Genomic DNA, 65,436 nt, shown 5'->3' with positions numbered 1-65,436 from the left:
AAGCAGTGGTATCAACGCAGAGTACTATTCTGTCGCGACTCGTCGGCTCGCAACTGAGCGGTAGACGACATAAATCGCATATATGCGATCGGTGAGTACTAATTAAAAAAATCGTCGCGCGATGTTGATAATGCGCGGGATTTAAAAATGTGCGTTATGTCGCAGATGCATGCACTATTTTCGAACGAGCGATAAGTTATCGGCTCACAGCGTGGACTGCGGAAGGATGAACGAGTGCGCTATAGTCCTTCCTACCAAAGACGACAAATGGTTAGAGTTTCGCAACTATAGTAGAAAGGAGCGACTTCCATTCGTGGTGTACGCTGATCTCGAATGCGTACTGAAGAAGAAAGAGGAGACTAGAACGTCGAATACATCTATCGTTCAGCATCACGAAGTCTATAGCGCCGGATATTACGCGCGATGCGCGCTCGATGGCGTTAGCTCTACGAGCTACCTACAGAGCTTATTGCGGTGAAAATTGCGTATTGTGGTTCGTTAAAAAACTGCACGATCTAGCGCTTCGCGCGAAGACTATTCTCGATATCGATGCTTCTATGACGAATCTTACATCGGATGAATGGGAGAGATTCGTAAACGCGACGCGCTGCAGCATATGCGAGAAATCGTTCGAATCGGGAGACGCTCGCGTGCGCGATCACTGTCATCTGATTGGACGGTACAGAGGTCCGGCGCATTCAAATTGTAATTTAAATTATAAGGATACTTACGTAATTCCCGTATTCTTTCACAATTTATCGGGTTACGACGCGCATTTTATCATTAAAGATGTAGCTAACGCTTTTCCCGGTAGCGTGGAAATATTGCCGATAACGAAAGAAACGTATATTTCTTTCACGAAGAACATCGAAGATGCGTGGGACGAGGGATGGTTCGGGAAACGCTTGAAATTGCGTTTCGTGGATCTTTCAAATTTCTAAGCGCGAGTCTCGAGAAATTGGCGTCGTATCTAGACAAAAGCGAATTGAGGATCGCGCGTTCGGAATTTTCCGATCTTAGCGACGCCGATTTCGAGCTTCTCGCGCGAAAGGGTGTATTTCCGTACGAGTATGTCGACGACGTAGATAAATTGTTGGAGACTTGTCTACCGCCGCGCGAGGCTTTTCACAGTACGCTAACCGGTGACGCGATATCTGAGAGCGATTACGCGCGCGCGATAAGAGTCTGGGAGCGATTTCGCGTCGAAACGTTAGGCAATTATAGCGATTTGTATTTAAAGACCGACGTTCTTCTATTGGCCGATGTTTTCGTGATTTTCGTGACGCGTGTATGAGAAGTTATAATTTAGATCCTGCGTATTATTACACGTTACCGGGATACACATGGGACGCTATGTTAAAGTATACGGGTGTGCGATTCGAATTATTAACCGACATTGATATGGTGATGTTCGTGGAACGCGGAATACGCGGCGGGCTAAGTCAATGTTCCAACAGATACGCGCGCGCTAATAACAAATATTTACAGTCATACGATCCTTCGGAACCATCGTCGTATCTCATGTACTTCGATATAAATAATTTGTATGGATGGGCGATGTGTCAATCGTTGCCTTACGAAAATTTTCGATGGGTCGATAACGTTACGAGCGTTGACTTAATGTCCGTGACATCGGACTCGCCTATCGGTTATATTCTAGAGGTCGACCTTGCATATCCGTCCAACTTTCACGATTCTCACGCTGACTTGCCATCCTGCCCGACGCGCGATAAGCCGCCCGGAAAACGAGACGAGAAGCTTCTCGCCACACTGTACGATAAGAACCGTTACGTAATATATTATCGCAATTTGCAGCAATGCGTTAGACACGGATTACGCATTACGAAAATACACAGAATATTGCGATTCGCGCAATCTTCATGGCTGCGCGAATACATCGAACTGAATACACGATTAAGAATTAACGCGAAAAACGAGTTTGAGAAAAATCTATACAAATTAATGAATAATGCCGTGTTTGGCAAAACTATGGAGAACGTACGCAATCATTCGAATGTTCGACTCGTGACTCGATGGGACGGGCGATACGGCGCGGAGGCGATGATCGCGAAGCCGAATTTTCACAGTAGAAGCGTTTTCGCGGAGGATCTCGTAGCTGTAGAATTGCGTAAACTCGAGGTTAAGTTCAATAAACCGATTTATGTAGGTATGTGCATTCTCGATATATCTAAGATTCGTTTATACGAATTTCACTACGAGTACATGCTACCATTGTATCGAGATAAGTGTAAAATAATGTACACCGATACGGATAGTCTCATTTATCGCGAGGACATATACGAGAATATGAAGCGCGATATCGACAAATTCGATACGAGCGATTACGCAATAGGTAATGCGTATGGAATGCCTCTCGCTAATAAAAAAATACCCGGTGCGATGAAGGATGAGAACGCTGGCGCGATTATGACCGAATTTATTGGACTCAGAGCGAAAATGTACGCGCTGCGAGTCGCCGGTAAAAGCGATACAAAAAGAATCAAGGGTGTTAAGAGCGGCGTTGTCGCGAGGACGATAACGTTTGACGATTACGCGCGCTGTCTTCGACAGGGGATCGAGATGAAGCGCGAGCAGTTTTGTATAAGATCCGAGTTACACGAGATGTATACAGTATCGGAATTGAAGATCGCGCTCAGTCCGCACGATGACAAACGATACACGATATCGGGAACTACGGATACGTTACCGTGGGGACATTATAAAATACCGTTGTAGGGAGCGAAAAAATACTATACGTTTCTTAAAACATTTAAACTTTAGTTAGTAGTTTATTGTTAGTAAATATATTTTATAAATAATATATTACCATTGTATTTTCGATATAATTCGCGGTTGCGCCGAAAATAATAGTTCGAGAAGAACTTCTAACTGAAATATATATTTTTAACTCAAAAGAAAAAATTATATCGAAGAGACGCGTTTCTAAATTTCATATCAAAGTATACAAGTTTTACATCACAGGCTTGTGTTCTTTAATTTGAAATTTCAAGACTCGAAATATTCGTGAACGTTTTACGTTGATTAATATTCTACGAATTATCGTGAAGAGATGTGTTTCTAAATTTCATATCAAAGTATATAAATTTTACATCACAGGATTGTATTATTTGATTTGAAATTTCGAGATTTAAAACATCGATGGACGTTCTACGAATCGTTTCGAAGAACACGCATTTTGCGCGAATGATATAATTTGAATATAATTTATTGTAATAGATTTTAATAAAATAATAAAAATGAATCGGTCTTATTTATAATAGATTTTAATAAAAAATCGTGGAAATGTTCGATCAGTCTTATATATAATAGATTTTGTTAAAATCTATTATAAATAGGACTGATCGGACATTTTCACGATCTTTCTATTATGCTCTCGGAAGTGTTTTATGTAGAATAATGTGAAAAAAATGTTAATGCAAGTTTTAGTGTTATCATAGTGACGTAATAGAGAATGTATACAGAGCGCGAGAAAGAGTACTTATAAAGTTTGAAAGAGAGAACGCAGGATACGGCGGCCGCGTAGCGGTGCGAGAGAGAACTCGTATAGAACGCGAAAAAATTCGTATATAACGCCAAAAAACGAACTTTTTGTGTTTTTGCGATGTAAAAGTCGTGGAAACCACCATTCTGTCCAAGTCTTGGCAAATCTCGACTCGATCTGGCAAATTCGCGTTCTACCTCATTAGCATCGAACATATATTATGCTACATGCAAACGAGACAGAATGCGAGAATTTGCCATAAATCGAGTCGAGATTAGCCGCGAATTGGACAGATCGATGATTTCCATGACTCTTTATTATATTCTTGAAAGTGTTATATATAGAGCAACGCGAGAATAAAGCTACCGCGAGAATAAAGTTACCGCGAGATACGACGTTCGCTTAACAATGCGATGAAGAATATATATAAAATATAAAAAAGAGTCCGCATAAAGCGCAAAAGAGAGAACGCAGGATGTGGCGGCCGCGTAGCGGCGCGAGAAAGAATTTATATGGAGCGCAAGAGAGAACTCGTACAAAATTACGATTGTTTTATAATTATACGATTTAAAGATTAATAATGGTAATCACTCTAATCGATTATTTAAACAGTTAATCGATTTTCACAAGTCTTAATTTTAATTGTATTGTGTTATTATTTTTTTCTTTGTTTTATAATTATACGATTATTTTAGTTTTAACATGTCTACAATTTTTTCTAAGATTTTCTTTGTTTTATAATTATACGATTATTTTAGTTTTAACATGGCTACAATTTTTTCTAAGATTTTTTTGTTTTATAATTATACGATTATTTTAGTTTTAACATGTCTACAATTTTGTATAATATGTATAATATGTATAATATGTATAATATGTATAATATGTAGTTTTATTTAATAAAAATACATTTTTATCATAATACAGCTGTTTTATTTATCCAAGAATTGTGCGATTCGTCCATTCCTAACCATTTCACGTAAATCTTGTCACCCTTTCGACGCAGTACCTTTTCTACGAGATACACGTCGGGATCGCCAACGCGCAACAATTCGTGCTCGTAGAATCCTCCAGCGATCGGCTCGCCGCGCGAATCCTTTAATAGATACGTTACGGGATTAGTCCGTTGTATCTTAGTTATTCGAAAAATCTCTGTAGTCCAGTTGGGTGTGAAGCCTTTCTCGAAAATCGTCTTAAATTTACTGACGCGTACCGGATCGGCTACTTTGAATTTCGCCGGAGCCGCGATTTTTATATTGCTGTATACAGTATTTAAAAGTTTATCAGCAATTTTTGGAGTTACGTCGACAGGTCTCATATTTATAGTGCGATGTTTTCGCGTGTTATATTCCTCGACGAGTCGTGGTAACTCGTCGATCCACTTGTACGTTCCGTTTAGCGTGAAGTACTTCCACATAGAATTTTTGAGCGTACGATTGAATCGTTCGACTATCGACGCTTTCATCACCGAATATGTCGAATAATGATTTACTTCGTGCTTCTTCGCAAAATTTCGCATATCGGCATTGTAAAATTCTTTTCCTTTATCGGTCTGTAGATTTTTCGGACACCTCTTAGAGTCTCGTATTATTTTAGATAACGTTCGAGTAACCTCGTTCGCGCTTTTGCTCTTAAGCGGTACAGCCCATGCGTATTTGCTTAATACGTCGATAACGGTGAGTATGTAGTTGTGGCCTTTGTTGAGTCTCGCGTAAGGACGCATCTCGACCACATCCGCTTGCCATAGGTCGTCGTACCCGCGCACCGCAACGCGACGACGCGAGAAGTTTCTTCTCGCGGGCGCGTGCAATTCCTCGACTAGTCTTCGTTTTTTAACACTCATAATTCTTTTTTCTTTCTCTCGAGAATAACGTTGAATTGAATCTCTTTTTCAAACGGATCGCCGCTCCCGCTAATCTCTCTTTCGAGCGGATCGCCGCTTCCGCTAATCTCTCTTTCGAGCGGTTCGCCGCTCCCGCTAATCTTTCTTTCGAGCGGTTCGCCGCTCCCGCTAATCTTTGCCAGTTCTCTCACTCTTCCCGATAGCTCGTCCGCGTCTCTCTTCAATCGTAACGTTGAATTTTCCAATTCTCGTATCTTCGTCTCGTATTTCACCGCGGAATTCGTCGCGATATGCGATTTTTGACTTAGTTCTCGTATTGCTTTACCTTGATTGAACATTACTTTACGATCGTTCGCGTTTCTCGTCGAGGACTCCGTCGCGTTGAGCGATATAGTTTTTTTCGCGACTTCGATTTGATCGCTTAAACCTTTGATTCGTTTATCTAAAACATCGATTCGTTTATCTAGAGCGTTAACGCTCGTTTCTATTCTCGAAATGGAATTTTCCACAACGTCTATTCGTTTACTTAGAACGTCATCGCGCGTTTTTATATCGGAAACGAAACTCTCCGCGACGTCTATTCGTTTACCTAAAGCGCTATCGAGCTGAGCGAGTCTCGTGAACAGTAGAATGACGCCTTGCCCCGCCTCGTTCGCGTCTTTTCTCAATTGCGATGTGATTCCCTCGACGTAGCTTTTGCTTGTCGCATCGGCGTCTTCCTCAGGTTGAGCTAAGCGTTTTATCTTACGCTCTCTCGCGTCGTACTCGATGGAAGAGCTTAGACACAGCGCGTTATCGCGCACGTAATTTCGCAGAGACTCGATAGCCGGACGTAGTCTTCCGGTTCTCGTGTCGTAGCCTCGATTTTTTAAAGACGAGCCAAATTTGCTCACGGACATCGCGAATTCCGCGTACGACTGTGACGGTCATCCACGCGACAGTTCAATTTATACGATCGCTCCTGTTTCGCGAAGCTCCTCGATTATCGATAGAATCTCGTTTTCGTGAGCGTTGTTGCCGGCTCGACGCGAAGCGTCTAACAATCGCAGACGATCCACTAATTCGTTCGGATCGTCCCAATGGACGTAATCGATTTTATTGTTCGTGACACGCATAGTCGACGATACGCGACCCGCGCCTGTTTTTTTCGCGCCGCTGTTGTGAATAAGCGGAGCGATAATAAATTTGTATTTATATCCTTTATTTCCTAAGACAGATTTTTTAGCATCATGATCACGTCTATGAGCGTTCGTTGTTAACAATATACTTCTGTATATTAATTTATCTTTTTCTGTATATATGAGACTATTAGGAATTTTCATAAAAATTAATTCATACAAACCGGGAGTACCGACATATTTAATCTCATCTATAAATATGGAATCATTCGCGTCTACGTCAAATCGCTTATCGCCGAGCATCGCACCTTTCTCGCCGATGTAAACTCCGTAAACGTGATCAATCTCGTTCGGCGCTTCTCCGCCGAGAAGAGTCCCCATATATTTTCGCCCTAACGGTCCTAGTCGACCGTGCGATATTTCGCGATCTTGAGAAATTCGCGAAATTTGTTTAACGGGTATTTCGAGCATCGAGGGCGATTCAAGACTCTCGGATTCGAACGTTTAATATTCTTCGGTTTCGTTTCGCGCGAATGGATCTCTTTCGACGGAAGACTCGTTTAATGGAGTAGAAACGGCGTTCAATCGTCGTCGAGCGCGTATTCGTTTCGCTTTAGGTTTTTTCCAAACGGGAGTTAGTGCTTCGTCTTTCCATTTTTCCTCGACGCTCGTCGAGGGTGAAATGTCGGTTGCGTCTTGTTTTATCATTTCGCGCTTAATTTCGTTTCGCTCTATCTCGTCTCGCTCGGCGCGATCAGCGATGCGCCGCAGCGGTTCGACGATCGGTTTGAAACGACTCTCTATCGCGATCTCGTTTTCCATTTTTCCGGTCTTCAATGCTCTGTGTTTTTTACGAATCGATGCACGCGTTTTAGCTATCTCTTTTGCTGTCTTTTCGCGTTTACCGATATCTGTCGAGGCCATTGCAACTTCTTCTAACTCACGAGAGAGCGATCGACGCGTTCGACGTATTCGCGACAACTGATCGCTCTACGGTACAATGAAGTCGTTAAATCCTCGTCTGTATCTACCAGCGCGGAGCGCGCTATCTTTGTCGATCACTAAGAAACCATATTTATATCGCCAACACGCACGACATAGCGCGTGAAAATTCTCATACGACATATCCGTGTTCACGTGATCGTTGTATGCGTGACGTAAATTAGTACCATCTTGTTTAAAAAGAATTAACAGATTAGCGTTATCTCGAATTAAATGCTTCGGTATTTTAGCATACGTTTGGCACAGATAGAAGCAATCGACGTTCGAGTGTCGACCCATAGCGAAATATTCTCTGATAGTATTTTGTTTGTCGCACGCTACATCGTCGAACACGAATATCGAATTCGGGAGAGCTTCGCTGGGTGAAATAACGTCAAAATTATTAGAAAATGTGAAATAACCTATATCTTCCATCGGTGTTAATAAATTTTCTAAATATTGATATTTAGGCTGCTGTAATGACTTTGAGTAAACATAAACGTTCTCGAAGCGTACGCCATGCGGACTCTCCAATAAACTTATTAATGCGTTTGTTTTGCCGCAACTAGAAGGTCCGCAAATGACGCAGCGAATAGCGCTCGGTAATAGACGACCGTGTCTACGCGTTTTTTTCGACGGTCGCGTTTTATTGTCGAGGTTCGTCACCTTTATCGCGATCGGTTGCCGCACGAAACGCATTCCTCTTGCTGCGCGCGTGCGCGGTACACTCGCGTGAGGCAGGGCGAAACCTTTTTATTTATATACGAATAGATCGCCATCAATCGCGCAGTAGCAAATTGCGCGCGGTGAATCGAGATGTTTATCTTACTAATAGATGGCGACGATATTCTCGATTTCACTACCGATCAATTGCGGTATATTCCAAAAATAATTTTACTAAAGCATTTCGGTCGCTACGTAGAACGATTGTGGCAGAAACTGCCTGAATATATAAAAGTGGATCCGGAGGTGCGGCGCTACCGTCGATGTCTAGAGCATTATAATCGCCCTTGGCAACGAACGCACATCGACGGTCCGGCGCCGCTTGTTAAAGATTGCGGCGAATGCAATTCGCGAAACGGCAGTATGGTGTGAGCCATGGCGCTGGCTTGTTGAATAGAGCGATAAACACGCTCCCTTTCGAACTACATATACCTGGATATCAATTTTGCGGGCCGGGTACTCGTCTCGCGAAACGACTCGCGCGAGGCGATCGAGGCGTCAATCCTCTGGACGCGGCCTGCCGCGAGCACGATATCGCGTACTCGCGGAGCGGCGAGCTCGCTGATCGACACGTCGCCGACCACGCGCTCGCCAAAAGAGCGCGCGAACGCGTCGCGGCTAAAGACTCGACTCTCGGCGAGAGAGCCGCCGCAGCGGCTGTGGATGGCTATGAAATCGAAGACAAAACTTGGAATGGGTACAACGAAAATCAAGAGAAAAAAGAACAAAAGGAGAATAATCGCTACGAAAAAAAGAACGCTTCCGATAGCGAAACGCGGCGGCTTTTTACCCCTGCTACCGTTATTGGGAGCTCTCGGTTCTTTGGCCGGGGGAGCGGCGGGAATCGCGAAAGCGGTGAACGATCGCAAAGCAGCGCGACGACAGCTGGAGGAGTTGCAGCGCCACGATGGCGCGATGGAAGGTCGCGGTTTATATCTCGCGCCGTACAAACGCGGGAGTGGCGCGTCCTTAACGAGAAGAAGAGCTAAAAAAAACTTCGCGTAAACAGACGCTAGAGATCCTCCCTTCCGTCGGAGCAACGACGAACGAACAATTAAATCGCGCGGCAATACTCTCGCGCGTACCTCACTTTAGAGGTGTGTTTATGCGCAACGCGCTTCCGTCGCAAGCGCGCCGCGATGAGAGCGGCATTGTGAATTTAGACGACGCATCCGGACCGGGTACTCATTGGGGGGAGTGGTGCACTTGGACACAGTATAATTGGATACGGTGCAAATGGACAAGTTACAAATGGACACGAGATTTTGCACACGGTTCAATTGGACACAGTGCATTTGGACACAGTAATTTTGGATACAGTAGCTTTTGGACACATAAGAAAATACACATCGTTTACTTGGACACCGCTCAATTGGACACTGTTCATTTGGACACCGTTCGTTTGGACACAGAAAGATGCGCACCGTTCATTTGGACACCGTTCGTTTGGACACCGTTATTTGCCCACCGTTCGTTTGGACACCGTTCATTTGCCCACTGTTCGTTTGGACACCGTTCATTTGCCCACCGTTCGTTTGGACACCGTTCATTTGCCCACCGTTCGTTTGGACACCGTTCGTTTGGACACCAAAATTTGATTTAAGTTATACGACGTAATCCACACCAAATTTTTGTTTTAAATAAGAAATAGGTTTGGGTTAGGTTATATCTTCCGGAAGTGGAGCCCCCCCCGCAGGGGGGGCGGAACCCACTGTATCCATGCATGACATCCAAATATGCGAAAGGCTAAACAAAGTGCTAAAAGCACTTAAAAATTAATGACATCAGTATCAGAGATATATAAGTATGAATATATTTTATTTTGACAGATATTATAACCTTCAAATGTATCTCCTTTTCACGATTTCATATTTTACATAGATTTACCAGTATAAAGTGTTATAAGAATACTGATTATATTTTCCCAAAATGATTTTTATTTCTCTCCATCTGTTACATATTCAAACAAACAGTACGCATGTTTCTGTGTACAAATGAACGGTGTCCAAACGAACGGTGGGCAAATGAACGGTGTCTAAACGAACGGTGGGCAAATGAACGGTGTCCAAACGAACAGTGGGCAAATGAACGGTGTCCAAACGAACGGTGGGCAAATGAACGGTGTCCAAACGAACGGTGGGCAAATAACGGTGTCCAAACGAACGGTGTCCAAATGAACGGTGCGCATCTTTCTGTGTCCAAACGAACGGTGTCCAAATGAACAGTGTCCAATTGAGCGGTGTCCGAGTAAACGATGTGTATTTTCTTATGTGTCCAAAAGCTACTGTATCCAAAATTACTGTGTCCAAATGCATTGTGTCCAATTGAACCGTGTGCACAATCTCGTGTCCATTTGTAACGTGTCCATTTGCACCGTGTCCAATTGTACTGTGTCCAAGTGAAGGCCACTCCTCATTGGGTGGCGTACGCGAAAAAAGGGGACGACGCAATTTACTACGACGGTTTCGGTGATCTTCGTCCTCCGCGCGAACTCGCGCGTTATCTCGGGCGCGACGCGAACATTCGATACATCGTCGCTCCGAGCAGACGCGCGATCAGAATATTTGCGGACAATTGAGTCTTCGATTTCTCCGAGAAGTTGATTGGAGGAATCGTCGACTATAATATCAACCGTTATTCGTCAATCGAACGCAGTTCGATCGCTCTCGCCGATCATGTCGCTGACTTTCACTCTTTCCGGACGAAGCAGTATTCTCGCGGCGAGTTATTTTCCGCCTCTCGATTTAAACGACGACGATTACGAATTAGGTTTAACCAATTTTGAAACTTATAATACGATACCGAATATAAATTCTACGAATAATAAATTTTATTTCGATAATAATGACGAGATTATCGCGATTCCAATAGGATCTTACGAATTAAGCGCTATAAACGCGTATCTAAGAACGGCGATTCGTCATAAACGACGAGCGAGAGAGGAGGAACGAGAACGCGAAAATGAAAAACCGGAAACGAACGATGACGATTATATATAAGATGTTGATGACGATTATTTCGAAGACAATGAGAATGGCGATAAAAGTGAAAATTCTATAACGCTTCGCGGTAACGATAACACTATGAGAAGCGAAATTAAATGCGCATATCGAGTAAATTTCACAAAACCCGATAATATCGGTTCGCTCCTGGGTTTCTCATCTCGTGTATTACAACCGAATAAATGGTATGCATCCGATAAACCAATAAATATTATGGGCATTAACCTTATTCGAATAGAGTGCAACGTTACAACAGGAGCGTATCATAACGACAAATCCGCGCATACTATACACGAATTCGCGCCTAACGTTCCACCCGGATATAAAGTGTCGGAAATTCCAACGCAGATCATTTACCTTCCGATCATCGCACGGACCATTACCGATATAAACGTGCGTGTTGTGGACCAAAACGGAAAATTGATCGATTTTCGCGGCGAAGAAATTACGATTCGTCTACACGTGCGACGAAAACAATAGAGAAGCGCGCGATGCTCGTAGTGAACGGATCGAACACGAGAAACGCATCTATTATCACTGTCGCGTCACCTCTAAACGCGGAAAAGAGAAGAAAAAAGGGAGGAAGACTAACCGCCGCCAACGAGACTTTTCTGCGCTCTTTGGGTTTTGTCGTGCCGAGAACCGCTTCTTCGTAAAAAGCGGAATGTGCGACATTCTAAGTATTAGTGGGGAGCCAATCTTCGACGATCGCATCGTCAAGATCGAAACTCACACGTACAACCCTTACGCCAATACTACGTTCGGAAATAGCGATGAGATACGAATTCCTATACAACAGCAAGATTTGTATACGTTACCTTGCGACAGTTTTATCTACATTGAGGGCGGACTCGAGTCGAAGGAAGCATCGAGCGCGCAAGAGGAAATCGCATCGGTAACGAGATTAGTAAACAATTGCGCGGCGTTTATGTTCGAGGAAATTCGCTACGAGCTCGATGGCGTAGAGATCGATCGAAACAGAAACGTTGGAATAACGAGTACGATTAAAAATTACGCGTCGCTGACAGTCGAAAGAAGTAAAATATTAAAAAACGCTGGATGGGACTTATTAGCAACAACTCATTCGTCAATCGGTGATTTTAATTTTTGCGTACCTCTTAACGTGCTATTAGGTTTTTGCGAAGATTACAAGCGCGTTGTGATCAACGCGCGACATGAGCTTATTTTAATACGAGCGCGCAACGATAACAATTGCGTTATATCGCGCGAAACACAAGAACCTAAAATCGTTTTGTTAAAAATACAATGGCGAATGCCTCATATAGTATTGAATGATGTTAATAAATTAAGATTATTGCGCACGTTAGATAGTGGACGATATTTGAGCGTCGCTTTTCGCTCATGGGATCTTTACGAGTTTCCGCTTCTACAGAGCACGACCAAACACTCGTGGGCCGTCAAAGCGGCAACACAACTCGAGAAACCGCGATACGTTATCTTCGCGCTACAATCTGCAAAGAAGAACGTTCTGTCTGAGGAGCCTTCTTTATTCGACGATTGTAAATTAACTAATGTCAAACTGTATCTTAATTCCGATTTTTATCCTTACGATGACATGAATTTAGATTTCGATAAACATAAAATCGCCGTATTATACGATATGTATTCGAAATTTCGAAAAACGTACTACGGATGCGAAAACGACGAAACACTCTTAAATCTAGATAAATTTTTAATTCACGGCCCACTCGTAGTCATCGACTGTTCTCGACAGAACGAGTCAATTAAAAGCGCCACTGTGGACGTTCGCATAGAGTTCGACTGCAAGGAAAATATCCCCTCTAATACCACAGCTTACTGTCTTATTATTCACGATCGAGTGGTAGAATACAATCCGCTCACTAACGTCGTGCGCAGAATCGTGTAAGCGCAACGATACTCGAAAAAATATGGAGACAGAATAAAACGCTTAGAAAAATCTAGAAAGAAACACTTCGAGTATCGCTAACAACGACGATGGACACACCGATTTTTGTCGATCTTCAAGGTTTCGTAGTTAACGAAAAATTCGTCGTGAAAGAAGTAGCCGTGTTAAGAAATGGTGTAGAATTGACGCATCACATCTTTCGCTCGCCGATGTCGTGGGATTTGCTCACGAGAGCGGAAAAATCGCGAGCGTGTTGGTTGATATCGAATCATCATCAGCTAAAGTGGAACGATGGACACACAAATTATGGGTCGATGAAAAAACTCGTTCGAGATGCCATATGTCGAGGATCTAACCCTGATTCGACGGTGCAGATCTATGTCAAAGGTCACGAGAAGAAGAAGTGGTTAATCGAGATCTTAGGAAACGTCGCCGACGATCGCGATATAGCCGTTTCTGTCGAGACTATCGACGCCGATTACGAAGACATCGAACGTCTGGAGACTCTGAACGCTTCGCGGGCCTTTCATTGCGGATACCACGCGAAAAATTGCGCGTTAGAAAACGCGTGTAAATTGCACGATTGGTGGTTTGAGCGACGCGATCGTTTGCGCAATATGAGCGATTGATTTTATATTATATAAATTTAAGTTATATAAATTTAAGTTATATAAATTTAAATTATATAAATTTAAGTTATATAAGTTTAAGTTATATAAATTTAAGGGGATCCAACAGTGACGAGCGAACTCCGACGGGTTAGCGCCCTCATCTAAGCGTAACTAAAATTATCGATAATACCGACCGAAATTATCGATAATATCAATAATTTTAGTTCCGCTGTTACCGATAATATTTCTGCATGTTTTATGCATATTTGAAAGAGAATTGTGTTCAATATGATGAAATCGGACAACATCGTGTATTTCTACTGCTCTATTGCCTCGCATGCATATTTAAGCGTATCTAAGCGTATAGATAACAGTATAACATAGACACGTGTCTGCCTTTATTGCATATTTGAACACAATTGCACACATTACTTATATGGACTTATATATATATATGTGCGTGTGTGTGTGCCTTCCATATATCTTTCCAAGAGGAATAATATTTGGCCATGTATGTGTGTGTGTGTGCATGTATTGTTATATATATATATATATATATATATGTGTGTGTGTGTGTGTGTGTGTGTGTGTGTGTGTGTGTGTGTGTGTGCCTTTTATATATATATATATATATATACATACATACATACATACAATGGCACAATACATATATATGTATTATAATATATAATAACGGTTATATTGCTAATCTTATATAACTATTAAATCGCATCCGATTCAAAATATTGTAAAGCAACCAGCACACGTAAATTGCCTCTGGAATACTTTTTACAATAACCAGCACACGTAAATCGCCTCTGGGATATTTTTTACAATAACCAGCACACGTAAATCGCCTCTGGGATATTTTTTACAATAACCAGCACACGTAAATCGCCTCTGGGATATTTTTTACAATACCCAGCACACGTAAATCGCCTCTGGGATATTTTTTACAATAACCAGCACACGTAAATCGCCTCTGGGATATTTTTTACAATAACCAGCACACGTAAATCGCCTCTGGGACATTTTTTACAATACCCAGCACACGTAAATCGCCTCTGGGATATTTTTTACAATAACCAGCACACGTAAATCGCCTCTGGGATATTTTTTACAATACCCAGCACACGTAAATCGCTTCTGGGATATTTTTTACAATACCCAGCACACGTAAATCGCCTCTGGGATATTTTTTACAATAACCAGCACACGTAAATCGCCTCTGGGATATTTTTTACAATAACCAGCACACGTAAATCGCCTCTGGGATATTTTTTACAATACCCAGCACACGTAAATCGCCTCTGGGATATATTTTTAACCAGAACGCTCATGCAAACCGCATCTGGTATGAAATATTTACAACCAATTCACGAAAAGATCGCTTCTGGGATCAAATATTTCGGCAATATTTAGAGCGCACATGCAAACCGCATCTGGTATGAAATATTTACAACCAGTTCACGAAAAGATCGCATATAGATAATATATAACACACATAGTATGCTCGGATCAGAAAGAGACGGACAGAGAAGAATGGCAAAGAGGAAGAGGATATGAGTGTAAGTGAGCAAGTGTCTATACAAGTGCCAAAAGTAAGAAAAAAAAGGAAATAGTTGGATCTTTCTCCGTAGCAATACTTTATGCTCACTAATATTTAGCGACTGATGTGAATTATTAATCGATATATCGTTGTACAGCCATTCCCTCGCATACTCATTCCTATTCTCTCTCTCTCTCTCTCTTTCTTTTTTTTGCCCATGTCTGTCTATTTCTTTATAACAAAAATACTATATGAGTACTAAATACTATGTGCATCATATACATATAATGTGTATGTTCATGTATTGTAATAATTCTAAATTCTATTTAAAGATTAATTTTATGTTACAATTTTTTTATACAAAGGTCTTTATGTTGTTTTCTATTTAGGAATTGCTTTAAAGATATAATCAAAAAATAAAAAAAGAAACTTGAAATATTACATTTTTATATAATATTACATTATCATACTTATATTTTTGTGTAAACTGCACGGAAAAAAAATTCAATTATATCTAGCGACATATTAGTATATAGTATACATTAAAACAATTCCTTCTAGAATTATGGTATATAAATACACTAACCTTTTGACCCTTATTCTTTTTAAAGAAAGTCTGCGGGCAAAGCGAGGCAAGCGTTTCTCATTACATTTTCGCCCTATTATATGAACACACTATGACTACACAAACACAACACTCGTTTTTTAAATTCGACGCGTTATAACGCGTTATAACGGTTGAGCACACTTTTGCGGTTATCTCTCGTTACGCGTATGTACACAAACGCGCGACTGAGACTGAGACTGAGTACTGCCGCGCACTGATATTATCGCATGTGCCTGGCTGTGTGCGTGTGAATAGTACAGTCGCCTTATTCCCGTACATATATACGTACATACATACTTAGATACATGCATGCTACAAATATCGCGTAATAATAAAAACAAATGCGCATCTTTATAAACGAATATTCTGTAACCGAATAAAAAGTTATTTTCATATTGATTAAAATTAATTCGATACATAAAAACATTATTTATTAATATTTTACGACGTGTCATTTTAATCACAATAATGTAATTAATGCATTTAAATTATTTTTGGATATATAAAATGCGAAATACAGACATTTGATTTTCTATAGTAACATGACATATATATACAGGGTGTCCGGCGTCAACCGCAACACCGGTCATGTGCAGGTAGAGCAGGTGAAACCGAGAAGAAAAGTCCTGTACCAATTTTTTATATAATACTTAATAAAAGAGTTATTATTGAGTAAAGTCTGGCCAATCAGCGCCGATCTTTAGCCGGGCGCATGTCGGTGAACCGCGCGCTTGATAGTGTACGCCGCTGCACATTCACAGCGCGCGGCTCACTGACGTGCGCCCGGCTAAACGTCGGCGCTGATTGGCCAGACTTTACTCAATAATAACTCTTTTATTAAGTGTTATAGAAAAAAAAGGTAAAGGACTTTTCTTCTCGATTTCATCTGCTCTACCTGCACACGACCGGTGATGCGATTGACGCCGGACACCCTGTATATATATATAAATTTTATAATAATTTATATATATTAATCTAACGTGAAAGATTATAGATAAAGGGAGCCTCACGAGCGAGACTTCGGAACTCTTCGATATTTGTCGTCTCGCTTGCTCCTTCATTTTTTCTCGCTATTGCTTTTGTCGACTCTCCAGCATCGCGCGGGGATCTTTCCTTATATAAACATCTTATAAAATAAAAACTGAAACTTTCATATTGTATTTTATTAGTATAAAAATAATTATAATGGATTAATGAGATTCTTGCAATTAAAATAACACCAAATATGACATAAATCGGATAATTTTAAATGAAATAAGTAATCATAATTTTAATAACATAATTGATTAAAAATAATCCGATTTATGTCATGTTTCGTGTCATTTTAATCGCAAGAATCTCATTAATCCATTATAATTATTTTTATACAGATGAAATGGAAAATACAAGTTTCATTTTTTATTTAGAAGATGTTTATATTTTGTAGATAAGGAAAGATCCCCGACGCTGAAGAGTCGACAAAAGCGAGAGCGAGAAAGAATGAAGGAGTAAGTGAGATAACAAACATGGAAGAGTTCCGAAGCCTCGCTCGCGTGACTCCTTTTATCTGTAATCTTTCACGTATATATGTCATCTTATTATAGAAAATAAAACTTTTGTATTTCGCATTTTATATATCTGAAAATAATTGTAATGGATTAATTACATTTTTGCGATTAAAATGACACCAAATACGATATAAATCCGATTATTTTAAATGAAATAAGTAATCATAATTTTAGTAACATAATTGATTAGAAATTATCCGATTTATGTCATGTTTAGTATTATTTTAATCGTAAGAATCTCATTAATCTATTAGAATTATTTTGATATCGATAAAATACGAAAAACAGAAATTTTACGAACAATATGTAACCCGAGATATTATAGATAAAGAGAGCCTCGCGAACGAGACTTCGGAACTCTTTGATGTTTGTCATCTCGCTTGCTCCTCGTTCTTTATTGTATTCTTTCATCCCCATTATTATATTCTTTTATTTCTTCGACTTTTATTCTTTTTATATTCTCGTCTTCCTACATAATAATACATTAATTTATTCGTCTTTATTTTATACAACATAAATGAGATATTGTGTATGTCATAAATAGAAAAAGTATTTAATTATGTGTATTTTTGTATGTACATGTGTTGTATTTAACTATAGTTAAATAGAAAAAGAAAATAATTTGTGTATCTCATTTATGATGTATCAAATAAACATAAATAAATAAATTTATTTATTTTCATGTAGGGAGACGAGAATAGAAAGAATAAAAATTGAGCAAATAAAAGAATATAATAATGAGAATAAAAGAATACAATATACAATAATGAACGAGCAGAAGGAAAAAGAGAGAGAGAGAGAGAGAGAGAGAGAGAGAGAGAGAGAGAGAGAAGCGCGAGTGAACGCGTAAGTGAATATGCGAGGAGCATGAAGCTAAGCGATACGTAGTACATAGCGAGCGAGCGATTAGAAAGAGACAGAGCGTATCAAGTGTATGATCGAGAGAAAAAAGATACTGCAATAATGTTAGTGCGTACATGTATATTACTCTACACGCATGAAAGAGACAAAGGTAGTACGATTATGTCTGTCCTTGTCGTGTAAGATTATAGCTCCGTCTATCGCGACATCTAGCAACTAATCTACTGCTCTGTTTTACTCTTGAGCCTCCATCTCGCACACACACATATGCACGAAAATTTTATTTTGCAAAATCTTTTTTATAAAGCTTCTAAACTCACTTCTCTAAGTTCACTTATACTCTTTGATGAAATGCCGAGTGCGGAGTTTACTGATTAGGCACGTGTAGATTACACATTTGTTATATTAAGTAAATGTTGACGCAGAAGCCGATAACAAAACTGTAATTTTCTCATTTTTTTTAACTTTTCATATGAAATGTTAAACTCCGCACTCCGTTATTATGTGTACCTTAATTGTGGAAAAGGATTTGTTGATATCTATAATCAACAAAAAGATTTTTCAAAATAAAGAATATTCGCGTTCTGTCGGTAATGTTGGATCCCCTTAAGTTATAATGTATCAAATTAATTATATATTTTAAATTTTACATATAATTATAATGTATTAAGTCAATTATATAATCTATAAGTTTAATCATGAATATGTTATATATTGTTGCAAAATATACGTTACACGAAAAAACCGCGTTTTTTCTTTATCGCGGTCGCATCCTTTATCGCGGTCGCGTAACAAATTTATAACTGTCCATAGATATTATTTTATCGCGATCGCATAATAAACTTAATTATAGAAATTTTAAATCTATTTAAATATACTATTTAATCATGAATATGTTATATATTGTTGCAAAATATACGTTACACGAAAAACCGCGTTTTTTCTTTATCGCGGTCGCATCCTTAGTACTCTGCGTTGATACCACTGCTTTTATAAATTTATAACTGTCCATAGATATTATTTTATCGCGATCGCATAATAAACTTAATTATAGAAATTTTAAATCTATTTAAATATACTATTTAAATATACTTAATACGGACACAGATGGTTATTACGAGAAGCGCGAGAACGAGAGGATACGGAAGAAGAAAAGCGTAAAGAATCAACGTTTCGCTTAATGTATAACATTTATTCATAAAAATTATATTTTACAAATGCGCTTTATTAACGCGTAAAATTACTCCGTGTCGAACGGTTGCGATTCGGACACATAGTTCGCTAATTGTACATTCGCCCGCGATTTACCCTCGTTGACCGTCGCCGGCTCAGCCTCGTCCTCCATTGATCGTAATTCGAGTTCGTCGATCGGTCGCGATTCGGGCTCCTCATCGATCTGTGATGCGACGACTCGCCTAACTTCAGGAACGGCGAAATCGCGCTCGCCGCGTCGACGAGCGTCGCGCAATGCGCTATGAACGCTTTGCGCTTGTGCGAGCATAGTTCTCGTTCTATTTATTAAATCATAGAGCGATTCTCGCGCTGTTTTTACACAGCTCTCTATTTCTTGTCTAAAATACAAAAGTAAAAATTAATAAAAGTAAAAGTTAATAAAAGTAAAAATTAATAGAAGTAAAAATTAATAAAATTTATTATAATTTATTATAATTTATTATAATTTATTATAATTTATTATAATTTCAATTAGATACTTACATTAAGCGTGCGATATTTACGTCTTCGTTTAACTGAAAAGCGAGTCTAAACGAATCCGGACTATTATCGATAACACCTTGCGCTTCCACACGCAAATCCGTAGCGAGGTCTCCCAGAACATAAGATTTTATCGCGATTAAGTCCCCGTTTACATTAATATAATCGGCCGCGTTAATGATCTGTTCGATTCGTTCCATATCGAACAGTTCACGACCGATTTTACTTCTCGTCACTTCACGTTCCGTCGTTTCGCGCTTCGTTATCTCGCGAGCGAGAATACTTTAACGCTTCTCGAAACGATCTCGCGTTTTATAAAGATCGACGCGCGGGATGTTGCGGTACAATTTATCGATCGCGCCGCATCTTCCTTCCGCGACCGTTTCGTTGCCGGAAAGGAGATATCTCTACTCGCTCATCGAGTGTCCTTTTTAGAGGACAAACGAATAATAAAAATAGGAATAACAAAAAACATCCGTTAGATAATGCGCATTCCGAATACCCTGCGAACAATGAGATCATCATCGCCGGAAAAAAGTATCTAGGGATATCTAAAGGTATCTCTAATTTATCGTTACCGGAAGGAGATATCTCTAATTTATCATTACCGGAAGGAGATATCTCTAATCGCTCATCGAGTGTCCTTTTTAGAAGACAAACGAATAATAAAAATAACAGAAAACATCCGTTAGATAACGCGCATCGTTGAAAGAGATATCTTTAATCGCTCATCGAATGTCGAAAACATCCGTTAGATAACGCGCATCGTTGGAAGGGATATCTTTAATCGCTCATCGAATGTCCTTCTTAGAGGACAAACGAATAATAAAATAGAAAAAACAAAAGAGGAACTCGAGCGCGTCCGCTAGATAACGCGCATTCCAAACGTTCGACGTCGAAAGAAACGCGTTTCCCTCTCCCTCTCCCCACCCACCCACATTATTCGTCACCGATAAAAATAGGCGTCTCGCGGAACGCGCGAATCAATCGCTCTCGGCGTCTCTCAACAGTTTACCGCGTTTTCCCCGTTTCGCGCGATGACTAACACGAGGACGGTTCTCACTCTAGCGACGATGCTCGTCGCTACGACGGTCGCCGCGCCCTTCGACTCGGAAAGAATCGAGGCGCTTCGTTTTCTGCGCGTATACGGTTTTCTAAAAGACGATGGAGAATCACTGTCGTCCGATAACGCGACATCTCTGCGTCGCGCACTATCGCTGTTTCAAGAATATTATCAATTATCGGGAAACGGCGCGTTAAACGCCGTTACGCTTCACCTTATGCGTAAACCGAGATGCGGTCTCGCAGATATTCCCGATCGCGCGTATAGCCCGATCGCGCGAAAATGGCCGAAGACGCGTCTCGCATGGAATTTTCAGATGGCTAGCGAAGAAATCTCGCGAACGGCCGAAACTGCATTCGCGTTATGGGTGGCGAACTCATCGCTAACTTTCGCACGCGACCCGTTACACCCCGATATATTAATATCGTATCGAACGGGCGCGCACACTTACGCGAATCGTTGAAACGTCGGTATTTGCCCGGCAGCCTTCGACGGTCCGGGAGGAGCCCTAGCTCACGCGTTCTTTCCCTCTGGAACAACCGACTTCACATCGGAGATACACGTCGACGATTCCGAACCATGGCACGTGTATCTAAACAAAAATCCTCCCGACACGCATCATCTGCTACAAACGCTAACGCACGAGATCGGCCACGCATTGGGTCTACAGCATAGTATGCACAATGACTCTATAATGTTCCCGTATATACCCGATATCGAGAATCAATTTCCAGTTAAGCTGAGCATAGAAGACATTCTCGCTATACAGAATCTGTACGGATCTCACGACGACGGAAACTATCCAACGGCGACTCCCGCGACCACCGCGGCGCCCGCGACGACGAGCGTCGCGCCGACCGACCCACGACGACCGCGCGCGGATCTCTGCGCATTACGACGCGTGGACGCCGCGCTAATAATGAATCATCGATTATATATAGCTAATCGCCGCAACATATGGTCGGTCGACATGACCGAAAAGCGTTACGGTAGACCCATGACGCTCACGGATTACGCGACGTTTCTACCGGCGAATTTCACGCGTCTATCCGCCGCGTATCGAAGACCCTCGGGCGATCTCGCGCTATTCGCGAACGATTCGATCTACCTCGCGGAATATCCCAGTCTTAAACTAAAATCGGGCTGGCCGAGATATCTCCACGATATCGGACTTCCCCGAAACGTTAAAATCAACGCGGCGATAAATACGCACACGGGACGAACCTACGCTATATACGACGATGATAAAGTCGCGGAAATCGACGAGTGTCACATGATAGTCATTAGACACGCTCCATTAAAAGATATATTTCCCGGAATTCCATCCGCGATAACGTCGGCCTTCCGATACATCGATGGCAATCTATATTTCTTCGCCAAACGTCAGTTCTACGCCTTCAACGAATTTACAAATACCGTAACCTCGGCGGGTCCTTTCGATCTACACGCGCTCGGCATCGAGTGTCCTACGGATGGACTGCTAAGGCAATTGCGCGATCTACTTAGTCGCGTCTATCGTCTCAGCGACACGATCGAGAAAGAGAGAATCGACGATGAGAACGACTAGAGCGACCCTACCGTTATTTTTTAAAAATAGAATATATAAGAGAAAACGCGCGAAAGGGGAAGAAGCGATCTCTACGCGAGTATATAAAGACCGTCCATCCATTAAGCGCTTCATTATTGACGGAGAACACCGAAGCTAACGCGCGAAAAAGAACAAACGAGAAAAAACGAGCGACGATGTACGCGACAATGGGGGGGCAACCGCAGCAGCAACACTCATTCGACGATCGATCGAGACTAACCGAACGAGACCGCGAAGATAGCGCGGAATACGCTAAAAAAGCTAAAATGGACAATGGGTAAGACTATCGAACATTTATTCGAACTAATATAATTCGCTAACACCGTTTCTCTCATCGCTCATATCTATTTTTTAGACGAGATCGCGATCGAACGCCAAGACACGACGCGGACGTCTCGATCGCGCGACCGCTCAGAATCTTAGGAAGACGCTATCCATTGACCAAAACCGCATATAAACATCTGGAAATTAGCGTTAACGTCAGCCGACCCTCTTTCGTAGAAATCGTCCTCGGAGATTGTCACGGCAAAGAGATCTCGCTAACGCCGGATACGTGGAAGGAACTGCTCGATCTACGACCCACGCTCCTGTCGCACTTTCGCTCCGACGAGCGCGACGAGACGCGCCCGACGCCAATACACATCGGACAATTGACGCTACGATTCGGCAAACTCAACAATCTCCGAATACTTCGTCTCGAAACGCCTAAAATTCGCCTAGCCGTATCGAAGAACACCGTCGTAAATATATTAAATCTGGAACTTTGCGTCAACCGCATCGTTGCATCTTTAAGCGGTTTAACCGCGCGCGTGGACAACAAGCTAATTCGTTTCCTCGACATCGCGGCAGGCGCTCGCGATAAGGCGCTCATTCCCGCGATGGTACGCGAGAGCGATAACTTCGACCGCAACGATATAATCGATTGCGAACTGCAGGCTCTGCTCTTCGGAGAATCGTGATACGCTCGCTCGCGTACTCGTATCGTCGTATTATTAATATATTAAAAAATTTGTAAAAGAAAACAATAAAAACACCTCTCCTCTTTCGCTAGAACGACGATATCTCTTTATTTCACGACCTCTCGAAGATTCGCCATCTCGCTAAAGCGACGAGCGCGCTCGCGCTAACGCGCGCCTCGAGAGGAGGAGAGCGACGAGGGACGCCCCTCCGTCCGCTCGACCGCCCACCGACGATCCCCCGCCCCCTCGACGCCGGGCGCCCGCCGCCCGCTCGCGGATCGCGCGCTAGAAGCGCCCCCCTAAAGAATCGCGACGGCGGATCGCGCGCTAGAAGCGGCGCGCCCCCCTAAAGAATCGCGACGGCGGATCGCGCGCTAGAAGCGCGAGTCGCGTCAAGGTCGCGAATCGGGAGGAACCGCCACCCCCGAACGCCATCTCTCGAGCGCTCTCGGCGACTCGTACCCACCGCTTCCCCCCGACCGCGCTTCCCCTCTCACCCTACTTACCCCCCCATGCACCCGCCCAGCCCGCTCTCCATCCCTCGGGCGCCCACAAACTGCTCCGAAACTATCTCTCTCCCTTACTCCCCAACGATACCCTCTCTCTCACACTCACACAAAACTGAGCCAGAATCGGCCTTACTATCCTACTTTTGTATAAATTTATTTATTCATTTTATCTGTCAGCAATAGGAGATGACAGATCAGTATGTGTATAAAGCTTGGATATGAATTGTATGCAATATTATTAGCGAATTTTAATCACATAATAGTAGTACAGGGGCAACTATAGCGATACACAACAAACCCCCACTCCTCGGCCACTGGCGCCGACCCCCTGCTGTGCCTGTCTGGGGCCCTCCCCCCTAAGGGTGTCTGTGGAAAAAAAAGAGTGGAGGGGACTCGTGGACGTCTACGAGGCAATTTTCCCTTTAAATTTTTTATTTTTTATTTAAAAAATTTTTTTATTTTTTATTTTTTCGGTCGCGTGAACATGCTCGGGCTCGAACCTGGGTCCTCCACATTTCCAGACAGGGTCCTAGTATGCTGGGCTAGCTGAAATCTTATTAGAATAAGGATTAGATGTAGTATTTGTAGAGAGTAGTCCTCCGGCATAGGGGACTCTACGCTCTGATTGGCTTCCCTATAGTTGCCGGCAGTTTGATTGGATGAGGAGCATGTTTCTGAGTGAGAGGGAAAAACGCGGCAAAATAACACGTGTGTAAGAATCGGCAAGATGGCGGCCACCGAGAATAGAAGGGGTCGTAAAAAGCAAGTCTGTGCAGGTAGCGTTTACGATGGTTTTAGAGCTTTATGACGAGGAGAGAAAAGATAGGAAAATAGTAAATGTTTTTATATAAGCGATTTAAAATAAAAAATTTTTATTAAATATTATACTTATGTTTAAATGTAAATAATAATTTCGCAATGTACAAAATTTCTTATGTGACGGAAAATATGCAAATTCGCTGCTATATACATCGATAAAAACGAGAGCCGAGAAAAATTAACGTTCTATTATATATCCGTATGGTAACGAACAATGACTATCAATAAACCTACGTTTTAGTAATACAGGCTCACATACTTTAGTTTCGTCCCGTGTTACGATCTCATGAAACGCGGTGCGACGAATTGTTCTAAAACGTAGATTTATCGAAGTTCCAGCCAATTCTTTTTCGTTCTCTTCATTTTCTCGTACTCTCTCTTTATTTAGCAATAAATTCCTAATACTATTAAAATTGACTAACCGCGAATTTTCGTAATTTAGGGTTATGCCTTTAACTTTACATGACTCGTGCGTTCGACCGTCTGGTGCGTGTACAACATATGCATAAAATTTAGGGCCACCAGATACGAACGCCTCGATATAGCTACCTCTCCCGTAGCTCTCGAGTTCATCGGTCATATCGCCTAGAAAATTTCCCGTACGTGGTTCATTCTCGTTCTGATCACCGCTGCTCACGTAAATACATGAATCCGTATCATAATACAAAACGCGACGATCTAATCGCTCTAAATAAGAATATAACGTTAAACGAGCTTGTGCCGTCGTATACGCCGCTATCACGACATTAGTCAGCGGGGAGGAAACAATAGCTTCTTGTCGCAATTGCCACGAAACATATATTACCTCATCGTTTACGGGTAATATGTCGGTTATTTCATGCTCGGCACTTGTCAGCAAGGCTATAAAACGTTGCGGCGTTCTCACGACCTCGGTATTAGGTAAATTGGAGCGCTGACCAAATTTGCCCCAAAAAGAATTTAAGCATAGTTTCGCGACAGAACGTAAACCGGGATTCCGCGCGACGTTACGTTTATCAAGAACGATACCTTCGGTTTTCTCATACTCCCGCAGATATCTTTCTTTAGCATCGTCGTCGTTTTCCCCGCATTCGCTCGGCCACCCGCTGGCTTCTTGTTTAAGTTGCAAAAATGTATTTATATACTCGGCGAACAATCCACCTTGACGGGTCGTATGATCGAATTGACTAACTTTATATTGCCAAATCTCACTTACAGCCGTCACGTGGTAGCCCTTTTCGACGGCCTTGCGTAATTCGCAGGACACCCACGTACCCTCGAATTCGCGTTCCTTAACATTGTTGTGCGTACAGGCCGATTGTGACAATGTTTCACAGCAACTGCGACATAATGCAAAAAACAATTTTCCCTGCGCGCGATATGGGAGTACAGGATGAAATAAATCACGCGGTGGAAGTATTTTGCACCGTATGAGACCTTCGATCGTATTAAAATTATAATTCGGTGCCCTCCCGATTATTGCGGAACATTCCTCGCCGACATAAATATCAGGATGACCGATCGGGAAAGCACCTGTTTTCAAAACATATGGGTATAAGGAGCATACGTCCACGTATTTATAATACGTAAATTTATATTACGTAAATACGTAACGTATTTTTTCCATATCTGTAACCTCATAGTGCGTCACAATATTCCCCGTGCGTCCACCGAAAAATGCATCGCGCGGATCGAGCGGAGGCGTTTCCACCAACGGATGGTTCTCGAGATATTCACGCATTTCGCGACTATCTCGCATATCGCGATCGAAAGAGCACTCCCACTTTTCTATCACAAAGTATTTCCGTTGTCGAAGTCTCCACGAGATTGCGAGAATTCGTTCGTAACGTGAGTCAATCGTATCCTTGCAATCCGATGTAGAAAGTGGTCTATCGCGATTCATAGGAAAGCAAGACGGGCATCCCTACCAAAAACAGCCGTGAAATTGTAGCACATGACGTTGAGGCGTCTCTGTATCAGGCGTTTCGTAATATCCATCGACGAGCGTGCCGTCGATTGTACGATATTCGCGCGAGCGCCCTGCGTGGTTTATAGAATGTCCGAGCTCGCGTTCCTTCCATATCAACCACTGCAGAGCTTTACGGGAATGATTGGTTGCTTTTCTGTAGCCGCCAGTTGGAATGACGCCTATCGTATTTTGTTGCAAAAAGTTTTTCCGAAAAACAGTCATGCACGTCGAAGCAATTGTCGTGCATTCCTCGAACGGGCATACATTTCCACGATCAATAAAAATTTTTCTGAACGCCATACCTGCTTGTCGAAGAATATCAACGTCGGTACGACAATAGCGAATGATCTCACGTTGGAAATCGAACACGGTGTTTTTTTGTCGCATATCAGTATGCCATACAAGAAAGCGTTCGCGCTCTTCCGATTTCATTGTCTCCGGAGAATAATAATGCGCGTCAGGCAAGGGGCCGACATATGACTGATTTTCGACAGTGTTAAACAAATGCGGAAAAATGCCTTTATCCGACATATCCTGTAATCCGAAAGCCTTCGGTAACTCGGATAAGCGCATCGGCATATAATTAACACTGTCGATGAATTTCGTATGTCTTACCGTTAACACCACGATCTTTGTACCGTTTAATATTAATTTAGGTTCTAAGTTATTACGATTTTCAACAATATACTTTAAAATAAATTGCGCGTCGAACGCTTTCGCATTATGTGCTATGCAAATGATCTGCTTGAAGTATTTTGTCGTACGCGTTGCAAAATCGACGAATTGTTTCACAGGATCATGACGAAATACGAACTCTCGCACCCCACACCATCGGCACCTCGCGGACAAATTATTTTCTTTCGCGCACGCTTCGCAAATTTGTTGCGCCACGCAAAGAGTGGGAACGTGTTTCTTTACGTTCGACGTACCTTCGAGTGACTCGTCTTGTCGCGTTTCAAAATCGTAAAATACGAATGCTACACGCTCTTTTTTGCTCGTACATGCACGATCGTTTGCCACTTTACCGACGAATTCTGTGCTCTCTTCTGTGCTTCGCATAACTGTCATCGCTGGAGCCATTGCCGATGATGAAGACGACGGTGCGGTAGAGGAACCATTATCACGTCGAAGAGGTTGCATGTAGCACAAATGATTCTCAGGCTTTGGTGAACGGCATAATTTGCAGTAAGAAACACCGCATTCGTGTCTCGCACCAAATTTAACGATGCGACCGCATCCGTCGCAAAATCGCACGACATTGCAGATACTTTCAGATTTACCGTCGTACGATTTTACACTGCGATGACGCTCGAAACACTTCTTACCGAAAAATGCCCGATTACACGCGTTGCATTTTATACTTTTGGACTGCTTACACGGCGGCACAGTGAAACATCGCGGGCATTTATTTGGACAGCGATGGCCCGTTTTATCGTTCCGATAACCTATATTACACGGCTCGCAATAATTCCTACAACCCGCGGCGGCATTTAAATTTACAATAGGGTTATAATGACGTAAACGCTCATAATACATTATATTTAAGCGTAACGAGGGTTCACGGTCGAGAGAAGCAAGTAGCGCGATTCCGTCGTACATCGGTTTCTTGCCGCGCCCGAAAGTACTGAAATTATAAACTACAATTGCGATATTATCAACTGCGAGATATCGTTGAAAGCGCTCGATTTCTGGAATTCCACATCCCTCTTCAGTTATCGTAACACCAGCGTTCCTAGTTAATTGTAATGCGAACTCCCGTTGAAGCGGGGAATGCATGTGTCTTATATTATTCCATTTTTCATGTAACTCACCCGTACGTAAGTTACCGCGTTCGCAGTAAATTCGCGCTACTACGAGAGCGCGCGGAAAACATAAATTGTCGGAATTATTTATTGTTACTATTGAGCGCTTCACAACGTCTTCGTTTGTTAATTTAACATGTCCGCGACCCGAAGGAACTGTGACATTAAAAACACGAATGTTAAAGTGTTCCGCGATATCGAGCCCCCCAGCACTCTGCGCTACTGAACTCACGAGTTTCCAGATATCCTCATACGACATGTCTCTAGCCGGACGAAAAGATAATCCAGCAGGGCCCTGAGATAAATTCGCCGAATGGAAAGTCATTCCCACATAATCTCCCGGTTCGCATAAATTTAACGCATATGCGTGAATTTCACGAAACGCATTTTCTAATGCGTGATAAATATTCGAACCTTCGCGTATCGGTCGTATCGCGAAACTCGCTTCTCTCCCGATTATGCCGAACCTCCTAAATTGCCGCATATTTTCCGTCAATAAATCTGCGTAATTAAAATTAATATTGCCAACCCCATAACGTTGTTGCTCCTCTTCCACCCCCGGCTCCTCTTCGCCATCTTCTGTCTCCGACGAGGGATTACAGCGTTCTTCGCCGACGACTTCCTCTTCATTCTCATCCTCATCAGTTACTTCCTCGTTATTACAGAGTTGCGTTACTCGTTCTTCAGGAGTCACTTCTTCATTTTGACCACCACCGCCTCTCTGCACTGTCGAAACAAAAGAAAAATTTAATTATAAATAAAATAAAAATTACATCTACGTTATTTTTATTCTTTTCAAAATTTTGTATCTCACCTGGTGATGCCATGATATCAGCTTCGCCGTCGTTTTCATCGGAACGTGCTCTTCCTAAAATTTAATATTTTATCAATATTGAATATAGAATTTGTATAAAGATTAATATTTTTATTTTATTTTTATGCGAAACTTACTCGAAGGTCCTGTTTCGAGCTCTTCTTCAGCCGGACGTTTTCGAAGCTGAGAGGGAGTTTCTCGCTCATCAGTCGCAGTCGTGTTTCGATCTACAAATTATGATTTTGAAAATTTTGATTAAACACTGTCTAGCGTATTCGATTACATTACATTTCTACAATATAAATATAAACATTTTGCTTACCGTTTAAGCGGTTTCCTCGATGGTTTGATAGCAGGAAGGCTATAAGACCGTCTGCATCCTCCTCCTCGTGGTCAAATTCCTCGCGCATTTCTATTATCTCACCCGCGATATGTAACAACTCGGCATAATTGCCGAAATATCCTAGTCTATATAGCACAGCGAGTATAATATTCGAACTAGCACACGCAAATGCCCGAAAAACTGAGTAATTTATTTCCGACGAATCGTCCGATAACGCTGATAAATAGCGTTCGCTATTTAACGTAGGCGACAAATTTGAGCCTATAATTATGCACTTTCCTAATACCACTTTAAGCCCAGCCATTTTTGTCGCTTACTCACGAAATACACGATATCGCTATTTTCCGCGGAACGACTCGCGTTACTTCGGATGATGTCGAACTCGAAATTATCTTTTTTACTTCGACGCGGAGAATTTATTTAAATGCATATCCCCACTTTTTTCCAAAAAGGAACGTCGTTGAAAGATTTAGAATTTTTCCTTTCTAGGTAGTTAGATTAGTTTAAAGAAAACAAAAGAACGCCGACAAAAAAAAATCCCGGTTTTTTATTTCTTTTAAGAAAAAAGTAGACAAAAAAATATTTTATTTTTTATTACGTTATTACATTATTTACTTAGTTTTATTGCTTAGGTGTTTTTATTATAGAGGTGTCAAAGTAAAGACTTTGTTGTGAAAATCTTTTAAAATTTTCGTAGAAGGGTTAGGATTATGTCAATTAGAAATTCGTCCTTTATAACATTTTTCTCTTTACAATATAAGCTATAAAAATTTATTATACGTCTGCTAAGCTTTTATTTACACTTTATAACATATTGTAAATGTATTTAGAGAAAAAAAAGTTTAGAGAAAAATTTTTCTCTTGTAACGAATCTAATTTCTAGATGATTCTAGATGTTTTTTCGCGTAATTTTTAGCCAGTTGAACAAGATTGAACATGAAAAATCACGATTTTTCCTGTTATTTAGTTGTTTATATAAACTTTTCCCCCCACTTTTCTTTATATTTCGATATATAAGCAGCGCGAGAAGATGCGAATTCTTATTCATTTGAGTTTGCTCGTATGAAAATTTTCCTTTCGGCTTCGATACAAGAATTTGTCGTTGTTGTGACTAGTATTCACCCAGTTTTACTCGAAAGTGATAACAATGGCTGCCACGAAAGAAGTTTCCAGTGATCAGAAGAATCTAACCGATTTTGTTAAATCTACACACGTTTGTGATATTAGCAAATCGGACAACAAGTTCGACAACGATAGAAGAAACGAACAGCGATACTTATTACTATCGACAACGTATGACCTTAATTCATCGTGTACTAAAAAGCTACATGTGGGATTGCAAGCAACAAACGAAGGTTATTTCGCACCAATTGTTAAATTAACGGGTAATTATGTGGACGGAATTTGTCTCGATACCGTCACCTGGCAACAATTTCAACTCAACATGGAACAGATAGGACTGTACTTGAGTGAGAATCAAAAAACCAAACCAAGTCCGATTATCATCAACAATATTTCCATCGGCTTCACCACCGCTTACGGGACGAGGGCTGTGATAGTGACTTACAAGGAAAATGTGGAACAATCCGCGAGTAATGGTGAGACGGAGGAGCAAGCGCAGCCACCCTTGAAGAAACGAAAAACGCACAGTGTCGCTATTGTGATGCAGAAAGCAACTTTTCTCGGCATGGAAAATATTACAAGATGTGTGGATGCTCGATTGTCACAGCTAGTTTCCATCACCGACGCCGTCAACACCTGCGCCAATTACTTAATGAACGAGATAGAATTAGAACTCCCATCGGCTTACATAAATCGTGAAATTATAAAACTCATGATTAGTGATAATTTTCAAAAAATTGAACGCAATGTACAAACGCAAATAAGAGATTTAACCTTTTTAGATGTATATTTCAATATTGTATTTGAAGAATTACTTTCGCTCGGCTTTAATGAAATTGTACGTATAATTTTAAATCGTAATTGTTAATTTTATAAAAATAAAAAATAAAAAATAAAAAATTATTATCAATAAATATGAAATTTTTCCCACCTTAAAAATCACAGACTATATTTTCCCTTTACCCCTCTCTAATATTTCCTTTACTTCTTTACTTTGCGCATAGAACATTCTATCGAAAATAATATCAAATGTTAGTTGAACGCTAAACGAGCAATTTATTTCTAACATAAGTGTCCATAGAGCACCGCTTATAAGCTCGTAAGCAACGGTGCTCAAAAAACGCTGACGCAAGCGCGTCCCCGCGAATACGCTTATTAGCATCATTCCCGCGGCTACTTATCAGCTAATCGGCAACGGTGCTTTCCGCTCGTTTACGTACCGGGAAACGCTAGCGTGAGCATGCGGCCGCCGCGGTGGGGCCCCCGGAGCGTGGATAAGCTTATTACTCAACACATACCTACGATAAATATTAAAAATATTCGATGATTTTTTATTTATGAGTGCGAGCGTAATCGGCAAATCGTTCATTTCGCAAAATGGATGTACGGTGGAAACATCCTTGGATGTCGATCGTCTGTGGACCTACGGAATGCGGAAAAACAATTTTCGTGAAAACGTTTCTTCGTCATTTATCCGTCATGGCAGATGTTCGATTCGAGAGAATTTTATTTTATTACGCCGAGTGGCAAGATACGTATCGACGCTTACAATGTGCCGTGAGTGAAAAAGAAGAAGAGAAAAAAGCACAAAAGACCGGTTACGTTAATAATGCATTGATAAAATCGAAGAAAAATATAATCGAATTTCGCGAGGGATTACCCCGCTCGGAAGATTATTCTAACGATCCGCTCTCGTCAAAATTAATAATAATTGACGATCTTATGAGGGAATCATCGTCGTGCGACGCTATCGTAGATCTGTTTACCAAAGGAAGCCATCATAAAAATCTCAGCGTTATACTCATCTCGCAAAATCTCTTTCATCAAGGACGCGGACAGCGCGACATATCTCTCAACGCGAATTACATAGTAGTTTTCAAAAATCCACGCGATCGCGCTCAAATACGTCATCTAGCGCGTCAAGTATATCCCGACGATCCAAAATTTATGGAAGAAGCGTACTACGACGCTACATCGACCACACGGGTATTTATTGCTTGATTTGAAACAATCGACTCCAGACGAATATCGCTTTCGTACGTGCATCTTTCCCGACGATACTCTGCATTACGCTTACATACCACGTAGATCGAACAATAGAAGTGGGGGCGTATAAAAGGGTAAAATTCGTGTCCGCAACTTGTCAGTCGTGCGATTACAGCGTAATGGTGAAAAAAGAAGAACCTGATAAAAAGTTGATGACATCGAATAGAGCAATAAAGAATGCTAGACGGTCTATCGGTGAAAGAAACTTATGCCTTTTAAAAACCTTGTGTCATTTGAAAAAAAATCAAAGAACTGTATTCTTGCGAGCCGCCGACAATAAGCTCATAAAGTGCATTCAAGAGTGCATTTTCAATACGCTAAAGGGTAACGTACCGCTTTGTTGTAGCGATAAAAAGTGATTAGCCAAACATAAAACGATCCTACGGCGTGTTGCGGCAAAACAAGGTAATTGGAAGATTAAAAGAAAACTGTTAGTACAGAGAAGTGGATTTTTACCCTATCTTATTGGACCTTTACTAGGGGCTATATTATCCCGGATTATCGCGGCGAATGAAAGAGAAAAATACAATCCTATACATCCCGTACATTCTCCGTATAGGAAAAATAATAAAAATAATAAAAAAAAAGAAAGTGCTAACACCTGTACTTTGAAGAATGGAGAGGGCTAAGAAAATGGTTTTGATATCTACGGAAAATCTTGAGAGAATGCAGCGAATGCAACAGCAACCGGAAATGGCATCTATTGCGATGACTGATAATTCATCGAAGAAAAATACGGAAATATCAAATGCGGAAAATGTAAATAATAATAATTCAGTACGAACACCGGGAACAGCTTTATCGCGGCTCGATGCGGAGATGTGGCGCATTCTTAACCTCGCGACTCCTGTCGATGAGGACAAAAGATGGAAATTGTATAAGGAAGTACTCCAACGTTATCTTCACTTTGTTCGGGAAGCGAAAAAACGCTTACGTGAGGATACACAGGGTAACGGCGAGGACATTAATGACGAGCAGAACGAAGACACGAATTTGGATGTCGATGATAACGAATTTATGGAAACGTCAACTTTAATTAGCAGTGGCCGCGGTGACGGTAGCGCTAGTAGTAGTAGTAGTAGTAGTTTCGGGAAAAAACGCGCACAATCGACTGAAATGATCAAAAAAATTCTCGATAGTGTACCGAAATCTTATCGCGACAAAGCGCGAGCGCTATTAAAATACTTGATTGATATTTCGACATCTAAGATTAGCTGGGATAGACGAGGACTCGTAACTATAGACGGCTCTGTCATAACGGGTTCGAATATCGCGGAACTTATAAACGACGATACGCGAGAGAAAAACAGTAAAAGCAACCGGAAGAATTCAGTTTGCTCGATTACTGCGCGACATAGACACTCCTTCCAATCTCATAGGAAATCGTGATTTATTACATGCGTACGCCCGATCTCATCGTATTAAAAACGCGGTTCCGCGCGGAAGTTCCACTCCGAAAACTTCGAGCGTGCGTTCAAAGTCGTACAGCCGTAAGGTAGACGAAACGAGCGAAACCGAAGGAGATACGCTATTTGTATCCGCCGACGAGGACGAAGGCGACAAAACATTAACGAGCTACGCAGATTCTCCGACAAAGAAAAGAAAAGGATTGCTCGACTGGAGCAAACTCGAATGATGGAACTCGAAAAATTGTATTACAATCCCTCACACTATGCCGGCTATTCGGCGACGTCCAATTTATCGCGAGCCGCTAAACCGAATTTCACACGTAACGAGGTCATCGATTGGCTTAAATCGCAAGACGCATACACGTTACATCGGCCGGTACGTCGAAAATTTCCACGCTTACATTATAACGTGACAAATATCGATGACTTATGGGAAGCTGATTTGATCGATATTCGTAATCTCAAGAGTTATAATGACGGTTATTCATATCTATTAACGGTTATCGATGTGCTTAGTAAATTCGTTTGGGTAGAGCCTTTACGCGACAAAACAGCTGCCTGCGTGGTAAAAGCCTTTCAACGCATATTCTCGAGAAACAAAGAGCGTCTACCCGTATACCTGCAGACCGACAAAGGTAAAGAATTTATTGCTCGGCAAGTACAAAATTTCTTAAAAGAAAAAGATATTCGATTTTGTGTAGCACGTAATCCTGATATTAAAGCAGCTATAGTGGAACGCTTTAATAGAACGCTCAAGGAACGGATGTGGCGATATTTTACGCACAAAAATACGCGACGCTACATCGATGTTTTGCAGGATATCGTTCGCGCTTACAATCATACTCGACATTCCACCATCAAAATGCAACCTGCAGTCGTTACGAGGGAAAATGCGCGAAGCGCGCGCGAAAATATGAATCGTCGTTGGAACGACAACGGCGATGGGGCGAAGAAAAAGAATCGCGGGCAAAAGGCTAAATATAACGTGGGCGATTTCGTGCGTGTCAGTAGAGCAAAAGTAGCCTTTGAGAAAGGATACGAGGCAAAGTGGAGCAAAGAAATATTTCGAATTCACCGTGTTCTCGAATGGAGAAAACCGCACGTATACGAATTAAGCGATTTAGCGGGCGAAGTTATAGACGGAATTTTTTATGAACAAGAATTAGCATCTGTTGTTAAAAACTTGCGAGAAGAAGAATTTATCGTCGAACGTGTGATAAAAAGTAGGGGGCGTGGTAACAATAAACAATTATTAGTTAGTTGGCAAGGATATCCTTCAAAATTCGATTCTTGGATACCCTCTTCGAGTTTAAAATCTTTGAATCAAAAATGAGGGAGGAAGGATTTTATATGATTCTCCCTAGTAATAGCAGTATGCGTTTTTTTCCGGAGAATAAAACCACATGTTTCACCACTGAATTACCTCAACGTATAGACTTGCAAGGACGTTGGGAAGTAGCGCTCACGGAGATTCAATTTCCGACTAGCTTTCTTCATATACGCCCTGGAGAAGGAATCATAAGATTTATAAATATTCAAGAATTCACGATAGGCCCCCAAAAAAAGAAAATCATCGCTAAGAAATCTGAAATACCTTCGGGTATTTACTCAAGTTTGCACGATATTATAGAAGCTGTGAATTATTCTGCAAAATCCGTAGGTTCGCATATCCATTGGCAATTTGGAGCTATTATCGGGCGCAAAATTATTATGAAACTTTCCTGCGACATTATGAAATGTGATATAATTCATTATGTAAATTTTTCCGAAAAAATTTGCCGAATACTCGGCTTCGATACGCGCAATAAGCTCAATGCTAGTGTTGTGGAACGTTTACCGTTATGGCTTTTTAGCGAAACCGGCTTCGATATACAGAATGGCGATGAGAAACATGATAAAATTGAAAATAATACCGGTACATCGGGCGTTTTACCAGCCTGGATTTATGACAATGTTGAAATTTATACATCACCATTTTACGTATTTCCGCGTGAACGAGTAATAATAGCCGCCGAACCAGCTAGTTTGTTGCGAGGTATTCCCGACAAGCTCTTTGTCTATTGCGATATTTGCGAACCCTATATTATCGGCGATGTGCGATCTCCTCTTTTGCGAATAGTCGCACTTGATGTTGGAAATGATTACGCGTTCGCGTCTACTCAAATAAAGCATTTCTCACACACTCAATACATTGCCCTGCGTCAAACGTCTTTTCGCACAATCGAGATAGATATAAAAGATCAACTAGGACAGAGTATACCATTCGAATTTGGAACGCTGACAGTGACATTGCACTTCAGGCGTATCGAGTAGATAACATAATAATAATTAGAGACCGCGATAAAAAATTAAACGTTAATGGATTATTATTGACGTATTACGACGAGTTACAAAATGGCGGCAGTCGTGGCGGTGGAATTCCGCGAGTTTTCGTCGCATCGCCCTATCAACGAGGTCACGGTATTGGCAGTTTTCTCGGAGGACTGTTCAGACGTGTATTACCTTATTTAACCAGAGGGGTACGGGCTGTGGGGAAAGAAGCTTTACGGGCCGGTGTTAATATAATCGAAGATGTTGAAAACAATATGCCGTTTAAAGTAGCGGCTAAGCACCGATTTGAAGAATCGCGCGACAATCTTAAGAGAAAAGCTAAAGAAAAAATAAGTAGTCTGATGAAGGGCTCAGGTTATAAGTCGGATGCAAAAATGCATGTAGCTCAGTTTCCTTTCGGCGGGTTCAACACGCGCATCGCTAAATCCGCGACATTACGTAGACGACGCCAGGCGCGTAAGAAAAGTTCGTCAAAGCGCCAGACGCGAGGGAAAAAAAAGCAAATACAAAAACATCGAAAAATAAGAGAAAAAAGCGCACAACAGTGAAAAGACTTAAAACATCCGCGAAACGGCGTAAAACCGGTAAAAAGCGCACCGTATCCGACATATTTTCTTAAACGGCGTATATTCTAAACACATCTAACAGTGAGAATTACAGCGACGACAAAAAATTTGCGGTAAATAAGCATGTCCTTTCTTCACACGCATTCGAGCGAGTGTTTAAAGAGCAAACTCGATCTCTTTTCTTTACCACCCACACAAACTAGTATCGAGAGTTCGCAATGGATTCATTACAAACCCGTGACTTCGCTCTCGGACGATTCTCCGATAGAATTCGTCATTCCGGGTCACGGAGAAGAATATTTAAATCTCACGCACACCATGTTAAGTCTCCGCGTACGCGTAGAAACACCGGGCGATTCTACGGGACATACTGCGGGCGCAACCGCCGCGGCCACTATAGGCCCCGTAAATCATTTACTTCAATCCATGTACAATCAGATCGACGTGTATTTCAACCAAAAGCTCGTGTCGCCTCCAAACAACGCTTACGCGTACCGCTCGTACATCGAGGCGTTATTAAATTATTCTTCACCCGCAAAAACTTCCCATCTAACCTCCTGTCTATGGGACGCGGATACACCCGGTCAAATGGACGAACCGATGGAATCAAAATCGCCAAATTCCGCTCTCGTGAGACGCGCGCATTACATTCGCGGCGGGCGCGCGCTAGATCTTGTAGGACATCTCCATTGCGACGTTTTCAATCAAGACAAATTTTTAATTAACGGTGTAGAAGTACGCTTGAGGCTCGTTCGTTCGAAAGATTCGTTCTGTCTTATGGACAGAAACGGTTCATCGGCGAAAGTTCATATACTGGATGCGAGCTTACTCGTGAGAAGGGCGAAAATAAGCGCAGGATTATTACTCGCGCATGCTAGAATGTTGAGTAAAGTTACGGCCAAATATCCGCTCACGAGAGTCGAAGTTAAAACATTTACGATTCACAGTGGTGTTGTGGGTGAATCGTTAGATAATGTAATACTGGGTCAACTTCCGAAAAGGATAATAGTCGGCTTTGTTAATAATAAAGCGTTTAATGGGGATAGAAAATTAAATCCGTTTAATTTCAAAAATTACGGAATAAACTTCTCGCTATACGTCGACGGTATGCAAATTCCTAGTAAACCGTTACAACCGGTTTTCTCACCGGAGGAACCGCTTTCGTCGAAGCTTATCAAACTCTCTTCGCGGGAACGGGCATCCATTTTTTGAACGAAGGAAATTCTATAAGTAGAGACGATTATTCCAAGGGATATACGTTATTCGCTTTTGATCTCACGCCCGATCTGTCTGCTAATTACGCAGGGCATTGGAATCTCGTAAGACATGGTAGTTTGCGATTAGAAGTGCGATTCGAGAAAGCTCTCATTGAGACCGTTAATTGTATTATTTACGCCGAATTCGATAATGTAATAGAAATCGACTCGTCTCGTCAAGTCATCGTCGATTTTGCCGGATAGATATTTATCACGCTCAAGTATTTGCCTGTTACAACGTAATACTCGGAAAATTTCCCTCCTTTTTCTCCCCTCCACATTCGATCAAAATGCCAGCAGCATAAAATATCAAAAAATATACAATATACAAGAAAAGAATTCAGTTTCATTCGAGACACGAACGTCGACGCTTCGCGAACAGTTTAAACTATTATAACCGCGCTGTCGAGTGCGCTCCAGTCTTTACAAAATGGATATAGTCATCGACATACAAGGTTTCCGCGATGGCAATGCGAAGTTTATCCCCAAGGAAGTTGCTATTATCGCGCTTGATGCTCCATTCGTCGGACATTGGATTATGATGCCCCCGCATTCATTTGGCGATTTACCAAGAAATGTAAGGCATGAAAATAACTGGCTTACACGAAATTATCACGGTATTGAATGGTTCGACGGTGAAGCTAATCCGAAATATTTTACATCGCAACTACGTGAAATAACAAGACAGGCACGATACATTTACGTCAGAGGTGCCGAAAAAGAAACTTACTTGGGGAATCTACTCTCCAGAAATATATATAATTTGGAAGATATTTCTCCCGCATTCAAAAATCTGTTAGAGAGAGAAGTGCGCGGACGATATTGTGGTTACCACGGATTTCGAAAATTTGGAATCTTTCATTGCGCATTACGCAACGTATATAAATTAAAATATTGGTTGATCGAGCGAAATAATATCGTCTACGGCAATACGAACGTTAGTACTCAAGCTACTTGCGGTTCTCCGGATAATTGGAATTTAAACGCCTGTGACGACGACGACGACGACGACGAGGACGACGACGAGGAAATCAATAGCGCGTATGAGATTTCGCGCAATAGAAATGAAATAGAGAAAAAAAATCTGCAAACATCCGAGCGATCAATAGAAAAAGAAGAAGAGAAATTTGAAAAATCTGAATTATCGTCGTTGATGGATAGAGACAAGCTCGAAGCAACTACTAACTCCACACAAGCCGACATTGAAAACTCAGCGTTACAAGCCGGCACGACCAAAGACACACTACCGAAGGAGGTAAATACCGAAGTTATTGAATATATAATACCGCTCGTTCGTTCGCCTCCTTGTCAAAATAATGAACTCTCGCGAAATTCTACAAGCATTACGTCACATCGATGCCAGGCATGCGGGAGTTTATCCGACAGCCGACAGAGTCCCGAGGGTGTGGACGAGGTCGACAGCCATCGTCGCTAATACGGATGACCACAATCGACCTGGAGAACATTGGGTCGCCTTCTTCCTCGACGAGCATAGTACTGGCACATACTTCGACAGCTACGGAATACCACCCTTGCACCCCGGATTTCTCCTCCGACTTCGTCGAAACTCCGTCATTCATCGTTGGAATATTCAACAATTACAAGGAATTTTTTCTCAAACATGTGGACAATATAGTTGCGTATTTTTATATTATATGTGCAACGGTTATGATCTTAATCGGTTTCTTAGTCTTTTTACCGAAGATTGTGAACATAACGATCGCTTAATCGTACACTTATTTCGTAAAATTTTTCTTCGCGAAAAAAGAAACAAGTGAAACATTGTACGCTATGCGTTGCCGTGTTTAATCATGTAATTCGAATTGTAATACGTTATAGACGATGTACTCCTCTATAATATCTTAATTATATATAATAATAAGAATATTGATTTATATAAAATTAATATCAATAAACGTATGATGTTTTTTTACTTAAATTGTTAAATTTTTTTCATCTCCCCTCTTTCCTTTTACAGTATAATGCTCCAAACGCTTGAACTTTTTAGTGCCTGTTTTTTATTATTCTTTCATTGGTTGAGGTAACGTAATTTCTTTCGGTGCGGCAAATGCGAAACCCTATAGAAACTAAGGGAATTAGTCAGCCATAAAATGAAAATAACTAAAAATGGCCAGTGCTAGAATAAGGAAACCTTTTCCCCCCACTTTATTGTCCTTTTGGAAAACACTGGGGGGATTATGTATAAATTCTGATTTCCCATGAAAAATCCAACATTAGTTTTTCACCTCTTGAAATTTTTTGTACGTTAAGTTAAGTGAAGTCCTAGTGTGCGAAAATGTGTGTCGCCAATATTTTAAGAAAAATCGCATTATTGTGTGCTGTTGCTCTACCGCGATTTGATATCAAAAAATATCTCGACCGCATATTGGAGGAAGACAGCGAAAGCAATTATCGCTTATTTAAAAAGGCCGCCAACAGCTGTTCGAGTGATGCATTGGCGATAGTGTTTTGCTTGGGACATTTTGGCGGTGATGTCCGCCTATTAAATATAGCAGGTGAAATTATAACATACCGACTAGCTACGGAAAAAAAGGAGGATAAAGATATCGGCGTCTATATAACCCATTTTCTAATGCATTACCATCGACAACGTGCGTTAGGTAAATATATTTCACTTATAATAATAACAATTACAAAAAATGTAGTAAATTTTTAATTTTTATTTTAATAAAATTTTTATTTTTGTTAAAAATAGATATGCTAGCCATTTCGAATATAGGAGCCGAATCAATGCGAAGAAAATGTCCTGCAGAAGAGCCTGTAGCAGGACCTTCGCGAAGACGCCCTAGTCACACCGTCGAAGTCATTACGTTATCGGGTAAATATTACTTTTTTGGCAACACGCGAAAATTTTATACATACATACATATATATATATATATATATATATATACATATATATAATTTTATTTTTTGTTTATAGACTCGGACGATGAAGACGACTCATTTGAACCCAGTTACTCTCCTGTATATTCTCTCTCTCCTGAGCGTCCTTCTCCCGATCCACCGTTTTCCCACCCCCGTTCGCTTTCTCCACAGTCTTCCGAGGATGATAATTTCGAGAAGGCTATCCAGGATTTCATCGATGAATTCCCAGACCTGGAAGCCGACTCTTCCTACCAAAATTAATCACATACTATTTTCTCATTAATTTTTTAATTTTCTGTCTTTTATCATTGTATTATGTAATATAATTTCGTGTACTTTCCGTAGCGGTAAAATAATCTTTCTGTAAATAAATATTAAGCACTATGTAAATATTTTTCCCTGTATATTATATCATATTCTCTTGCTATATAAATAAAGATGTTTTTTATTTTTAAGAACCAGGCGAAAATATTTTTCTTCCCTTCCTTTCTTCCCTACGTCTCCGTGACGTCATAGACTCTGTCCTAAGACACCGTATCAAACAGTCTCAGCTACCCGGTCACGAAACTAAAGTATGTGAGCCTGTATTACTAAAACGTAGGTTTATTGATAGTCATTGTTCGTTACCATACGGATATATAATAGAACGTTAATTTTTCTCGGCTCTCGTTTTTATCGATGTATATAGCAGCGAATTTGCATATTTTCCGTCACATAAGAAATTTTGTACATTGCGAAATTATTATTTACATTTAAACATAAGTATAATATTTAATAAAAATTTTTTATTTTAAATCGCTTATATAAAAACATTTACTATTTTCCTATCTTTTCTCTCCTCGTCATAAAGCTCTAAAACCATCGTAAACGCTACCTGCACAGACTTGCTTTTTACGACCCCTTCTATTCTCGGTGGCCGCCATCTTGCCGATTCTTACACACGTGTTATTTTGCCGCGTTTTTCCCTCTCACTCAGAAACATGCTCCTCATCCAATCAAACTGCCGGCAACTATAGGGAAGCCAATCAGAGCGTAAAGTCCCCTATGCCGGAGGACTACTCTCTACAAATACTACATCTAATCCTTATTCTAATAAGATTTCAGCTAGCCCAGCATACTAGGACCCTGTCTGGAAATGTGGAGGACCCAGGTTCGAGCCCGAGCATGTTCACGCGACCGAAAAAATAAAAAATAAAAAAATTTTTTAAATAAAAAATAAAAAATTTAAAGGGAAAATTGCCTCGTAGACGTCCACGAGTCCCCTCCACTCTTTTTTTTCCACAGACACCCTTAGGGGGGAGGGCCCCAGACAGGCACAGCAGGGGGTCGGCGCCAGTGGCCGAGGAGTGGGGGTTTGTTGTGTATCGCTATAGTTGCCCCTGTACTACTATTATGTGATTAAAATTCGCTAATAATATTGCATACAATTCATATCCAAGCTTTATACACATACTGATCTGTCATCTCCTATTGCTGACAGATAAAATGAATAAATAAATTTATACAAAAGTAGGATAGTAAGGCCGATTCTGGCTCAGTTTTGTGTGAGTGTGAGAGAGAGGGTATCGTTGGGGAGTAAGGGAGAGAGATAGTTTCGGAGCAGTTTGTGGGCGCCCGAGGGATGGAGCAGTGTGACCAGAAACAGGTCCCGCGGCTCACGGCTCAGCAATGGAGGGGATAACGCACACAAGCGCGAACCGCGTACATGTGCGCTCTGTGCTTCGGTTAGTTTCGGAGAGTAGAGAAGAACAGACATATGTTTCCGTCTTCTTCTCACTTTCTACCGAGCTGGCAACGATGGTTGCGTTCCGATATTCACTGCCAGTACTGAAAATCTATAGTCCACGTCACGTGCACTATAGATTTTCAGTACTGGCAGTGAATATTGAAACGCAGCCGAAAGCAATGTTGATTGCTTGGCTTATTACATACGATAGCGTTAAATGTTTTTCTGACTCGTGAACTTTTTATTATGCATATATGTATATATATATATATATATATATATATAAAATATTTTTTTGTTATGCTATATTAGTATAGCATTGGCTATAGTTTATAAGTTTTATTGTGATATAGTAAAAGTAATATATTTACATATAAGGACATATGCAATTTTTTAATTACTTTATATTACTTTAATAATTACTTTATTAATTATTTACACAAATATGTGTTTGTGTAAGATTATAAATATTACAATAATATAAGAACAAAGAGTGAATGGACTTCCATACCACCCATGAGGTTCCACTAATGGCGCGTTAGATTTTTTTATTACATGGATCTTTGCCTGGAGCCCTATTGTACCACATTTTATTCATGTCTTATATAGAAATAATATATTTTACATATCTACTTTATCTTATATCTTATGTGATATCTTTTACGGACAAAATACATGGATGATAAAATTCAAAAAATAAATCTTACATCAATTAAAATAAATTTTTCCTTTAGACTACCGATATTATTTTTAATGATATTTACCTGAAATATTGTCCAATATGTTCATTGTTTTTCTCGAGCAGATTTCTGCTTGTGTTTACAAATAAACGCACAGCCTGTCGTGTCCGCTCGTCTTGATATGCCCAAATCAGCTGACAAAGTATTTTTTTCTTGTTATTGTCTCGGAACAATTTCGTTGTTTTTAAACATGTAGAATAGGCTCTCGTCTCTTTTCTCGCCGAAACGTCGACTAGATTAGTAGTACGCGGGCACAGAATCAATAAATTATATCAATTCAAATTTCATTTCAATAGATTATATCAATTCAAACTTATCTGGAATTCTTTACGCTGCTACCTTTCGTTTTAATAATTTTCTCTAAACAGTGCTCTTATATGAAATCTTAATGTTTAGAAAGTTTATTCATGTCCTTTATAGACATAATATATTTTACATATCTACTTTATCTTATACCTTATGTGGTATCTTCTACGGACAAGATTTGCGGATGATAAAATTTATGGAACTATTCCAATTGTAAGTCTCAAATTTATTTATATTTTTATCTGTTATATTTATATATTTATGTTACATTCTTCATTGTATTTATTCATTATATTTATTCATTATATTTATTCATTGTATTTATTCATTATATTTATTCATTATATCTATATATATATATATTTCATTCTTAGAGTCTTTGTTGTTGACAATTCTATATAGAAATGTGTGATACATTAAAAAAGAAACCTAAGCGAAGCTTTTCAGAAGCTTGGCTTAGTGATGATCGATTTAAATTTTGGATACGCAAAGTATCATTTGACGATAGCCTTTTCCATTGTATTATATGTAATAAAAATTTTTCGTGCGGTTTATCGCACGTTATAAGACATGCGGATTCTGCGTGTCATAAAGAAAATGCATCATTATTAAATAATAACAATATAAGTTCAAATACAATAATACGAAAACGTTTTAAACAACAATGGTTAGAGATCGATTTGTTTAAGCCATGGCTACGCGAAGTATCAGATGACGTTAATTCATTTTTCTGCGCGTTTTGTAATATATTTGTTATTGGTGGTTTGTCTCAAATCTATCGTCACGCAGAATCCAAGCAACATATTATAAAATGTAAAGAAAATGAAACAAACAAATCCAGTGAAGATGAATGTGAACGAATCACTTTTGTCATTTGAAGGGCGAAAGAAATCAGCAGAAATTCGCTATGCCGCGTTAATTGCTGATAAAAATATTTCGCATCAAACGGCAAAATATATTCTTACTCTTTTTCAAGAAATAGGAAAAGATTTTAATGTTTTGAAAAATATGAGTATGGGCCAAACAAAATGTACAAGTATAATTTCAAATGTGTTATGTCCGATTGAGACGGATCGTATAGTTAACAGCATTCAAAACACTAAATTTTCAATTTTTATTGATGAAACATCTGATATTTCAAATGAAAAATGGATGACGTTTCTTGTTCGGTATGTTGATTCGAAAACATTAAACATTCGCTCGCAATTAGTAAAATTAATTAATATTGATGCGAGAGACTGCAGCGCAGAAAAATTGTTTAATGCTTTTAAAGCTGAAATGTGAAAATTGAATATTCCATTTTTAAATATTGTTGCTTTATCATGTGACAATGCATCCGTAATGACGGGAAAACATCTTTCATTTAAAAAAAAGCTGAAAGAGATGTGTAAAAATTTAATTACACTTCCATGTCCTTGTCATTCCACTGCATTAGTTGCGCATGCCGCATGCGCTAAAATACCGGATTATTGCGAGGAATTTAAAAAAAAATCCAAAACGTTCGGCAATTTATCAAGAGTTGTGTGAATGTTTTCAGCAAACAAACCTAAAAATTTTAAAGTTGTCTGATACACGGTGGCTTTCTCATCATTCATGTGTTGAAAGACTTCTTGAGTCTTGGGATACTATCAAGTTATTTCTGAATGAAATTACCATAAGCGAAAGAACAAAGTCTGGAACATATTTATTATCTATGATGCAAAATCTAGATATAAAAGCCTATTTCTTATTTTTACAGCATATTTAAATTTTTTAAATTCATTTAATGCATTTTTCCAAGCTGTGGAAACTAGAATACATTTATTGCAGCCAAAGTCAGTAGAACTTTTAACCACAGTTTGCAAACATTTTTTAAAGTCAGAGCATTTGAATAATTTATGTGATAATATTAAATTTGATGAAAAGGAGAATCAAAAATTGTTAGAAGAAGTTTCTTTAGGATCTGAATGTGAAGACTACCTCGATGAATTAATGAAGGAAGGACATGCAGATATAGTTGCAAATGTTCGAAAGAATTGTTTGCAATTTTATGTAACTGCCGCCGAGGAAATTTATAAAAGATTACCAATTAATGATAAATTTTTATCAAAATTAAAAGTTTTCGAACATAAACTAGTATTATTAGATATTGATAGAGAAACATCATTCAATGATGTTTCTTTTATCGCTGAAACTCTTGGCGGGTTTGACGAAAACGGTTTGAAGAAAGAATGGCTTACTTTACATCTAGATTTTACAATAACAGAAAAGGAAAAGCTATTAAAATTAAGCTTTGACGATATGTGGAAACAAATTTTACAAAGTCAGTATTCCACTAATATTGATAAATATCCCAATCTCAAACGTCTTTTGAATGCTGTTAGATCACTTCCAAATTCGAATGCCGATCCAGAAAGAATGTTTTCTGTCTTAACAGATTTAAAAACAAAAAAAACGAAATAAACTTTCGTCTTCCTCTATAAATGCTATTTGTGTTTTGAAATCAGCATTGAAAGCAAGAAAAGAAACCATTCTAAACATGGAGATTGATGAGAAGCATTTATCTCTCATGTCGTCGGACAAATTATATAACACTCCTCCTAAAAAACAAAAAAGCAGTCTTACATTATATGCTGCAGATGTTTGTTGGATTATTGCAGATTATTGCTGGTCCCTCAACATCTACCGATATGCAATAATAATATTCAGAAGATAATGACTTATATTTTATGGCCATTATTATTCATATAATATAATATAATAAAAATAGTTGCTTTACTTATTTTCTTGTAAAAATATCATGTCGGTAATAGATATTATGTCTCCAAAAGACACCATATTTGTAAAAGGCGCGTCTAAAAATTTTCATGTCTGTAATAGACATTATGTTTGCAAAAGACATAATAAAGTAAATATGTAAAAAAATATTATGTCTACAAGAGACATCAATAAAATGTGGTACAATAGAGCTCCAGGCGAAGATCCACATAATAAAAAAATCTAACGCGCCATTAGTGGAACCTCATGGATGGTGTAGAAGTCCATTCACTCTTCGTTCTTATATTATTGTAATATTTATAATTTTACACAAATATATATTTATGTAAATAATTAATAAAGTAATTATTAAAGTAAAGAAATAAGAAATCGCATATGTCCTTACACGTAAATATATCACTTTTACCATATCATAATAAATAATAAAACTTAATATAGCATAACGAAAAAATGTTTTATATAACTATGTATATATATACATATATATACATAATAAAAAGTTCACGAGTCGGAAAAGCATTTAACGCTGTCGTATGTAATAAGCCAAGCGATCAACATTGCCTTCGTTGCCAGCTCGGTAGAAAATGAAAAGAAGACGGAAAACATATGTCTGTTCTTCTCTACTCTCCGAAACTAACCGAAACGCAGAGCGCACATGTACGCGGTTCGCGCTTGTGTGCGTTATCCCCTCCATTGCTGAGCCGTGAGCCGCGGGACCTGTTTCTGGTCACACTGGGATGGAGAGCGGGCTGGGCGGGTGCATGGGGGGGTAAGTAGGGTGAGAGGGGAAGCGCGGTCGGGGGGAAGCGGTGGGTACGAGTCGCCGAGAGCGCTCGAGAGATGGCGTTCGGGGGTGGCGGTTCCTCCCGATTCGCGACCTTGACGCGACTCGCGCTTCTAGCGCGCGATCCGCCGTCGCGATTCTTTAGGGGGGCGCGCCGCTTCTAGCGCGCGATCCGCCGTCGCGATTCTTTAGGGGGGCGCTTCTAGCGCGCGATCCGCGAGCGGGCGGCGGGCGCCCGGCGTCGAGGGGGCGGGGGATCGTCGGTGGGCGGTCGAGCGGACGGAGGGGCGTCCCTCGTCGCTCTCCTCCTCTCGAGGCGCGCGTTAGCGCGAGCGCGCTCGTCGCTTTAGCGAGATGGCGAATCTTCGAGAGGTCGTGAAATAAAGAGATATCGTCGTTCTAGCGAAAGAGGAGAGGTGTTTTTATTGTTTTCTTTTACAAATTTTTTAATATATTAATAATACGACGATACGAGTACGCGAGCGAGCGTATCACGATTCTCCGAAGAGCAGAGCCTGCAGTTCGCAATCGATTATATCGTTGCGGTCGAAGTTATCGCTCTCGCGTACCATCGCGGGAATGAGCGCCTTATCGCGAGCGCCTGCCGCGATGTCGAGGAAACGAATTAGCTTGTTGTCCACGCGCGCGGTTAAACCGCTTAAAGATGCAACGATGCGGTTGACGCAAAGTTCCAGATTTAATATATTTACGACGGTGTTCTTCGATACGGCTAGGCGAATTTTAGGCGTTTCGAGACGAAGTATTCGGAGATTGTTGAGTTTGCCGAATCGTAGCGTCAATTGTCCGATGTGTATTGGCGTCGGGCGCGTCTCGTCGCGCTCGTCGGAGCGAAAGTGCGACAGGAGCGTGGGTCGTAGATCGAGCAGTTCCTTCCACGTATCCGGCGTTAGCGAGATCTCTTTGCCGTGACAATCTCCGAGGACGATTTCTACGAAAGAGGGTCGGCTGACGTTAACGCTAATTTCCAGATGTTTATATGCGGTTTTGGTCAATGGATAGCGTCTTCCTAAGATTCTGAGCGGTCGCGCGATCGAGACGTCCGCGTCGTGTCTTGGCGTTCGATCGCGATCTCGTCTAAAAAATAGATATGAGCGATGAGAGAAACGGTGTTAGCGAATTATATTAGTTCGAATAAATGTTCGATAGTCTTACCCATTGTCCATTTTAGCTTTTTTAGCGTATTCCGCGCTATCTTCGCGGTCTCGTTCGGTTAGTCTCGATCGATCGTCGAATGAGTGTTGCTGCTGCGGTTGCCCCCCCATTGTCGCGTACATCGTCGCTCGTTTTTTCTCGTTTGTTCTTTTTCGCGCGTTAGCTTCGGTGTTCTCCGTCAATAATGAAGCGCTTAATGGATGGACGGTCTTTATATACTCGCGTAGAGATCGCTTCTTCCCCTTTCGCGCGTTTTCTCTTATATATTCTATTTTTAAAAAATAACGGTAGGGTCGCTCTAGTCGTTCTCATCGTCGATTCTCTCTTTCTCGATCGTGTCGCTGAGACGATAGACGCGACTAAGTAGATCGCGCAATTGCCTTAGCAGTCCATCCGTAGGACACTCGATGCCGAGCGCGTGTAGATCGAAAGGACCCGCCGAGGTTACGGTATTTGTAAATTCGTTGAAGGCGTAGAACTGACGTTTGGCGAAGAAATATAGATTGCCATCGATGTATCGGAAGGCCGACGTTATCGCGGATGGAATTCCGGGAAATATATCTTTTAATGGAGCGTGTCTAATGACTATCATGTGACACTCGTCGATTTCCGCGACTTTATCATCGTCGTATATAGCGTAGGTTCGTCCCGTGTGCGTATTTATCGCCGCGTTGATTTTAACGTTTCGGGGAAGTCCGATATCGTGGAGATATCTCGGCCAGCCCGATTTTAGTTTAAGACTGGGATATTCCGCGAGGTAGATCGAATCGTTCGCGAATAGCGCGAGATCGCCCGAGGGTCTTCGATACGCGGCGGATAGACGCGTGAAATTCGCCGGTAGAAACGTCGCGTAATCCGTGAGCGTCATGGGTCTACCGTAACGCTTTTCGGTCATGTCGACCGACCATATGTTGCGGCGATTAGCTATATATAATCGATGATTCATTATTAGCGCGGCGTCCACGCGTCGTAATGCGCAGAGATCCGCGCGCGGTCGTCGTGGGTCGGTCGGCGCGACGCTCGTCGTCGCGGGCGCCGCGGTGGTCGCGGGAGTCGCCGTTGGATAGTTTCCGTCGTCGTGAGATCCGTACAGATTCTGTATAGCGAGAATGTCTTCTATGCTCAGCTTAACTGGAAATTGATTCTCGATATCGGGTATATACGGGAACATTATAGAGTCATTGTGCATACTATGCTGTAGACCCAATGCGTGGCCGATCTCGTGCGTTAGCGTTTGTAGCAGATGATGCGTGTCGGGAGGATTTTTGTTTAGATACACGTGCCATGGTTCGGAATCGTCGACGTGTATCTCCGATGTGAAGTCGGTTGTTCCAGAGGGAAAGAACGCGTGAGCTAGGGCTCCTCCCGGACCGTCGAAGGCTGCCGGGCAAATACCGACGTTTCGACGATTCGCGTAAGTGTGCGCGCCCGTTCGATACGATATTAATATATCGGGGTGTAACGGGTCGCGTGCGAAAGTTAGCGATGAGTTCGCCGCCCATAACGCGAATGCAGTTTCGGCCGTTCGCGAGATTTCTTCGCTAGCCATCTGAAAATTCCATGCGAGACGCGTCTTCGGCCATTTTCGCGCGATCGGGCTATACGCGCGATCGGGAATATCTGCGAGACCGCATCTCGGTTTACGCATAAGGTGAAGCGTAACGGCGTTTAACGCGCCGTTTCCCGATAATTGATAATATTCTTGAAACAGCGATAGTGCGCGACGCAGAGATGTCGCGTTATCGGACGACAGTGATTCTCCATCGTCTTTTAGAAAACCGTATACGCGCAGAAAACGAAGCGCCTCGATTCTTTCCGAGTCGAAGGGCGCGGCGACCGTCGTAGCGACGAGCATCGTCGCTAGAGTGAGAACCGTCCTCGTGTTAGTCATCGCGCGAAACGGGGAAAACGCGGTAAACTGTTGAGAGACGCCGAGAGCGATTGATTCGCGCGTTCCGCGAGACGCCTATTTTTATCGGTGACGAATAATGTGGGTGGGTGGGGAGAGGGAGAGGGAAACGCGTTTCTTTCGACGTCGAACGTTTGGAATGCGCGTTATCTAGCGGACGCGCTCGAGTTCCTCTTTTGTTTTTTCTATTTTATTATTCGTTTGTCCTCTAAGAAGGACATTCGATGAGCGATTAAAGATATCCCTTCCAACGATGCGCGTTATCTAACGGATGTTTTCGACATTCGATGAGCGATTAAAGATATCTCTTTCAACGATGCGCGTTATCTAACGGATGTTTTCTGTTATTTTTATTATTCGTTTGTCTTCTAAAAAGGACACTCGATGAGCGATTAGAGATATCTCCTTCCGGTAATGATAAATTAGAGATATCTCCTTCCGGTAACGATAAATTAGAGATACCTTTAGATATCCCTAGATACTTTTTTCCGGCGATGATGATCTCATTGTTCGCAGGGTATTCGGAATGCGCATTATCTAACGGATGTTTTTTGTTATTCCTATTTTTATTATTCGTTTGTCCTCTAAAAAGGACACTCGATGAGCGAGTAGAGATATCTCCTTTCCGGCAACGAAACGGTCGCGGAAGGAAGATGCGGCGCGATCGATAAATTGTACCGCAACATCCCGCGCGTCGATCTTTATAAAACGCGAGATCGTTTCGAGAAGCGTTAAAGTATTCTCGCTCGCGAGATAACGAAGCGCGAAACGACGGAACGTGAAGTGACGAGAAGTAAAATCGGTCGTGAACTGTTCGATATGGAACGAATCGAACAGATCATTAACGCGGCCGATTATATTAATGTAAACGGGGACTTAATCGCGATAAAATCTTATGTTCTGGGAGACCTCGCTACGGATTTGCGTGTGGAAGCGCAAGGTGTTATCGATAATAGTCCGGATTCGTTTAGACTCGCTTTTCAGTTAAACGAAGACGTAAATATCGCACGCTTAATGTAAGTATCTAATTGAAATTATAATAAATTATAATAAATTATAATAAATTATAATAAATTATAATAAATTTTATTAATTTTTACTTCTATTAATTTTTACTTTTATTAACTTTTACTTTTATTAATTTTTACTTTTGTATTTTAGACAAGAAATAGAGAGCTGTGTAAAAACAGCGCGAGAATCGCTCTATGATTTAATAAATAGAACGAGAACTATGCTCGCACAAGCGCAAAGCGTTCATAGCGCATTGCGCGACGCTCGTCGACGCGGCGAGCGCGATTTCGCCGTTCCTGAAGTTAGGCGAGTCGTCGCATCACAGATCGATGAGGAGCCCGAATCGCGACCGATCGACGAACTCGAATTACGATCAATGGAGGACGAGGCTGAGCCGGCGACGGTCAACGAGGGTAAATCGCGGGCGAATGTACAAGTAGCGAACTATGTGTCCGAATCGCAACCGTTCGACACGGAGTAATTTTACGCGTTAATAAAGCGCATTTGTAAAATATAATTTTTATGAATAAATGTTATACATTAAGCGAAACGTTGATTCTTTACGCTTTTCTTCTTCCGTATCCTCTCGTTCTCGCGCTTCTCGTAATAACCATCTGTGTCCGTATTAAGTATATTTAAATAGTATATTTAAATAGATTTAAAATTTCTATAATTAAGTTTATTATGCGATCGCGATAAAATAATATCTATGGACAGTTATAAATTTATAATTAAGTTTGTTACGCGACCGCGATAAAGGATGCGACCGCGATAAAGAAAAAACGCGGTTTTTTCGTGTAACGTATATTTTGCAACAATATATAACATATTCATGATTAAATAGTATATTTAAATAGATTTAAAATTTCTATAATTAAGTTTATTATGCGATCGCGATAAAATAATATCTATGGACAGTTATAAATTTGTTACGCGACCGCGATAAAGGATGCGACCGCGATAAAGAAAAAACGCGGTTTTTTCGTGTAACGTATATTTTGCAACAATATATAACATATTCATGATTAAACTTATAGATTATATAATTGACTTAATACATTATAATTATATGTAAAATTTAAAATATATAATTAATTTGATACATTATAACTTAAGGGGATCCAACATTACCGACAGAACGCGAATATTCTTTATTTTGAAAAATCTTTTTGTTGATTATAGATATCAACAAATCCTTTTCCACAATTAAGGTACACATAATAACGGAGTGCGGAGTTTAACATTTCATATGAAAAGTTAAAAAAAATGAGAAAATTACAGTTTTGTTATCGGCTTCTGCGTCAACATTTACTTAATATAACAAATGTGTAATCTACACGTGCCTAATCAGTAAACTCCGCACTCGGCATTTCATCAAAGAGTATAAGTGAACTTAGAGAAGTGAGTTTAGAAGCTTTATAAAAAAGATTTTGCAAAATAAAATTTTCGTGCATATGTGTGTGTGCGAGATGGAGGCTCAAGAGTAAAACAGAGCAGTAGATTAGTTGCTAGATGTCGCGATAGACGGAGCTATAATCTTACACGACAAGGACAGACATAATCGTACTACCTTTGTCTCTTTCATGCGTGTAGAGTAATATACATGTACGCACTAACATTATTGCAGTATCTTTTTTCTCTCGATCATACACTTGATACGCTCTGTCTCTTTCTAATCGCTCGCTCGCTATGTACTACGTATCGCTTAGCTTCATGCTCCTCGCATATTCACTTACGCGTTCACTCGCGCTTCTCTCTCTCTCTCTCTCTCTCTCTCTCTCTCTCTCTCTCTCTCTCTTTTTCCTTCTGCTCGTTCATTATTGTATATTGTATTCTTTTATTCTCATTATTATATTCTTTTATTTGCTCAATTTTTATTCTTTCTATTCTCGTCTCCCTACATGAAAATAAATAAATTTATTTATTTATGTTTATTTGATACATCATAAATGAGATACACAAATTATTTTCTTTTTCTATTTAACTATAGTTAAATACAACACATGTACATACAAAAATACACATAATTAAATACTTTTTCTATTTATGACATACACAATATCTCATTTATGTTGTATAAAATAAAGACGAATAAATTAATGTATTATTATGTAGGAAGACGAGAATATAAAAAGAATAAAAGTCGAAGAAATAAAAGAATATAATAATGGGGATGAAAGAATACAATAAAGAACGAGGAGCAAGCGAGATGACAAACATCAAAGAGTTCCGAAGTCTCGTTCGCGAGGCTCTCTTTATCTATAATATCTCGGGTTACATATTGTTCGTAAAATTTCTGTTTTTCGTATTTTATCGATATCAAAATAATTCTAATAGATTAATGAGATTCTTACGATTAAAATAATACTAAACATGACATAAATCGGATAATTTCTAATCAATTATGTTACTAAAATTATGATTACTTATTTCATTTAAAATAATCGGATTTATATCGTATTTGGTGTCATTTTAATCGCAAAAATGTAATTAATCCATTACAATTATTTTCAGATATATAAAATGCGAAATACAAAAGTTTTATTTTCTATAATAAGATGACATATATACGTGAAAGATTACAGATAAAAGGAGTCACGCGAGCGAGGCTTCGGAACTCTTCCATGTTTGTTATCTCACTTACTCCTTCATTCTTTCTCGCTCTCGCTTTTGTCGACTCTTCAGCGTCGGGGATCTTTCCTTATCTACAAAATATAAACATCTTCTAAATAAAAAATGAAACTTGTATTTTCCATTTCATCTGTATAAAAATAATTATAATGGATTAATGAGATTCTTGCGATTAAAATGACACGAAACATGACATAAATCGGATTATTTTTAATCAATTATGTTATTAAAATTATGATTACTTATTTCATTTAAAATTATCCGATTTATGTCATATTTGGTGTTATTTTAATTGCAAGAATCTCATTAATCCATTATAATTATTTTTATACTAATAAAATACAATATGAAAGTTTCAGTTTTTATTTTATAAGATGTTTATATAAGGAAAGATCCCCGCGCGATGCTGGAGAGTCGACAAAAGCAATAGCGAGAAAAAATGAAGGAGCAAGCGAGACGACAAATATCGAAGAGTTCCGAAGTCTCGCTCGTGAGGCTCCCTTTATCTATAATCTTTCACGTTAGATTAATATATATAAATTATTATAAAATTTATATATATATACAGGGTGTCCGGCGTCAATCGCATCACCGGTCGTGTGCAGGTAGAGCAGATGAAATCGAGAAGAAAAGTCCTTTACCTTTTTTTTCTATAACACTTAATAAAAGAGTTATTATTGAGTAAAGTCTGGCCAATCAGCGCCGACGTTTAGCCGGGCGCACGTCAGTGAGCCGCGCGCTGTGAATGTGCAGCGGCGTACACTATCAAGCGCGCGGTTCACCGACATGCGCCCGGCTAAAGATCGGCGCTGATTGGCCAGACTTTACTCAATAATAACTCTTTTATTAAGTATTATATAAAAAATTGGTACAGGACTTTTCTTCTCGGTTTCACCTGCTCTACCTGCACATGACCGGTGTTGCGGTTGACGCCGGACACCCTGTATATATATGTCATGTTACTATAGAAAATCAAATGTCTGTATTTCGCATTTTATATATCCAAAAATAATTTAAATGCATTAATTACATTATTGTGATTAAAATGACACGTCGTAAAATATTAATAAATAATGTTTTTATGTATCGAATTAATTTTAATCAATATGAAAATAACTTTTTATTCGGTTACAGAATATTCGTTTATAAAGATGCGCATTTGTTTTTATTATTACGCGATATTTGTAGCATGCATGTATCTAAGTATGTATGTACGTATATATGTACGGGAATAAGGCGACTGTACTATTCACACGCACACAGCCAGGCACATGCGATAATATCAGTGCGCGGCAGTACTCAGTCTCAGTCTCAGTCGCGCGTTTGTGTACATACGCGTAACGAGAGATAACCGCAAAAGTGTGCTCAACCGTTATAACGCGTTATAACGCGTCGAATTTAAAAAACGAGTGTTGTGTTTGTGTAGTCATAGTGTGTTCATATAATAGGGCGAAAATGTAATGAGAAACGCTTGCCTCGCTTTGCCCGCAGACTTTCTTTAAAAAGAATAAGGGTCAAAAGGTTAGTGTATTTATATACCATAATTCTAGAAGGAATTGTTTTAATGTATACTATATACTAATATGTCGCTAGATATAATTGAATTTTTTTTCCGTGCAGTTTACACAAAAATATAAGTATGATAATGTAATATTATATAAAAATGTAATATTTCAAGTTTCTTTTTTTATTTTTTGATTATATCTTTAAAGCAATTCCTAAATAGAAAACAACATAAAGACCTTTGTATAAAAAAATTGTAACATAAAATTAATCTTTAAATAGAATTTAGAATTATTACAATACATGAACATACACATTATATGTATATGATGCACATAGTATTTAGTACTCATATAGTATTTTTGTTATAAAGAAATAGACAGACATGGGCAAAAAAAAGAAAGAGAGAGAGAGAGAGAGAATAGGAATGAGTATGCGAGGGAATGGCTGTACAACGATATATCGATTAATAATTCACATCAGTCGCTAAATATTAGTGAGCATAAAGTATTGCTACGGAGAAAGATCCAACTATTTCCTTTTTTTTCTTACTTTTGGCACTTGTATAGACACTTGCTCACTTACACTCATATCCTCTTCCTCTTTGCCATTCTTCTCTGTCCGTCTCTTTCTGATCCGAGCATACTATGTGTGTTATATATTATCTATATGCGATCTTTTCGTGAACTGGTTGTAAATATTTCATACCAGATGCGGTTTGCATGTGCGCTCTAAATATTGCCGAAATATTTGATCCCAGAAGCGATCTTTTCGTGAATTGGTTGTAAATATTTCATACCAGATGCGGTTTGCATGAGCGTTCTGGTTAAAAATATATCCCAGAGGCGATTTACGTGTGCTGGGTATTGTAAAAAATATCCCAGAGGCGATTTACGTGTGCTGGTTATTGTAAAAAATATCCCAGAGGCGATTTACGTGTGCTGGTTATTGTAAAAAATATCCCAGAGGCGATTTACGTGTGCTGGTTATTGTAAAAAATATCCCAGAGGCGATTTACGTGTGCTGGTTATTGTAAAAAATATCCCAGAGGCGATTTACGTGTGCTGGGTATTGTAAAAAATATCCCAGAGGCGATTTACGTGTGCTGGTTATTGTAAAAAATATCCCAGAGGCGATTTACGTGTGCTGGTTATTGTAAAAAATATCCCAGAGGCGATTTACGTGTGCTGGGTATTGTAAAAAATATCCCAGAAGCGATTTACGTGTGCTGGGTATTGTAAAAAATATCCCAGAGGCGATTTACGTGTGCTGGGTATTGTAAAAAATATCCCAGAGGCGATTTACGTGTGCTGGTTATTGTAAAAAATATCCCAGAGGCGATTTACGTGTGCTGGGTATTGTAAAAAATATCCCAGAGGCGATTTACGTGTGCTGGTTATTGTAAAAAATATCCCAGAGGCGATTTACGTGTGCTGGTTATTGTAAAAAATATCCCAGAGGCGATTTACGTGTGCTGGGTATTGTAAAAAATATCCCAGAAGCGATTTACGTGTGCTGGGTATTGTAAAAAATATCCCAGAGGCGATTTACGTGTGCTGGGTATTGTAAAAAATATCCCAGAGGCGATTTACGTGTGCTGGTTATTGTAAAAAATATCCCAGAGGCGATTTACGTGTGCTGGGTATTGTAAAAAATATCCCAGAGGCGATTTACGTGTGCTGGTTATTGTAAAAAATATCCCAGAGGCGATTTACGTGTGCTGGTTATTGTAAAAAATATCCCAGAGGCGATTTACGTGTGCTGGGTATTGTAAAAAATATCCCAGAGGCGATTTACGTGTGCTGGTTATTGTAAAAAATATCCCAGAGGCGATTTACGTGTGCTGGTTATTGTAAAAAATATCCCAGAGGCGATTTACGTGTGCTGGGTATTGTAAAAAATATCCCAGAAGCGATTTACGTGTGCTGGGTATTGTAAAAAATATCCCAGAGGCGATTTACGTGTGCTGGTTATTGTAAAAAATATCCCAGAGGCGATTTACGTGTGCTGGGTATTGTAAAAAATGTCCCAGAGGCGATTTACGTGTGCTGGTTATTGTAAAAAATATCCCAGAGGCGATTTACGTGTGCTGGTTATTGTAAAAAATATCCCAGAGGCGATTTACGTGTGCTGGGTATTGTAAAAAATATCCCAGAGGCGATTTACGTGTGCTGGTTATTGTAAAAAATATCCCAGAGGCGATTTACGTGTGCTGGTTATTGTAAAAAATATCCCAGAGGCGATTTACGTGTGCTGGTTATTGTAAAAAGTATTCCAGAGGCAATTTACGTGTGCTGGTTGCTTTACAATATTTTGAATCGGATGCGATTTAATAGTTATATAAGATTAGCAATATAACCGTTATTATATATTATAATACATATATATGTATTGTGCCATTGTATGTATGTATGTATGTATATATATATATATATATATAAAAGGCACACACACACACACACACACACACACACACACACACACACACACACACATATATATATATATATATATATATATATAACAATACATGCACACACACACACATACATGGCCAAATATTATTCCTCTTGGAAAGATATATGGAAGGCACACACACACGCACATATATATATATAAGTCCATATAAGTAATGTGTGCAATTGTGTTCAAATATGCAATAAAGGCAGACACGTGTCTATGTTATACTGTTATCTATACGCTTAGATACGCTTAAATATGCATGCGAGGCAATAGAGCAGTAGAAATACACGATGTTGTCCGATTTCATCATATTGAACACAATTCTCTTTCAAATATGCATAAAACATGCAGAAATATTATCGGTAACAGCGGAACTAAAATTATTGATATTATCGATAATTTCGGTCGGTATTATCGATAATTTTAGTTACGCTTAGATGAGGGCGCTAACCCGTCGGAGTTCGCTCGTCACTGTTGGATCCCCTTAAATTTATATAACTTAAACTTATATAACTTAAATTTATATAATTTAAATTTATATAACTTAAATTTATATAACTTAAATTTATATAATATAAAATCAATCGCTCATATTGCGCAAACGATCGCGTCGCTCAAACCACCAATCGTGCAATTTACACGCGTTTTCTAACGCGCAATTTTTCGCGTGGTATCCGCAATGAAAGGCCCGCGAAGCGTTCAGAGTCTCCAGACGTTCGATGTCTTCGTAATCGGCGTCGATAGTCTCGACAGAAACGGCTATATCGCGATCGTCGGCGACGTTTCCTAAGATCTCGATTAACCACTTCTTCTTCTCGTGACCTTTGACATAGATCTGCACCGTCGAATCAGGGTTAGATCCTCGACATATGGCATCTCGAACGAGTTTTTTCATCGACCCATAATTTGTGTGTCCATCGTTCCACTTTAGCTGATGATGATTCGATATCAACCAACACGCTCGCGATTTTTCCGCTCTCGTGAGCAAATCCCACGACATCGGCGAGCGAAAGATGTGATGCGTCAATTCTACACCATTTCTTAACACGGCTACTTCTTTCACGACGAATTTTTCGTTAACTACGAAACCTTGAAGATCGACAAAAATCGGTGTGTCCATCGTCGTTGTTAGCGATACTCGAAGTGTTTCTTTCTAGATTTTTCTAAGCGTTTTATTCTGTCTCCATATTTTTTCGAGTATCGTTGCGCTTACACGATTCTGCGCACGACGTTAGTGAGCGGATTGTATTCTACCACTCGATCGTGAATAATAAGACAGTAAGCTGTGGTATTAGAGGGGATATTTTCCTTGCAGTCGAACTCTATGCGAACGTCCACAGTGGCGCTTTTAATTGACTCGTTCTGTCGAGAACAGTCGATGACTACGAGTGGGCCGTGAATTAAAAATTTATCTAGATTTAAGAGTGTTTCGTCGTTTTCGCATCCGTAGTACGTTTTTCGAAATTTCGAATACATATCGTATAATACGGCGATTTTATGTTTATCGAAATCTAAATTCATGTCATCGTAAGGATAAAAATCGGAATTAAGATACAGTTTGACATTAGTTAATTTACAATCGTCGAATAAAGAAGGCTCCTCAGACAGAACGTTCTTCTTTGCAGATTGTAGCGCGAAGATAACGTATCGCGGTTTCTCGAGTTGTGTTGCCGCTTTGACGGCCCACGAGTGTTTGGTCGTGCTCTGTAGAAGCGGAAACTCGTAAAGATCCCATGAGCGAAAAGCGACGCTCAAATATCGTCCACTATCTAACGTGCGCAATAATCTTAATTTATTAACATCATTCAATACTATATGAGGCATTCGCCATTGTATTTTTAACAAAACGATTTTAGGTTCTTGTGTTTCGCGCGATATAACGCAATTGTTATCGTTGCGCGCTCGTATTAAAATAAGCTCATGTCGCGCGTTGATCACAACGCGCTTGTAATCTTCGCAAAAACCTAATAGCACGTTAAGAGGTACGCAAAAATTAAAATCACCGATTGACGAATGAGTTGTTGCTAATAAGTCCCATCCAGCGTTTTTTAATATTTTACTTCTTTCGACTGTCAGCGACGCGTAATTTTTAATCGTACTCGTTATTCCAACGTTTCTGTTTCGATCGATCTCTACGCCATCGAGCTCGTAGCGAATTTCCTCGAACATAAACGCCGCGCAATTGTTTACTAATCTCGTTACCGATGCGATTTCCTCTTGCGCGCTCGATGCTTCCTTCGACTCGAGTCCGCCCTCAATGTAGATAAAACTGTCGCAAGTAACGTATACAAATCTTGCTGTTGTATAGGAATTCGTATCTCATCGCTATTTCCGAACGTAGTATTGGCGTAAGGGTTGTACGTGTGAGTTTCGATCTTGACGATGCGATCGTCGAAGATTGGCTCCCCACTAATACTTAGAATGTCGCACATTCCGCTTTTTACGAAGAAGCGGTTCTCGGCACGACAAAACCCAAAGAGCGCAGAAAAGTCTCGTTGGCGGCGGTTAGTCTTCCTCCCTTTTTTCTTCTCTTTTCCGCGTTTAGAGGTGACGCGACAGTGATAATAGATGCGTTTCTCGTGTTCGATCCGTTCACTACGAGCATCGCGCGCTTCTCTATTGTTTTCGTCGCACGTGTAGACGAATCGTAATTTCTTCGCCGCGAAAATCGATCAATTTTCCGTTTTGGTCCACAACACGCACGTTTATATCGGTAATGGTCCGTGCGATGATCGGAAGGTAAATGATCTGCGTTGGAATTTCCGACACTTTATATCCGGGTGGAACGTTAGGCGCGAATTCGTGTATAGTATGCGCGGATTTGTCGTTATGATACGCTCCTGTTGTAACGTTGCACTCTATTCGAATAAGGTTAATGCCCATAATATTTATTGGTTTATCGGATGCATACCATTTATTCGGTTGTAATACACGAGATGAGAAACCCAGGAGCGAACCGATATTATCGGGTTTTGTGAAATTTACTCGATATGCGCATTTAATTTCGCTTCTCATAGTGTTATCGTTACCGCGAAGCGTTATAGAATTTTCACTTTTATCGCCATTCTCATTGTCTTCGAAATAATCGTCATCAACATCTTATATATAATCGTCATCGTTCGTTTCCGGTTTTTCATTTTCGCGTTCTCGTTCCTCCTCTCTCGCTCGTCGTTTATGACGAATCGCCGTTCTTAGATACGCGTTTATAGCGCTTAATTCGTAAGATCCTATTGGAATCGCGATAATCTCGTCATTATTATCGAAATAAAATTTATTATTCGTAGAATTTATATTCGGTATCGTATTATAAGTTTCAAAATTGGTTAAACCTAATTCGTAATCGTCGTCGTTTAAATCGAGAGGCGGAAAATAACTCGCCGCGAGAATACTGCTTCGTCCGGAAAGAGTGAAAGTCAGCGACATGATCGGCGAGAGCGATCGAACTGCGTTCGATTGACGAATAACGGTTGATATTATAGTCGACGATTCCTCCAATCAACTTCTCGGAGAAATCGAAGACTCAATTGTCCGCAAATATTCTGATCGCGCGTCTGCTCGGAGCGACGATGTATCGAATGTTCGCGTCGCGCCCGAGATAACGCGCGAGTTCGCGCGGAGGACGAAGATCACCGAAACCGTCGTAGTAAATTGCGTCGTCCCCTTTTTTCGCGTACGCCACCCAATGAGGAGTGGCCTTCACTTGGACACAGTACAATTGGACACGGTGCAAATGGACACGTTACAAATGGACACGAGATTGTGCACACGGTTCAATTGGACACAATGCATTTGGACACAGTAATTTTGGATACAGTAGCTTTTGGACACATAAGAAAATACACATCGTTTACTCGGACACCGCTCAATTGGACACTGTTCATTTGGACACCGTTCGTTTGGACACAGAAAGATGCGCACCGTTCATTTGGACACCGTTCGTTTGGACACCGTTATTTGCCCACCGTTCGTTTGGACACCGTTCATTTGCCCACCGTTCGTTTGGACACCGTTCATTTGCCCACTGTTCGTTTGGACACCGTTCATTTGCCCACCGTTCGTTTAGACACCGTTCATTTGCCCACCGTTCGTTTGGACACCGTTCATTTGTACACAGAAACATGCGTACTGTTTGTTTGAATATGTAACAGATGGAGAGAAATAAAAATCATTTTGGGAAAATATAATCAGTATTCTTATAACACTTTATACTGGTAAATCTATGTAAAATATGAAATCGTGAAAAGGAGATACATTTGAAGGTTATAATATCTGTCAAAATAAAATATATTCATACTTATATATCTCTGATACTGATGTCATTAATTTTTAAGTGCTTTTAGCACTTTGTTTAGCCTTTCGCATATTTGGATGTCATGCATGGATACAGTGGGTTCCGCCCCCCCTGCGGGGGGGGCTCCACTTCCGGAAGATATAACCTAACCCAAACCTATTTCTTATTTAAAACAAAAATTTGGTGTGGATTACGTCGTATAACTTAAATCAAATTTTGGTGTCCAAACGAACGGTGTCCAAACGAACGGTGGGCAAATGAACGGTGTCCAAACGAACGGTGGGCAAATGAACGGTGTCCAAACGAACAGTGGGCAAATGAACGGTGTCCAAACGAACGGTGGGCAAATAACGGTGTCCAAACGAACGGTGTCCAAATGAACGGTGCGCATCTTTCTGTGTCCAAACGAACGGTGTCCAAATGAACAGTGTCCAATTGAGCGGTGTCCAAGTAAACGATGTGTATTTTCTTATGTGTCCAAAAGCTACTGTATCCAAAATTACTGTGTCCAAATGCACTGTGTCCAATTGAACCGTGTGCAAAATCTCGTGTCCATTTGTAACTTGTCCATTTGCACCGTATCCAATTATACTGTGTCCAAGTGCACCACTCCCCCCAATGAGTACCCGGTCCGGATGCGTCGTCTAAATTCACAATGCCGCTCTCATCGCGGCGCGCTTGCGACGGAAGCGCGTTGCGCATAAACACACCTCTAAAGTGAGGTACGCGCGAGAGTATTGCCGCGCGATTTAATTGTTCGTTCGTCGTTGCTCCGACGGAAGGGAGGATCTCTAGCGTCTGTTTACGCGAAGTTTTTTTTAGCTCTTCTTCTCGTTAAGGACGCGCCACTCCCGCGTTTGTACGGCGCGAGATATAAACCGCGACCTTCCATCGCGCCATCGTGGCGCTGCAACTCCTCCAGCTGTCGTCGCGCTGCTTTGCGATCGTTCACCGCTTTCGCGATTCCCGCCGCTCCCCCGGCCAAAGAACCGAGAGCTCCCAATAACGGTAGCAGGGGTAAAAAGCCGCCGCGTTTCGCTATCGGAAGCGTTCTTTTTTTCGTAGCGATTATTCTCCTTTTGTTCTTTTTTCTCTTGATTTTCGTTGTACCCATTCCAAGTTTTGTCTTCGATTTCATAGCCATCCACAGCCGCTGCGGCGGCTCTCTCGCCGAGAGTCGAGTCTTTAGCCGCGACGCGTTCGCGCGCTCTTTTGGCGAGCGCGTGGTCGGCGACGTGTCGATCAGCGAGCTCGCCGCTCCGCGAGTACGCGATATCGTGCTCGCGGCAGGCCGCGTCCAGAGGATTGACGCCTCGATCGCCTCGCGCGAGTCGTTTCGCGAGACGAGTACCCGGCCCGCAAAATTGATATCCAGGTATATGTAGTTCGAAAGGGAGCGTGTTTATCGCTCTATTCAACAAGCCAGCGCCATGGCTCACACCATACTGCCGTTTCGCGAATTGCATTCGCCGCAATCTTTAACAAGCGGCGCCGGACCGTCGATGTGCGTTCGTTGCCAAGGGCGATTATAATGCTCTAGACATCGACGGTAGCGCCGCACCTCCGGATCCACTTTTATATATTCAGGCAGTTTCTGCCACAATCGTTCTACGTAGCGACCGAAATGCTTTAGTAAAATTATTTTTGGAATATACCGCAATTGATCGGTAGTGAAATCGAGAATATCGTCGCCATCTATTAGTAAGATAAACATCTCGATTCACCGCGCGCAATTTGCTACTGCGCGATTGATGGCGATCTATTCGTATATAAATAAAAAGGTTTCGCCCTGCCTCACGCGAGTGTACCGCGCACGCGCGCAGCAAGAGGAATGCGTTTCGTGCGGCAACCGATCGCGATAAAGGTGACGAACCTCGACAATAAAACGCGACCGTCGAAAAAAACGCGTAGACACGGTCGTCTATTACCGAGCGCTATTCGCTGCGTCATTTGCGGACCTTCTAGTTGCGGCAAAACAAACGCATTAATAAGTTTATTGGAGAGTCCGCATGGCGTACGCTTCGAGAACGTTTATGTTTACTCAAAGTCATTACAGCAGCCTAAATATCAATATTTAGAAAATTTATTAACACCGATGGAAGATATAGGTTATTTCACATTTTCTAATAATTTTGACGTTATTTCACCCAGCGAAGCTCTCCCGAATTCGATATTCGTGTTCGACGATGTAGCGTGCGACAAACAAAATACTATCAGAGAATATTTCGCTATGGGTCGACACTCGAACGTCGATTGCTTCTATCTGTGCCAAACGTATGCTAAAATACCGAAGCATTTAATTCGAGATAACGCTAATCTGTTAATTCTTTTTAAACAAGATGGTACTAATTTACGTCACGCATACAACGATCACGTGAACACGGATATGTCGTATGAGAATTTTCACGCGCTATGTCGTGCGTGTTGGCGATATAAATATGGTTTCTTAGTGATCGACAAAGATAGCGCGCTCCGCGCTGGTAGATACAGACGAGGATTTAACGACTTCATTGTACCGTAGAGCGATCAGTTGTCGCGAATACGTCGAACGCGTCGATCGCTCTCTCGTGAGTTAGAAGAAGTTGCAATGGCCTCGACAGATATCGGTAAACGCGAAAAGACAGCAAAAGAGATAGCTAAAACGCGTGCATCGATTCGTAAAAAACACAGAGCATTGAAGACCGGAAAAATGGAAAACGAGATCGCGATAGAGAGTCGTTTCAAACCGATCGT

General features: G+C 40.6%; 3 protein-coding genes across 3 annotated transcripts; all 3 read left to right on the top strand.

Annotated features, from left to right (window-relative positions):
- Window positions 1-1,557: 1,557 nt before the first annotated feature.
- LOC138944005 (uncharacterized) lies at window positions 1,558-2,736 on the top strand. Its single transcript, XM_070314898.1, has one exon. It carries the CDS (start codon window positions 1,558-1,560, stop codon window positions 2,734-2,736), a length of 1,179 nt encoding a protein of 392 aa, XP_070170999.1.
- Window positions 2,737-34,593: 31,857 nt separating this feature from the next.
- On the top strand, window positions 34,594-35,345 carry LOC138944004 (uncharacterized). The gene is made up of 2 exons (XM_070314897.1): window positions 34,594-35,002; window positions 35,185-35,345. The coding sequence occupies exons 1-2, from the start codon at window positions 34,594-34,596 to the stop codon at window positions 35,343-35,345; spliced, it is 570 nt and encodes a 189-aa protein (XP_070170998.1).
- A 2,042-nt stretch (window positions 35,346-37,387) lies between these two features.
- Window positions 37,388-38,476, top strand: LOC138944003 (uncharacterized protein F54H12.2-like). The gene has a single exon (XM_070314896.1). The coding sequence runs from the start codon at window positions 37,388-37,390 to the stop codon at window positions 38,474-38,476; it is 1,089 nt and encodes a 362-aa protein (XP_070170997.1).
- Window positions 38,477-65,436: the final 26,960 nt, after the last annotated feature.

Source organism: Polyergus mexicanus, unplaced genomic scaffold (assembly GCF_030449975.1).
Source record: "Polyergus mexicanus isolate NDT 795.1 unplaced genomic scaffold, iyPolMexi1.0 SCAF_71, whole genome shotgun sequence".
Lineage (NCBI taxonomy): Eukaryota > Metazoa > Arthropoda > Insecta > Hymenoptera > Formicidae > Polyergus > Polyergus mexicanus.
The sequence above is the reverse complement of the archived record's forward strand: the minus strand, read 5'-3'. Positions and strand labels throughout refer to the sequence as shown.

Coding starts and splice junctions, on each gene's coding strand:
- LOC138944005 (XM_070314898.1), top strand. CDS start 1,558: ATGTGTCAATCGTTGCCTTACGAAAATTTTCGATGGGTCGATAACGTT.
- LOC138944004 (XM_070314897.1), top strand. CDS start 34,594: ATGGAACTCGAAAAATTGTATTACAATCCCTCACACTATGCCGGCTAT. Junction 35,003..35,184: donor ATACCTGCAGACCGACAAAG/GTAAAGAATTTA, acceptor GATGTTTTGCAG/GATATCGTTCGCGCTTACAA.
- LOC138944003 (XM_070314896.1), top strand. CDS start 37,388: ATGTCCTTTCTTCACACGCATTCGAGCGAGTGTTTAAAGAGCAAACTC.